A 72089-nucleotide genomic window follows, 5' to 3' on the forward strand; every position below is an offset into this window, starting at 1 on the left:
CTATGAAAATGCATCTTTTCCTGAGCAGGGTTGGGCAAGGCAAACATTTCATCATAAGAGAAAGAATCTTCTTAGCCTTTTAGATAGTAAAGGAGAGGAGTATTTTTTTCCTTTCAAATGTTAGGCACATGAGTTGCCCATGAACTAGACAAAGGTACTAGGGCCCCAACTTCTAATTGTTAGTCCCAGGAATAGTCATGTAGTGGTAGACTAGGCGATCCAAATTGTATTCTTTTAGGACCGGAGGCTAACCTTGGATGCATGGAAACACTTCTGCATAAGTTGCTTTATGGTGAAAGTAATGAATCATAGGCTTCAGGGTCTCTCTTATGTAGTTTCCCTCCAAAGCTCTCTGAAATTTCCTAGCAATGTGTTCATAAGGCCATATGTTTTACAAAATTGGCAAAATTAAGCTATCTGAGCCATAATCAGTTATGACCATTAGTTATTTAGACTCTGAATTTCCCTCATCTGTCTTCCCCAGTTTATGGATGAGATGGGAGTTGCCATGGACATTTTTGGAGATCCAACTAAAAGGAAGTTAAAACAGAGACGCGTAGTTTGGGCTGAGTGGGTTATATGCATGTGGATCACAATCACTTTCATGAAGGGTCATAGTATTTTTAGGCATCCAGATACGGGCCATGATTCCAAGAATATCCCTTCCATCTCTGTGCTAACCCACCCAAAAACATTACACACAGGAGCAGTATCAGAGGTCATAGTTGGTTTAGTAATTGAAATTCCATGTTATTTTTTGTTAATAAGAGGATGTTGCAAATTGTATAAACTTCAGACCCCACTAAACCTGAATCTGACCTTGTCCACAGGTTCACCTCTTCCAGAAGGTCTCATGTTAGCTCTAGATTAAATAATTCCCTGTGAGGCAAAAAAAATAGCTACGACAAATGTCACAGTGAGAAGTAGTAGAAGCAGGCGCTGGGGCAAAGGACTGAACAGGGAAGAGTGAACATTATGTCACTAGAAAGAATTCCTGCATTAGCAGTTATTTTCAAGGATAAAAGGAGAAATGGGAAGTAAGAGAGACATATATTGACACAGTTATAAATATGGATATAGATATATTTATAAATATATACTAGAGGGGAGAAAAAGTTATTTAAAATACCTGGTGACCTGGGCTACCACTACTGAACATTTCTAAAACTTGCAAGAAGTTAGTAATAACACGTATGACATTCTCTGATGGTCAGTGCTTATGATGTGAATTCTATTTAGACTCCTTAAGAAATAAGATAAAGATAGAATTTACCATGGAACTAAAACATAAGGGGAAGTAGAGAGACAGAGATGGAGAAAGAAAAAGACAGACAGAGACAAAGATAGACAGAGACAGAGACAGAGTGAGAGGCTTCTGGCTACTACAAAAGGAATTTTGACCCAACCAAGCATCGAGTGTCTTGCTGAAACTGAGCCGAAAAAGAAATGGGGAAGGATGAATTTTAAATTTGAATTTTCTTGAACTTTAAATCACAAGGAAGAAGAATTTCATTTTAGGCATTAATTCATTGTAGACTTTAACTTGTAAAATTATTCAGTTTTTAATTTTTGGATTTAAATACTTCCTGAAATTACGGGACACAGTTTAAATTAAATTTGGGACCATTTTCATACTGTTGACATTTTGAGTGTCTTAACTGCATTTAATCTTATTGTAGCATCACTAATAAGATACATTGTACAACATGGCTAGACATAACTTGAGATGGAAAGTAAATATAGAATGCATTTTAAACTTTCGGTTCTGACCGTGATTAAATGAAATAGTGCAGAATTACCCTCCTGTAATATAAACGAAAAAGAAATGGACAAAATATAGAAAGTAACTATTTTAACATGTTGGACAACATTCAGCATTTTTATTGATGCCTGAAAAAAACAAAACAAACAAGGTGAGCCCTATGATTGTCCCAGCTTTCTTTTTTTTTTTTTTTTTGCGGTACGCGGGCCTCTCACTGTTGTGGCATCTCCCGTTGCGGAGCACAGGCTCCGGACGCGCAGGCTCAGCAGCCATGGCTCATGGGCCCAGCCGCTCCGCGGCATGTGGGATCTTCCCGGACCGGGGCAAGAACCCGTATCCCTTGCACCGGCAGGCGGACTCTCAACCACTGCCCCACCAGGAAAGCCCCTGTCCCGGCTTTCTGACTGGAGGGAATGAGAGTCTGTCAGGTGATACCAGATTGACCAGCAATCTTGCTGAGTAGAAAAGGCAGAGATAGGACTAAGGAAGGCCAAGGCAGCTATAATATGTGGAGCTGAGTGTCCAAGAGAAAGGAGATGTCTAGAAAAAACTCTGAAATGTTTTTATAAGGGGTCTTCTTGAGTCTTTAGCTGAATATCAACCTGTTCATGTATAGAGTGAAATCCCACAAAGCAGATAATAAAAACTCAAGGAAAGAAGCATTACTGTGGAACTGTAAGCCAAATAATTCTCAGAGATCACACAGAGTTGGATATTATTATAGACCCCTATGGGAGACACCTTGTTGAATACACAGAACAATCAGTAGAGATAAGAGAGGAGCTATGCCATAAAAGATAATTTTTCCATATTAAATTCTGTTCCTCCTCAAAAATAAACCTTTAAAAAACAATCTTGGCTTCCCTGGTGGCACAGTGGTTGACAGTCCGCCTGCCGATGCAGGGGACACGGGTTCGTGCCGCGGTCCGGGAAGATCCCACATGCCGCGGAGCGGCTGGGCCCGTGAGCCATGACCACTGAGCCTGTGCGTCCGGAGCCTGTGCTCTGCAACGGGAGAGGCCACAACAGTGCGAGGCCCGCGTACTACAAAAACAAAAACAAACAAACAAAAAAAACAATCTTCATAGATTTTAAAACCCAATGCTTATTTTTACTTAGTATTATGTTCAACATTTATTTTATCATAGAATCACCCTCTATGGCAGAGGCATAACAGTAATTTCATTTTCTAGGAACTGTATGACATATTAAAAGGTCTGCTTGCATAACAAGACAGTTTACTAAGTATTAAATTAAATCTTCATTTACATTATTCTATAAAACTCTGGCAAAGACTATGATAAAATTATCTTCAATTGGATGTAATAATAAGCCATTTTTCAGTAAATCACAGTGATACCTCCCTTTCGAAAAATAAATGCAATAAATCAAGTCATTTAAAAACAAGAGAATCAGATAAATTAAAGAAGCTTGTATTTTTTAAAACTTGGAAACCTTTCTGTAAAATAAAGAGTAATCACTTGCCTTTCACTTAAAAAAATCCTCAAAATTATTAAACTAACACAAAAGTAACAAAACTACCTGCCAGATAAAGCCACTGTACTTTAAAATAGTGAAGTAAAATCTAGCAATTAAGAACATAACATTCACAGACTTCATTATTCAAATAAAAATCACTAGATTATAAAAAAGCAGAGAAGTGTGACCTATTGAAGAAAACATTTTCAGTAGAAACAGATCTTGAAATAACAGAGATGATAGAATTAATAGAAAAGGACATTAAAACAGATAGTATACTATGCTCCAGATATTTAAATAAGTATCAGAAAATATGATAATTTTAGAATGGAATATATAAAAAGATACAAGGTAACCTGTAGAGATGAAAAATACAACACTGGAATGAAAAATACATGGAATAGGATTAATAGCAATTTGGACACACATGAAAAAAATCAACAAACTTGAAGACACAGCAATAAGAATTATCCAAATTAGACAGAGAAAATAAACACCATGTATAGTGAATTTAGCTTAGCCTATATACTATATATAAGATTGTTAATTTTATTAGTCCACTTAAATGGTCCATGGGGGCCCAGATATTTGGTCACACATTATTCCGGGTGCATCTGTGAGGGTGTTTCTTGATGTCAGCCCTTGAATCAGTAAACTGAATAAAGCAGATTATCCTCCCTAATGTAGATGACCCTCATCCAATCAGTTGAGAGTCTGAATAGAACAAAACAGCTGATCCTTCCTTGAGTAAGAGACAACTGCTTCTGCCTGACTGCTTGACCTGGAATATCAGTTTTTTCTGCCTTTGTATACAAACCAAAACATCAGCTCTTCTTGGGTCCCCAGCCTGCCAGCTTTCATTTTGGAACTTACCTCATCGGTTCTTCTGCGTCCCAGTTTGTTGACTCCAGATCTTGGGACTTCTTAGCCTCTGTAGTTACTTGAGCCACTTCCTTATAATTAATCTCACCCTCTCTTTCTCTCTCTCTCTCTGTCCATATATATATCTAGCTCTCTGGAGAACCCTGCATAAACTAATACACTAATACTATATGTATATTGAGATGATTTTAAATATACTCCAGAGTGTGTCTGTTTATATATATATATATATATATATATATAATTGTGACCTGTAGCACAATATAAAGTGAGGACCCTCTTTTTGGAAGATGGCCACCTTCTCACTGTGTTGTCAGGTGTCAGAGAGAGCTGTGGCATCTCTTCCTTTTCTTATAAGGACACTAATTCCATTGTGAGAGTCCTACCATCATGAATTTATCTTAACCCGATTATCTTCCAAAGGCCCCATCTCCAAATACAACCACATTGGTGGTTAGTGCTTCCAACTATGAATTTGGTGGGGACATGCAGTTCAGCCCACAGCATCAATTATTTCTTCAGGATAAAAACTCAGATATTACATATTTTGGTAATTTGAATATATAAGACAATATTTTTTAAAATATTAGAAACCTACTCTCTGAGAAAATTGCACTGTGGCTCTGTTATATTTGCTTATGAAAGTGCCTGTTTCTCCAATGCTAAATATCATTTACTATTTTTTGCCAATATATTAAAATAACATGATAACTTCTTACTTCATTTATAAAGTTCTCATTAGTAACTAATGGAATAAAAATGATTATGCTGATTGGTTATTATTATTGCTCCATTTACTAATCATACACTTTGCCTATTTTATATTAAGATTTTACATTGTTTTATATTTTTGTTTTAGATTTTAAGCTGTCCTGTATCTTATTTATCAAACTTTTTCTATCATATGTTAAAATATTTTAAATCATTTTTTGCACAACATTTTCATTTTATGATAACTTATCATAACATCAATATTTTTATGTTGAAAAGATAAAAATCAACCCCATTGTGTAGCTTCTAAGACAGATTTAAGTCCTATCAGCAAGTGATGGAGGTGAAATATGAACCCAAGTGTTCTGGTTCTGGAATTTTTAATCTTGTTTCCCACGTTATAATACTATGTGACTCTAGTCAACTAGCTTAGCTTCTCTGATTTTTCATCAAGAGGGACAGGATAGCAGTATGTATCTTACAGGGACTGTGAAAGATAACAAATGTAAAGCACTGAACACATGTTAGGTACAGAACAAATGTCAGTTTCCTCATTAAAAAGGATAAATTAACTCTTTGTAACTGGAAAATGCATGTTGTTACCCAGTATAGCTTCCAATATTATGTAAATTGAAATTTCAGTTAGGATAGCCTTGTGCTTCTTTCTTCTTCCCTCTACATCTGAAGGACCTGATGATACATGTAAGAGGAATGTAAAAAATGAACCATTTTTAAAAATCTCTGAGTGCTCTGAAGGAGTTTCTTCAGAAGGTGAAAGTCCTTCATTAGAGGCAGTTAATGATGTTCTTTATAAAGCATTTCACACTAACCGGTCTTAAAAATCAAGGTCTTGTGTATGCGGTCACATTACCTGAGCCAACATTCTAAGCCTCCTGCAAAGCTGAAACTTTTACATGCTTCAGGAAGCACCAAGCCTGAGCAGTTCTGACTACCAGTGGAAAAACAGGCTCAAGGCAGTTCCAGGAAACTAAAACAGCAAAGTGGAAAGAGACAGTGGAACAATTCATTCCCCAAATTTACAAAAGAATCCTTGGTAGGGAGGAAAGCAAAGTGTTTGCTTTCTTTTAACTGCTGCCATTAAAAATGAAATTTATATTTTATTTTTAAAACCATGGCATTCCAAGCTGAAGGTTGACATTAGACCACACACCTTTAGTTGTACAAATAAACACATTAATCGCAGTGGAGCTGTGGATTTGCTTGTTTTGTATTAGTGCCAACCTGAGAATGTGCTCTGATTGCTTGGTTTTAAAGAAAACAAGATGTGAAAATTGGGTGAATTGAAGCTTGCATGTTAATGTAATTCTTTGGGATTAATATTAGAAAATTGCTCTTCTATTTAAGGCAGTACCTGGTGTGAGTGTTTCTTGTAGTTTTTCAGAACATTGTTTTATAAGTGTAAGTTGACAGTAGACCCTGATATTCTCTGAGGGAACAGTTGCTACTTATATCTGATTATGGCTATAAGATGCTATGAATACTATATTTTATGCCACTGGGCTTGCACAAGGGAGAATGCTACTTTCCTCTAGGTTGGAAACAGATTTTCCAAGAAGGGTAAGTTGTTCTTCTCATCATCCTCATCTCCTGTTGAGGAGATTTTTCCTTCTCATACTGGAAACCAGAACGAAGAAAGAACTCTAGGTGGGGGTAACATTCTTGGTCTTGAAGAGGAGGGGTCCTGATGACCAGGAGAAGGACAATGAAGATAGGTTTTGGGATAAAACTAATGATGTGGAAAGGCAGGGGGATTGAGAATCGGCCCTTCAATATGTGTGCCAATCAGGGTTTGTGATGCCTATGATATCTCTATCAATGTGGACAAGTTAACTCTGGCAACTTGAAAAGGTCATTCTTTCAAATTATGTCATTTATATCCCATCATAATGACACCAAGTGACAAATCCAAGCCCATGCAGCTTAGCTGAAAACTACTGAATCAGTGAATCTTGATTTCTTGGCCCAGCACTATTCCCTCCAAAAAATAGTGCCTTTCTTATTATTTCCTTTGCTCCACTTGGTCAGAGTTCAACTTTCCAGGCTGATTTTTTTCTTCCCAACAAAAAGGAATTTCATTAGAGTTGAGTAGTGTTCAATGCGTAAGCCCTTGGTTTCAAACCAACTCCCTTGTTTTTCAGAATTGCACAAGGAAAGATGGTAGCACTGACAGATTGAATTTGACACTAAAATAAAGCTCATATATCAGGTTTTCAGTATAGACAGAACAAGAGAGACAGGATGAAGAGGTAAAGTCAGCAAACATCCTTGAGGACCGGAGCAGCACCTGTACTTGAGAAACAGAAGACACAGATTCCCCACTGATGTTTGGAGCTGAACAAGAACTGCTGGAACCAACATGTCTTCTAAATCCAGTGGTTCCTGGAATGGAAGGGTACATTGAAGGTAGGAAGGACACATTTATCTGTCACAAACGAGTAAAAAATGCAATGCAGGGAAAAGGCCGTTGACGCTGGGATCAGATAGACAAATATTAGAACACTACTCCTTCCACATCCCAGGTAACTTATTGGTCCGAGTTGAGCACCATTTTCCTAACCAATAAATTGGGGTTAAGAATAATACCTTAGAGTTGTCATAGCTGTCAAATGAACTAAACCAAAGGCCTTGAACTGCAACCCATGGCCAGATCTTGCCACTGCCTTCTTTTATAAATAAAGTTGTATTGGAACACTGCCAGGCCCACTTTTTCACATGGCTACAACTGCAGAGTTGGGTAGTTGTGATGGACACTGACCCTATTTGCCTACAAATACTAAAATATTTACTATCTGACACTTTACAGAAAAAAATTGCTTTCGCTCGAGCTAAACTATGAAAATGAAACTAAACTAAGTAAAATACCCATGATCTGGGCACAAAAGTAGTAAACACTTTTGAGCAACTAGTGTTAATTTTGTTATTACTGTTATTACACATGAATATTCTGCCCAGCTGATGAAAGCAAATGTAATTGTGTTAACTGTGACTTGAATCCTAAATCCACAATCTCAGAAAACTTGACTAGCTTTCTACCTTTGTGCTTAATTCATGCACAGTTTAAGAATATGGAATAATAATGTTCTTTATGACAATCTAACATGCAACTGCAAGTGTTTATTAGTTTCCCACCATGAGGAGCAGTTCTAAACTATGTGCTGTCATTAAGAAGAGCATTTCTGGGCTTCCCTGGTGGAGCAGTGGTTGAGAGTCCGCCTGCCGATGCAGCGGACGCGGGTTCGTGCCCCGGTCCGGGAAGATCCCACATGCCGCCGAGTGGCTGGGCCTGTGAGCCATGGCCGCTGGGCCTGCGCGTCCGGAGCCTGTGCTCCGCAACGGGAGAGGCCACAACAGTGAGAGGTCTGCATACCGCAAAAAAAAAAAAAAAAAAAGAATAGCATTTCTTCCTTCAGCACAAAGTCTAGATTTGAGGTCAGTTTTAAAAACAAAAGCCTTTTTTCTATTTCTTACCTTGTTCTTTAGAACTTTTCTCTCCAGCTGTGTTCAAAGGAAAAGGAAGCATTGGCATTTCCCTTCTGATCAATTAGAGCAAGAATCATACACTCTATACCTCATTTCTCAAGGGTCTCACTCTGGTTCTCCTCAGGCTTCCCAAATTCTAAGCATCTCCCCAAAAGGTAGCACTCCCAGGCAGTATGGTACTATGCCCACTCTACGGTGAAACCAAAAGTGGGTGTGAATCTTACTAATGTATTAGAATGAGTAAAACCTAAGAGGAAGCTTCATGTCCCAATCTTCTTGCCACGTATTAGTTTTTTTCTTCAAATATTAGTAGCTTGACTGTATCAGGATAAGAAAGTATTAAGTGAGAAGCACAAGAAGGAAGAAATGTTTGACAGTTTTTATAATTTTCTATCTCTTTCACCTCTTTCCATTACTTCATGTATCAAAATTGCCAGTCATTTACTTGAAGACACTACTGAGTATTCTCTAAGACTCCAGCATGTTCTTGGCCCATACTTTCTCCTACCCAATGATGGAATTCTGAGATAGGGTGAACTTGATCTACCTGAGAGCTAACACTGAGGAAGTACACAGCAAATAAGAGCTGAGGAAAAAGCCTTCAGATTTGGAAATCTAACCCCCCTTATGCCACAGATTTGGAAACTGAAGTCCAGTGAGTCACCAGCTTGCCTTAAGCCATGCCTTAGAGAACGCAGAGGTGTCAGGTACCCTACAAATCTCAAGTTGCCTTCTTTACAAATGGTTAGAAAATATATCATCATACTATGTTTTATATAAAAGTTCATAAATATGCTGCATTTGGGGTAAATTTTTTATGAATAAAATATTATCCAATAAGGTATTAAAATTATTTTTTATGCACCAATGTTTAGGAAGAATGATGTTTATTCATGCCAGAGATATTTATTGACTGATAACCAGGTGCCAGAGATACAAGAATAAATAAAGCAGATGTGAGTATCTGCCTTATGGAACTTACATTTTGAAGAGAGGAGCCAGAAAATTAGACAGTTGGCTTTCCATATCCATGGGTTACATACTATGAACATACTATGTTTACCATCCTAGGTTGGTTGAATGAGCAGATGTGGAGCCCGCTGTTAAGGAGGGCCAACTATGGGACTTGAGCACCTGCAGATTTCCACAGCAGCTCCTGGAACGAATCCCCTATGGATACCGAAGGAGGACTGTAAATGAATAAGATGTACAATACTCTAACGGTGATAAGTTCTATAATACGTAAAACTGAGAAGGGGAAGGGGTTGCTGGGTTAAAAATATCAGTCACCATTAAGTAGAATGGTTCACTAAAGCTGGGAGATGCTTCAGCAAAGGACTAGGGGAAGGGAGTCAGCAGGTGGTGTGGATTTTGGGGAATGAGATTTCCAGGCTATAGGAGCATCAGAGAGAGGGCCTAGTGGCTGGATTCAAGCGAATGAGAGGGCAGCCCAAGAAAAGTGGAGAAGAATGAACGGGGAAGTCTGCATTGTTCTATAAGCCATTTTTAGTTAGACTTAATTTTGAGTGAAATGGAAGCCATTAAAGGTTTGCAGAAGTGTTAAGTGGTCTAAAATTGGCTGCTGTTTTAGAATAGATTTAAAGAGAAAAATATAAAACATGTTGTTCTGCTACAGGAAAAGAAAAAAAGTTCAAAGTTCCTACCAGGCATAAAAGACTTTCCATAATCTCATTCTATTGATACACTCACTCCATGTGACCTTTCCTCCAGTCAGATTACCTTCAAACTTGCCCAAGACCCTGCTGGCAAAATGATGCTCTTTCTGCCTGTTCTTATTTATCCATCTTCTCAGCAAAAAAAAAAAAAAAAAAAAAAAAAAATGTCTATGTAGTTTTCAAGATCCAACTCAATGAATTTTGACTCAGCTGCTAGAATACCTTTTTCAGCTGTGTTAGCTTGGTCCCTTTTCTCTAGGGATATGGCAGCATTGTGGGCATGCCTCAACCCAAGAGCAAAAAAAAAAAAAAAAAAAAAAAAAAAAAAAAAAAAAAAAAAATGTCTATGTAGTTTTCAAGATCCAACTCAATGAATTTTGACTCAGCTGCTAGAATACCTTTTTCAGCTGTGTTAGCTTGGTCCCTTTTCTCTAGGGATATGGCAGCATTGTGGGCATGCCTCAACCCAAGACTTGGCTCAGTGAATTGTTCTTATCCATTCATGTGTCTGCTTCTGCACCTGGACTCTGAGCATGTCGACAACCAGTCCCCAGTTTGGAGACTGTGCTCACTGTATGTGCAGTAAATAAATGACTAAATAATTAAAAGAAAGAATGGATGAATAGGTTCTAGAAATATCTGTACAACATGGTTCCTACAATTCACAATATGCTATTGTTCACTTCAAAATTTGAGAGGGTAGATCTCATGTTAAGTGCTATTACCACACACACACACACACACACACACACACACACACACACACACAAATACATACAAATGAAAAAACAGAAGGACAGAGGAAACTCTGAGAGGTATTTAGGTATTTTCAGCCATCATGCTCCCAAACCCCATGACACTGATGTTCTTAAACCTCAACATGGCATGCTTCTCCAGGCTCCCTCTCCTTTTTTTTCATCTACCTTCCTTCTCAATAGCCTTGACTAGGGAGACTCAGCCAATGAGATAATTTTTATAGACATTAAATTTGAAAAAACTGTTTACACTACCAGTACAGAATGTGTTTCTTTAGAAGAAATGTGAGCATCTTTGATGAACTCTATATACATCTATTTCTATGCCACCTGAGAGTCTTCTCACTTTTTTATTTGACCTTAGATCCTGATGTGCCATATTTAATTCCATCAACACAAACTCCCAGAATAAGTGAGCAGAGTAAAATGGAGAAAAATAAATATGAATCAAGATGCATCAGCTGATAGCTCACAGAGGTTCTCTGCACTGAACCATTAATTATGACCTGTGCAAATTGAGTTTAGACATACACAAACACCCTTCATACTATTGCCACCATAATGTGGTGTCAACAAAACTGTTGAAAAAAAGAAGAAACTGAACAAATCAAGACCTGTAAAAATGCCCCTTACTTTCTCTATCTCAATCAGGTCATCTTCACCACAAACTATCTAATACTGGTTTTATGAATTTTCTAAGTACCATGAGATCATTAGACCATAGAAGAGTAGGACTAAAATTACATGAGGACCAGAGGGGAGAAAAAAAAATAAAAGGTTATTTTGTTTCTTAAAAGTCAGTCTAGCTGGGCTCCACAAATTGATTTTTTGAGCTACTACAGTAAAACAAGTCTCAAAAATAAATGTATTATAGGCAATGGTATATTTTCAACCATCGAGCTGAGCTTTAATTCCAGAATGCAATCAATAAGGTTTTGTGTTTCCATAACAGAACATGAGTAGAAAATCTGTGATGGGGGCATATGTGTTTATACAGTTGCTGATATTTCAGGCCAATGACTTCTTTGACAAATGATACCCTGCTTCCAATCAATAACTCATAAGCCACAATTTACTTTTTCTTTACCTTGAACTATAACCAAAAGGAGGCAAACATCACTATAATTTCCACTTAAAACATGGGTAAGAGTTGATTGTGTGTGTGCATGGCCCAAAGGACAAACTAAAAGCAGTAGATTCTTCTGTTGGGAACTGTGTGAGGACTTATAATTGTGGAGGGAGGACATACTGCTAGAGAAATTTGACAATATGCATTATGTTTCTTAAGTACTTCATGCCCTTTGAATCAGAATTCCATTTTGCTTGAATCTATCCTATGGAAATAACCCTTTGTCTGGGGAAACGGAAAACTATATACAAAGATGTTGATTGCAGCATTATTTATAATAGGGAAAAATAAAAGCAAGCTAACTTTCCAGCAATAGTCATGGTGAATATCCTGATTTGGGTAGTTCACAGCCAGTATTAAGGCCCTGAGAAAATGCTAAGAGAAAAAAGTGAAAGAGAAAATTGGACCCTTGGTATTATTTCAAACATGCAGAAAAATATACATAGCATGAATGTAGGACATAAATATGCTAAAATATGTCCAGTAATGGTTAAAAGGTTTTAGGAATATGAGGACTTTCTTATCACTATGTATTTTCCAAATTTATTATCAATATGAGTAGCATTATTATTAAAATAAAATCTCTGACTTAATAACTTGACTTCCTAAAATAGTAAAATCAAGGAAAGAAACTGTAAAAGAAAAGGCTAATACATTTATTTTCTAAACATTGATAAGGACAATTTCTTATTTTAAAAAACATTATAAATAAAACTAAAAGTCAAAGTTCAAACTGGAGGTGGGACACGGAACATAGATATTAATTTTGTTAATATTTTTAATATTAGAAAGATTTAAAAATAATAAAAAGTAAGTATTCTTAATATATTATATAACATTATTTATATTAAGACTATTTACTCATATGTCATGTTATATATATTAAGATTCTATTACATAATAATAGAATATATGTAAGTATGTATAGTATATAAAAATTCTTAGTATATAAAACCAGTAAAACAGACAAATCAAACATATCAATATAATAATCAAACATAAAATTTCCAAAAGAGAAAACACAAATGGACAATAACTGATCTTAATTATAAGGGTAACCACTGAAAGTCTACTACACCAAGATCAGGGAGAGATTGAGATCCAGAGTGGACAATTCTGAGTCAATACACTGAAGAATGTTTAAACCCAATATTCTTCTGAAACCTCTGAGCTGCAGAAGTAGTCCACTTCTTCTGTTAATGGCTAGTGCTCTCCACTTGCTTACAGACAATGCAGAGACATCTACTTTATAGAACAGCATGCAACTTCTTCAGGATTTCCCCCTACTTTCTTACCTGGCCATCGGACCAATGATTTAGATCAACTCACTATACAACTTGACCTGGGAAGTGATGAGTCTGCTAGGTGAAAAAAAGATTAATTGACTTTTATAGTTAAAGAAACTGAGATATAGGTGCTGATTTTCACTCAGTATGGTTATGACAATTTTACATGGCAAAGAAGAAACACATCTTGGTTTTCATCTTCGGTTCTAAATAGCTGCACTAATTATATGTTTACTGAGATTTGTAAGAGAATAGTACATACCAACCCTGGAAGTATCAACAGAAAAACTTGGAGTTTTGTGTTCTCTTTTGCTGTTTTCTGTCATGATCTGTGATGAAATACATTTTTATTTATGGAGTGTTCATGCCATAAATCACTAACTGTTGAATTTCTAAGGATATTCAATCATTGCTGTTAAACTTTCAATAGGCAATTATATTACATATATTATATAGAATATTATTTTGGAATTCAATTACATATTATTTTTATCTCTAAATATAAAAAGTTACAGTAAATTCTAGAATAATGCAAATCAAGTGGGAGAGGAAATTTAGCCAATATCTGTATGGAATCTCATTTATTGTACCTTGAATTATTTTTCATTTTACTTGTGATTGTTTTTCTTACACCTAGGTCTTTCATATACCCTTCATATTTTTTTGGTGGATTCCAATACCTAGCATAGCACCCTTTCCATAGAACTTTATTGATTTTTATTCCTAAGACTAAATTAATGACTTGAAAGCAAATCATATGTGCATTGCGGGATGCAAGCTCAGATACATTCATGTATTCATGGAACATGTACTGAATTCTTACTTTATGCCAAGAAAACTGCTAGGCACTGAGTATACTGTGTTTTCTAAAGCATGATATTTGCTCCCAAGGGACTCACATCTCCAAATGCCTTGAAATTAACAGACGTCAAAAACAAAACCTACTTGACAGCAAAATCCTCTATGAATGCTGGCTCTAGGTGGCAATAATAACTTAACTTCCTAGATAAAATCTTTGGTCTGGTGTTAAAAAAAAATAATTAAATTTCATCACAACTCATTGTGACACTCAAATTGCAAATAATGCCCCCAATTTAATACCATACCTGAATATAATTTATATTATTCAGATTCAAATTTTACCAAAACTGTTCAATAATCTGTTATAGTCTATAATAGGCTCTTTTGCATACATTATGCAATATATTTAGTGTCTCCTTTCATTTCATCTTTTGTGCACAAAGCTGATCACTCGACCCTGCATTGTACCAGCCCTTAGAACATAGCAATGAATAAGATATTTCTTGCACTTGATTTGGAAAACATTAGTCTTATTTTAAGGCCCATCTCAACAGTAAGTCCTTCTATGATGCCTTCCATGATTCGTCTTAAAAGTATAAACCACTCCTCTGTTTTTACTCCTGTGATTCTTTGTGTTCATACTCAGAGAAGAAGGGGAGATATTAAAAAAAGATTTAACAGAAATACACCAAGGAGGCTCCTCAGTTCATGATATGAGCACAATTCAACATGTCATTGAGTTCAATTTTCCCTATTGGAAGAATGTATACATTATTTTTAATAATTGTTCAATTTGGAAGTTGATCTCAAAGCATACCAGAGAAACATGGTCCATAATTCTGATGGTTTTGAGGCTTTGTGTCCATGCAGATATAAAATATTTACAGAAAACATAAAATGATTAGTGTGCACTCAACATGATAATAATGTTCAGTGCTTGTTGCAGTCCTCCAAATTTGTATTCGAGTCATAAATTCTCTACTCAGTACACCAAGTCTCAATGATCTCATCTGCAAAATAGTAATAATATTTAACTGCACAAATTTATGGTAAATAATAAATGGCACAAGGAAAGCAAATGGCTTAAAATAGTGCCTGGTTATAAACGGCACTCAGAAAATGTTGATTTTTGTTTTACTAACTCATGCTTTTAAGGAAGATGAGCCTCTATCTTCTATTTAGTGAACCATATTAATATATTTGTTTTCTGGAATTTGTAGAGTGATGCTTATTCCTTGCTAGACCCATGTATACCTTTTAACTTTATTTTCCGCTTTCTGTTATTTATTTACTATTTTGCTAACTGAAAAATACCATACAAATGTAAAGGAAGTTGAAATTGATTATAATGATATTATTTTGTATGAGATAATGTGGCTAAATAAAAATTGCATAATTTCTTAAATCCTAAATTTTTGATTAACAGTGTTTACTAGGTCAGTGATAATAGGAAAACTACCTTTAAACCATGTTTTGGTAATATATTATAAAATATGTTGCTTAGAAGTTTAATATATGTAGTATCATTGTTTGGAAAACAAATTTGTTAATCACATGTTATTGTCATTTTTCAATGAAGAAATTGAGGCTTCTAAAAGTAGTTAGTGAAAGTAACTTGGCTAGGATATGTGTGGTAATTCAACAATGAGTTTCATGTATTTCCCTCAATCCCACCCAAGTTCCTTGTCCACAAAATGTAGGTGATAATGATATTTAATTTTAGAGTAGACATGAGAATCAAATTAAATATGGTATATATAGATGTTTTGTGAAACATCCATTGATACAGGCATGCTATTACTGTTACTCTTCCTGCCGTTATTATTTCACTGATTATTTACTTCTTCAGTATTCTTTTACTTTTACCAGTTATTATCTTCTCTAAAACTTATCACTGAGGCTGTTTCTTCAGTCCTCTTCCATTCCTTTTAAGACCAAGCATTTCCAAATCAGTGCTAAAAACATAAGCCTTCAGGTTATACTATCTATTTACTGCAGTGAAAGTGTTGAAATCTCAATTTATTTTGGGAAGAGAGTTTCCAATCTGAAAACATCACTGTAAGTCATAAAGCAGTGGAAACAATACATAAAAACCTTCATCTCACTTAATCTCCTGAGTGGATGTTGATCTTCATTCAGAAAGAATATCTATCATTTTAGTTTCAATTCAGACTTGCCAAGGAATAAGTCAAAACAGAAATAATCACAGAAATTGGCAGATATAATAAAATATTATTTGGCACTTGTCCTGTATTTTTTCCTGTTGAATTAACCTCTGGTTGTTGAATGTCTGCACTTAACCAAAGAGAAAGAACATAGAAATAAAAGGAATACTTGAGAGAAAATTTCTCAGAAGGAGGGAAAAGCCATAACCTATGTCTTGGCACACACACAATTTAATTTCCTTCTGTTGGATTCAGTTTAGAAGGTACTGAAGGTTGGTCAAAGTGTTACAGAATATTTATTCCTTGCAAAGAACACTGTGAGGCCCTGGAGTCAAATACAAAATAATAGTTTGTTTTCAGCAATTCCATAAATGATGTGACTTAAGGCAAAACAATTCATGTTCTGAGATTCATTGAGGTCAATTTTGATAGGTCATTGAATTGAATGATGTCTAGGTTACTTCTACCTCCAAATTACAAGGTAGTGAGTGACTATCGTAAATAACTTGAGGAAAATGGAGCTTTTTTAAAATAACTTCCTAACATATTGACCTATCAACATTCATAATGAATTTTAAGTACCAGTGTAGGCATGTATGTGTTTTCTAAATTCCATTCAAGTATGGTTTACAAGATACTGAATATCAGGCAACAAGGGACAGTGATCCGGAGAGTTGGGAAATAAGGGAGGTGAGTCCTACTATTTCCCAGTCTCATTGCCTTGAGTGTTTCCTGGATGTAGTGCAGGGATGAAGGACCCCAAGAATTCTTGTAGTATCTGTGAATTAAGGAAATAGTTTTGAGAGCTTCAGAGACACAAACATCTAGAGTTCAAATTCTGGAATACCTAGAGGAGAGGACAGCACAGACAAAAATCTCTGAACACCTGAACATAGTTATCTCTGAGTATTCAACAGACCAGCACATGAAGGAGAAGAAACTATCTGAGGCTGGGACAAAGAAGAACATCAAACAGGGTTTGAAGGCCAAAATTAGTGCCTATTTTCACAAGCCAAACCAGAAAATCTTCATGATTCTTGGGGCATTGGGTCTTATCTCCAAGAAGAATTTTACACAAAAGGGTCTTGCCTCAGTAGTTAGTAATAATTAGCCCTAGATTAACAACTATTCTGACCATACCTAACAAATTTGAAAATAATTGGAGAGGATCCAACTATTTCCAAGAAACTGCTGTGTGCAACAAGAATGCTCAAGTGTTTTTTCAAAAATAGAATCACACAAGGTAAAATTTATAATGTTTGTCATCTATTCAAAGATTACCAGACATAAAAATAAGTAGGAAAATACAAACCATAATGAGAAGAAAAATCAATCAAAAACTGATCCAGTTGTGACATAGATGGAAACAAGTTATTAGCAGAGAAGGACATGCAAATAATTATTATAAAAGTATTCTATGTGTTTAAAAATATAAGTACAGGTAGAGAAGATATATTAAAAACACAAACTGAACTTCTAGAAGTAAAAATTTGAGATAAACAATATATTAGATGAGATTATTGCTATAATAAACATTGCAGAGGAAAAGATTAGTGGACTTGAAGATAGAACAGTATAAACTCAAATAAAATGCAGAGATAAAAGTGAAAACAACAGTAAAAAAATCAGCTGAGCATTAGTGAACTGTGAGAAAAATGGAAACAACCTAAAATGCTGTTATTGGAGTCTCAAAAGCAAAAGAAAGAGAAAAAAGTGTTTTGAAAAAATAATGATGGAAAATTTCTAAATTTGATGACCTCTATAAACTCAAAGATCCAATGAGTTCAATGAATCTAAGTGTGTGTGCTGCATGCATGTACACAGACACACATTATGAATAAAACTGCAGCATGCACAACATAATCAAATTGCTCAAAATTAATAATAAACAAATCTCAAAACCATAAAAGGAAAGTAAAGAAGGAACTTACAGAGGAATCTTGATAAAGGTGATAGAATATTTCTTGCTCAAAACAATGCAAGTCAGAAGACAGTGGAGCAATCTTTTAAGTTCTGAAAGAAAAAAAAATCTGTCAACTTAGAATTTTATATCCAGATAAGTTATCTTTAAAAATAAAAATAAATTAGTTTTAGACAAATGATGGCTAAAAAATCACCAGCAGAACCACACTGCAAGGAATATTTTAAAGCTCTTCAGGATGAAAGACCATAACATCAGAAGGAAATTCAGATGTACATAAAAGAATAGAGAGCAAAGAAAATAATAGCTACATAGATAAATACATAATATAGTGTTATTTTTATTTAAATCAATCTAAAAATAATTGTTTAAATAATCTTGTAATGCAGGTTTGACACCATATATAAAAGTAAACTATATGGCAGCTGTGACACAAACATTGGGGAGAATTCAAGTATTGTATTGTAAGGTTCTTAAACTATTTGTGAAGTCATATAGTATCACTTGAAGGTAGAGAGTAATAAGTAAAAGATGCAAAACTAAATAAACCATTAAAATTTTTAAAAAGATTATAGTTAATAAATCAACATAGGTAAATTGAATTATACAAGTTATTGAATTAATAAAAATAAAGTAGAAAAAATAGGAGAAAATGAACAGATAAATGATGGGATAAACAGAAAGCAAATAACAACAAATTATATTGAAAGCTAATCAGATCAATAATCACATTACATATAAATAGTCTAAATGACACAGTTATCTCAATTTGACTCAACTTATCTCAGTTTTAATAAAAAAGGACAGCCCAACTACATGCTACCTAAGAAAACACTTTTTAAATATAAAGGATCAAACAAGTTAAAAATAAAAGGATGAAAAATTATATTATTTGCGGGTGGGGGATTTCAGAGCAAAGAATAATGCTGGGTTAAACAAAGTCATTTCATAATGATAATGGGATTAGTTCAACAAGAGAACATAACAATCCTAAATGTTTATGTACCTAATAATAGAAACATAATACACATGAAATAACAGTAATGAAATTGAAGAAGAAATAGTTAAATCCATAGTTAAAGTTGGATATTTCAACATCTCTTTCTCAATAATTGATGGAATAATTAGACAGGAAATCAGCAATTATATCAAAGATTTGAAGAGTATGATCAACCAAATTGACATAATATTTATAGAACACACAATGACAGCAGACTATTATTAATATAAATTAAAGAAGATTTAAATAAATGGAAAGGTATGCCCTGCTCATTAGTCAATAGACTCAATGTTGTTAAAATATCAATTTTCCCCAAATAGATCTATAGATTCATTGCAACCAACAGAATTGGTTTTTCAATGAACTGATAAGTCAATGCTAAAATATAGATGGAAATACAAAAGTTCTAGAGGGATCAAAACAGTTTTGAGAAGGATCGCAGTTGGGAGTTTGACTACACTATTTCACATAGTATTATGAAATTATAGCAATCAAGATAATGTGGTATTGTCAACATGGTATTTTGAGTGGAGCATGTTAGAGAGTCTAGAAATAGAATATAAATATATGGACTACTGATTTTTGATAAAATAAAAAAGTAATTCAGTGGAGAAAGCATAGCTTTGCATCAAATAGTGCTAGAATAGTTGTGTATTCATATGCAACAAAATGAATGTCAATATGTACTTTATATCATGTACAAAAATTAAATATAATGTATCTTATGCCTAAGTGCAAAACCTTGAGCTATAAATATTCTAGGAGAAAACTATTGTGACCTTGAGTTAGGCAAACATTTCTTAGCTACAACATCAAAAGCATGATCCATAAATGAACAAATTAATAAATTAGACTTAATAAAAACCATGAAGTTCTGCTCTTCAAAACACACTGAAGAGAATAAGAGGACAAGCAACAGATTGGGAGAAAATATTTGTTAATCATATGTCTATTAAAGGACTTATATTCATAAGAGATAATTCTCAAAACTTTGTAAATAATCCACTAAAAATGGGCAAAAGATTTGAAGATTAATTTTCACTAAAAAGATATACAGATGACAATTAAGCATATGAAAAGATGCCCAATGTCACCAGTCATTAGGAAACGCAAATTTAAACTTACAATGGGATACCATTACACACATATCAGAATGGTTAAAATTTTTAAAAAATGATTGAGCATGCCAAGGAAACTTATGAGTGTTTTTAGCAACTTTATTCATAATAACCCCAAACTGGAAACAACCCAAAACGTCTGTTAAGAGGTGAATGAGTGAACAGTGTTCCTTAGTATCCATATAATAGAAAATTATTCAGTAACAAATAGGAATGACATTGATATATGCTATAACATGAACGAATCTCAAAACAATTCTGGGTAACAGATGCCATACAAAAAATGAAAATATATTGTATGATTCCATTTAGACAATTCAAAGATAATTGAAGCCAATCTAGAGTGACAGAAAGCTGAGCACCAGTTCCCTGGTCGGGGGTGGATGTGTGGTAGGAAGGAGCTGGTCAGAGGGATTGCAGAGTACTAAAGAAAAATGGGTAAATTACATGAGCAATTTTAATTTGGAAAATTTAAAAAATTCAGATGCCTAATTAACCAAAATGTTCGGCCTTGGCACTAATAAATTAAAATGAAGTGCTTTATCATAAGGAATATTTTTATTAGTCAATTGATCAAAGATTAAAAATAATGATACTCCATGGTAACAAGAATAAAGGAGATGGCCACTCACATAATTATCAATAAATATATAAATTGTTGCATTCTGTCTGAAGAACAATTTGTCTCTATGTAAAGCCCTAATTATTATTTTTTCAAATAGTTGCCTAAAAGCTAATCTGAAATGTAGATACCTATTGATTCCAACATCTTCTCAACATTTTTATAATAGCAAGGATTTTATTAAAACATAAATGTCCAAAATTGGATACAACTTATGCTAAAATGCTTAAAATAATATTTTTGCAGAATATTGAATAATATGAGAAATTGTATGGTTATATATGTTCAGTGGAAAAGGTGGATAAATATAAATGGAATAATTACTTGCAGTATAAAAAATATGTACTAAAAAATAAAGGAAAACATGGTATACTATAAAAAGTTAGTTAGGTCCATTAATGCTTAGAGATGGGACTGGAAGGATAAATGACAAACATGCATGATGCTCTTAAATCAAGGGAGGGGACTGAACATTGAGAGGAATAGGAGAGGATATTTGGAAGGTGGACTTTGATGTTTCACTATATATATATATATATATATATATATGTTTAGCTACTTAACAATATGAATATATTTGTACATAATATCCATAATATACTAATACTTTTGTATATGCTGAGGACTTCCGAATTACTATCTCTAGTCTTGACATCTCCATTAGTTCCAGATATATGCACACTTCATGAAAAGTTGTAACTGTTATTCAGATTTAAATAATAAATTATTTTAAATAATTTATAGACAAATTGCCATATAATACCTGCACAGACATGCGCACACACATATACACATACACCCTTGCAAAATAATCTAGGGACAGATCTCTTAAATTAGGTTTATTTTGCAAGTAACCTAATAAGGCTCTTTTTGCATATTGTTCACTACATCAATACTTTATTCTGCAATTAAACCATCCTGGGAACCCCCTGGGGGGTTAATGTATGAAGAAAATAGTACTGAGCAATTTTACTGCTAATGGAAAGGGCAAAAACGACATGAATGGAATCTTAAGGATTTTGCAGTCTTGTCAGGATGACAGATAATGAAGAAAATGCCTTAAAATCAATTTCTCTTTGGACAGTATTGTTCTGAGAATACATTGCTTGATTTTCTGTTGTTGAAGAGAAAAAGCACTATTGATAAAAACCAAGTCAAAGCCACTTGGAATTAATTGATATGAAATATTTGGCATGGACATTTTACCTAGTTTAAGACTTAAATGGGTATTTGGAAAAATCTTTTTATTGCTACTCTTATTAAGCCTCTAATCATTCCATTAACATTTATTTAGTGCCAGAACTTGAGCAGCTGCAATCACACCTGCTCTGAAAAAACTTTATTTTTCAAAGTATTTTCTCTGCTTAAAGCTCTGAATTTTATAAATAAGCTTTATGAACTTAAAGAGAGAGCATGCAAAACCCAGATAGTCTGTGAGTGGAGTTGTTGTTGCCATGTAATGATGTATAATGTGTTCCATATTAACACCCGTATTTTATTTCCTTAGCATTTCTGTACTCTATGCCCTTGTGGTTTTCCCTTCCCAGGAAAACTCAGCACCAGAGAATAATATTACCATTCACTTGTCAGCCTTGAGCCCGTGACCTCCGAAAGTAGGCAGAGTTTTTTCTAGGCTGGGAGCCCACTGGGACCTGGTATTAGGAAGTAAGAATCATTAACCTTGAAGAGCCCCAAGGCTCCTTGGGGCCAATTCTACAGTGGAGAACTATGCTACTTAACCACCAGGAATAAACCAAAGGCCACTCTGGGCCAGTCCCTTTGCTTAACTGAACCTTGATACTGTGCCTAATGGATGTACCAAGGGACTTGGAGGGAAGACCATGGTTATCTTTGTAATAAATAACCCTCTTCTGTATTATGTGGGCATGAGAGATGTACTTTGTCAAAGACCAAAAGTACCTCACAGCTGCTAACTCTGTGACCTCGGGCAAGGTGCTCGGTCAACCTGAGATTCAATTTCCTCACCAGCTAAAGGAAGCTAATGATAGCTGCCCTACCTTCTCTGATATGCAGCGACACTCTATGTAATTAATTTAGAAGTTATGAATCGAGGTTTGGCTTTGTGTGTGCCAGATTCAGTAAGAGGAAGCAAGGACACAATATGAATAAAACATGCCCTTACTCTAAGAGAAGTAGCTCACAGTTCATCAGGAGAGAAAAAAAGGTAGCTAATGGTGCTAGAGGGTGGGGATGCCATGATGAAGCTACAGGATATATGCTATGGGAGGCTTAAATGAGGGAATAATTAATTCTGCTGTGAGACAAGGAGTATGAGGAAAGTCTTTAAAGAAAGGATGATTTTGTAGCATCATCTGGAGAAATGAGTAGGGGTTTGCCAGGTAGAGAAAAGTTGAAGGACATTGCACAGAGTAAAGAGTAATCAATAAAGAAACTGCACAGAAGAGAGGTATGTGAGGAAAATGTGTGCATATCATGACATGCATGCAAGAGCTCTGCCAAGTGGTATAAGGTGGCATTATTATCAAAGCCACACTGAAGTTGTTTGAGAGCAAAACTCATCTCTCTCTTTCCTCCCGTGCCCATGGCATAGTTACTGGTCTGTTATTCATGACTTCTCTTCTTGTGTGGTTCTGCTAAATTCTTTACTTATGAAAGTTCATATATGCACCGAATTTGAAAAATTCAAGTAGCACTAAAAGTCTGAGAACACTCTTCTCCTAACTCCCATTCCTCCCAAATCACTTCCAGTTATTATAGCTATTCTCTTTGGTATTTGTAAATAATATATCTAGACTGAGCTTGTTTCTTTTTTGCTTTGAGATCTTATCTATTGACTTCTTGTTATGAAAGATACAACTTTAACCCTCTTTCTCCATCACTCCCTATTACATTTTGCCACTCCTATGCACCAACAGTGATTATGTAACAGTTATCTCCTAAGTCATTATATAGTGTATATAAATTATGACTACATAAATATTGTTCAAAGGTGAGCCTTGCTGTGTACTGTTGTGTATTATGACAAATCATTTCCTTCCTTGTATGATACTATTAATTTGCTCATCTTACAAATTGCCTTGATTATTTAAGCTTGGGTTTCTATGTATATATCCTTAATTATCCTCTCCACAAATAGATAATGGAAGTGTGAAACTGTTTTAAATAAGGACAAACACATAAGACCTTTTGTTTTTTTCTGTGTCTTTTGTGGGGTTTGGAGGGGATATGGCTTCTTATTCCAGTTTTCATTGATTTCTTTTTAGCCCTACTTTAAATGGAAATTTCCTTCTGAGTAGTCTTATGTGGAATGTCTTGTTTCCGGGATTACATGACTTCCTCTTCCTTGGTTCACTCCCTTGTTTGGGGAATTTTCTCTCCAGATTACTTTCTTAGGATATACATAAAATTATTATGTTGTTAAGATATCCAGGACTTAAGAATTTCTTTATTCTTACCCTCATTCTTGTTTGATAGTTTAACAAATAGTAGAATTCTTGTTTGGAAACTCCTTCCACTCAGAATATGAAAGCATTTCTCCCTTGTAATCAAGTTTCTGGCATGTGCGGCCATGGAGATGTACACCTCTGATCTTCCTGAAAGAAGGAACTTGGATTTGCCTGGGATTGCAGTGACACTGTGATCACTGTGATATTGGGGAGAGACTACATTTCCCTGGGCATCTACAGCCAATGAGTGAGCTTGGTAAAATGATAGGGACTGTCCATTTCTCCCCAAGAGAATGGGTCCTTGGATGGGCAGTCTTTTCTGGGGAGTTCCACTTTGGGTCCCCTGAGACATTGTCAGACCTATATTGCGATATGAGGCTCTTCCTACTCATCTCTACTTCTTCCCATCTTCCTTTCACAGATGTCAAATTTGCACAGTGGTCTTATCTATGTGGAGACTTTTTTTAAGACCTCATTTTTAGCCCCTTGCCTTACAGTACCCTCCACTTTGCCTGTTGTACTTAAGTTAGTAGGCAGTTAGGACTCAGCATTGCCCATTCTACTCTTCTAAGTCAGCTACTATGTGTCCATCAGTTTTTTAATATTGTTCACAACTCTTGTTTGCTGAATCATTATAATGGGGACTTAGATCCTCATTTTTATTCCAGCTCTCAGGAGTGCTGCCTATCATGCAGAAGGCTCATAACTGAGCCCTTCTTTAGTAGTTGTATTCAGCCTAACAGGGGCAACTAGTTTCACTGGAGTTCATGTCTCTTTCTGGTGGCAGCATGCATCTAATCACTGATTAATGTGTGGTTGTGATTATACTTCAAGATGGTGGAGGAGTAAGACATGGATATCGCCTTCCTCCCCACAAATACATCAAAAATACATCTACATGTGGAACAACTCCTACAGAACACCTACTGAATGATGGAAGAAGACCTCACTTACCAAAAGGCAAGAAACTCCCCATGTGCCTAGCCATGTGGCTAAAAGGGTCTTGGTGCTTCAGCCAGGTGTCAGGCCTTAGACTCTGAGGTAAGAGAGCCGGGTTCAGGATTTTGGACCACCAGAGACGTCCCGGGCACATGTGATATCAATCGGCAACAACTCGCCCAGAGATCTCCATCTCAACACTAAGACCCAGCTCCACTCAATGACGAGCAAGATCCAATGCTGGACACCCCATGCCAAACAACTAGCAAGACAGGAACACAACCTCACTCATTAGCAGAGAGGCAGCCTAAAATCACAATAAAGTCACAGACACCACAAAAAACACCACTGGAGTGAGTCCTGCCCACCAGAAAGAAAGGATAAGCCTCATCCACCAGAACATAGGCACCAGTCCCATCCACCAGGAATCCTATACAAGCCACTGAACGAACCTTACTCACTGGGGGCAGACACAAAAAACAACGGGAACTATGAAATTGCAACCTGCGAAAAAGAGACACCAAACACAGTAAGTTAAGCAAAATGAGAAGACACAGAAATACGCAGCAGATGAAGGAGCAAAGTAAAAACCCACAGAACCAAACAAATGAAGAGGAAATAGGCAATCTACCCAAAAAATAATTCAGAGTAATGATAGTAAAGATGATCCAAAATCTTGGAAATAGAAGGGAGAAAATACAAGAAACATTTAACAAAGACCCAGTAGAACTAAAGAGCAAACAAACAATGATGAACAACACAAAAAAATGAAATGAACAATTCTCTAGAAGGAAGCAATAGCAGAATAACTGAGGCAGAAGAATGGATAAGTGACCTGGTAGACAAAAGATTGGAAATAATTACCACAGAGTAGAATAAAGAAAAAAGAATGAAAAGGATTGAAGACAGTCTCAGAGACCTGTGGGACAGACAACATTAAATACACAAACATTCGAATTATAGGGGTCCCAGAAGAAGAAGAGAAAAAGAAAGGGACTGAGAAAATATTAAAGAGATTATAGTTAAAAACTTCCCTAATATGGGAAGGGAAATAGTTAATCAATCCAGGAAGCACAGAGAGTCCCATAAAGGATAAATCCAAGGAGAAACATGCCAAAACACATATTAATCAACCAATCAAAAATTAAATACAAACCAAAAATATTAAAAGCAGCAGGGGAAAAGCAACAAATAACATACAAGGGAATCCCCTTAAGGTTAACAGCTAACTTCTCTAGGCAGGAAACACAAGAGAAGGAAAAGACCTACCAAAAAAAAAAAAAAAAAAAAAAATGCAAGAAAATGGTAGTGGGAACATACATATTGATAATTACCTTAAATGTAAATGGACTAAATGCTGCAGCCAAAATACATAGACTGGCTGAATGGATACAAAAACAAGGCCCATATATATGGTGTCTACAAGAAACCCACTTCAGACCTAGGGACACATACAGACTGAAGGTAAGAGATGGAAAAAGATATTCTGTGAAAATGGAAATCAAAAGAAAACTGGAGTACCAATTCTCATATCTGACAAAATAGACTTTAAAATAAAGTCTATTACAAGAGACAAAGAAGGACATTACATAATGATCAAGGGATCAATCCAGAAAAAAGATATAACAATTGTAAATATTTATGCACCCAACAAAGCAGCACCTGAATACATAAGGCAAATGCTAACAGCCATAAAAGGGGAAATCAACAGTAACACAATAACAGTAGGGGACTTTAACATCTCACTTTCACCAATGGATGGAATTGCTCACAAAGATAAATAAAACTGAAAGCTGGTTCTTTGAGAAGATAAACAAAATTGATAAACCATTAGCCAGACTCATTAAGAAAAAAAGGGAGAAGACGGAAATCAACAGAATTAGAAATGAAAAAGAAGTAAGAACTGATGCTGCAGAAATACAAAGGATCATGAGAGATTACTACAAGTAATGATATGCCAATATAATGGACAACCTGGAAAAAATGGACAAATTCTTAGAAGAGCACAACCTTACGAGACTCAACCAGGAAGAAATAGAAAATATAAACAGACCAATCACAAGCACTGCAATTGAAACTGTGATTAAAAACTTTCCAATAAACATGAGCCCAAAACCAGATGGCTTCACAGGCGAATTCTATCAAACTTTTAGAGAAGAGCTAACACCTATCCTTCTCAAACTCTTCCAAAATATAGCAGAGGAAGGAACACTCACAAACTCATTCTACGAGGCCACCATCACCCAGATACCAAAACCAGACAAAGTTGTCACAAAAAAAGAAAACTACAGGCCAATATCACTGATGAACATAGATGCAAAAATCCTCAACAAAATATTAGCAAACAGAATCCAGTAGCACATTAAAAGGATCATACACCATGATCAAGTGGGGTTTATCCCAGGAATGCAAGGATTCTTCAATATACACAAATCAAACATTATGATCCACCATATTAACAAACTGAGTGATAAAAACAATATGATAAACTCAATAGATGCAGAAAAAGCTTCTGACAAAATTCAACACCGATTAAAGAGAAAAACCCTCCAGAAGGTAGGCATAGAGGGAACTTACCTCAACATAATAAAGGCCATATATGGCAAATCCACAGTCAACATCATTCTCAATGGTGAAAAACTGACACCATTTCCTCTAAAGAAAAACCCTCCAGAAGGTAGGCATAGAGGGAACTTACCTCAACATAATAAAGGCCATATATGGCAAATCCACAGTCAACATCATTCTCAATGGTGAAAAACTGAAACCATTTCCTCTAAGATGAGGAATAAGACAAGGTTGCCCACTCTCACCACTACTATTCAACATAGCTTTGGAAGTTGTAGCCACAGCAATCAGAGAAGAAAAAAGAAATAAAAAGAATCCAAATCAGAAAAGAGAAGTAAAACTGTCCCTGTTTGCAGATGACATGATACAATACATAGAGAATTCTAAAGATGCTACAAGAAAGCTACTGGAGCTAATCAATGAATTTAGTAAAGTAACAGGATACAAAATTAATACACAGACATCTCCTGCATTTTTATACACTAATGATGAAAAATCTGAAAGGAAAATTAAGGAAACAGTCCCATTTACCACTGCAACAACAACAACAACAAAATACCTAGGAATTAACCTACCTAAGGAGACAAAAGACCTGTATGCAGAAAAGCATAAGACACTGATGAAAGAAATAAAGATGATACAAACAGATGGATAGATAAACCATGTTCTTGGATTGGAAAAATCAGCATTGTGAAAATGACTCTACTACCCAAAGCAACCTACAGATTCATTGCAATCCCTATCAAACTACAAATGACATTTTTCACAGACCTAGAACAAAAAAATTCACAGTTTGTATGGAAACACAGAAGGCCCTGAAGAGCCAAAGCAATCTTGAGAAAGAAAAACTGAGCTGGAGGAAGCAGGCTCCATGATTTCAGACTATACTACAAAGCTACAGCAATCAAGACAGTCTGGTACTTGCACACAAACGGAAATATAGATCAATGGAAAAGGATAGAAAGCCCAGAGATAAACCCACACACATATGGTCACCTTATCTTTGATAAAGGAGGTAAGAATATATAATGCAGAAAAGGTAGCCTCTTCCATAAATGGCGCTGGGAAAACTGGACAGCTACCTGTAAAAGAATGAAATTAGCACAGTCCTTTAACACCTTGCACAAACATAAACTCAAAATGGATTAATGACCTAAATATAAGGCCAGACACTATAAAACTCTTAGAAGAAAACATAGACAGAACACTCTATGATATAAATCACAACAAGATCCTTTTTGACTCATCTCCTAGAGAAATTGAAATAAAAACAAAAATAAATAAATGGGTCCTAATGAAACTTAAATCTTTTGCACAGCAAAAGAACCATCAAGATAGCCCTCAGAATGGGAGAAAAGAAAAACTGAGCTGGAGGAAGCAGGCTCCTCCAGAGAAAATAAACGAAGCAACTGACAAAGGATTAATCTCTAAAATATATAAGCAGCACTTGCAGCTCAATATCATAAAACAAAAAACCCAATCCAAGAATGGGTAGAAGACTGAAACAGACATTTCTCCACAGAAGCTGTACAGATTGCCAACAAACACATGAAAGGATATTCAACATCACTAATCATTAGAGAAATGCAAATCAAAACGGCAATGATGTATCACCTCACACAGGTGAGAATGGCCATCATCAAAAATTCACAAACTTGAAATGCTGGAGAGGGTGTGGAGAAAAGGGAACCCTCTTGCCATATTGTTGGGAATGTAAATTGATACAGCCACTATGGAGAACAATATGGAGGTTCCTTAAAAAACTAAAAGTAGAATTACCATATGACCCAGCAATCCCACTACTGGGCATATACCCTGAGAAAACCATAATTCGTAAAGAATCATGTACCACAATTCTCATTACAGCACTTGTTACAATAGCCGGGACGTGGAAGTGTCCTAAGTGTCTGTTGGCAGATGAATGGATAAAGATGTGGAATATATATTCAATGGAATATTACTCAGCCATAAAAAGAAATGAAATTGAGTTATTTGTAGTGAAGTGGATGGACCTAGAATCTGTCATACAGAGTGAAGTAAGTCAGAAAGAGAAAAACAAATATCGTATGCTAACACATATGTGTGGAATCTAAAAAAAAAAAAAGAGAGATTCTGAAGAACCTGGTGGCAGGACAGTAATAAAGATGCAGATACAGAGAATAGACTTGAGGACATGGGGAGGGGGAAGGGTAAGCTGGGACGAAGTGAGAGATTGGCATGGATATATATACACTACCAAATGCAAAATAGATAGCTAGTGGGAAGCAGCCGTGTAACACAGGGAGGTCAGCTTGGTGCTTTGTGACCACCTAGAGGGGTGGGAGGTTGATGCAAGAATAAGGGGCTATGGGGATATATGTTGACATATAGCTGATTCACTTTGTTGTACAGCAGAAACTAACACAACATTGTAAAGCAATTATACTATAATAAAGATGTTAAAAAAAAATGTGTGGTTGCCAAAACCTGTAACCATGCCTCATTAGGGACAATTTATTGGGCCTTCCTAGCTCCAGAGATTCCTATAGGATCAAGTGAGTTTCTTATTTACAATTAGAATCACAGTTCAATCTCTCCCTATGCCCAATACTTACTTCCTCATAGGTCTTGATCCCAAGGACACTCCCTAATAAACTTTTTATCACACAGATCTCCATCTTAGAGTCTCTTGTTCTGAAGGAACATGAACTTAGAACACATCTCCATTCTAATTTCTTTGTCCTTTTGGTTTATTCCTTTTGAAAGCCTTTTCATGTTATTTTAGTGAGGTTTTAGAGGAGATGATTCATACATTGAATCTGCCATTGTTAAACAAAAGTTTGATCCACAACACCTGTCCCAGTTTATGAAGAATAGCCGATAGCTCTTTTTATTCTTCTATTTACAAGCTTCAAGAGGAATTGGGATCAAAATAGAAAAGGTGTCCTCAAAAATACAAAATTAGCTCTATTTATAAACATGGGGAAAAGGTTTTCTAGTAGCAGGAGAACTAAAAGGACTAATGGTTCATGGTTTCTTTTTTATGGCCAAGAGCTAAATCCCTGACCAAGTACTTGCCATGAATTTCTCAGTTTTCTAAGGATATAAGCATGGGGAAATTTAAGAAAAAAATTGAACTCTTTATTATGAGCTCAACATTTAACCCAGATCTATTTTGGTCTTTTCTTGGACATCCAGTGGAACTATGCTCTTTAGAAGTGAGACCTTTTTTAGCATCTGCTTAGTATTGACCCTGCCTGGAACAACTGACCCATGTCCTATTTCCCATGGATGTCTACTTGGACCTACTTGCTAAGTCCTGCTAATTGCATTGCTGTGAAGCTGTCTTCCAAAATGGACAAAGCTCCAGGTTTATCTGCTCACCATGAAAATGGGAGATGAAAGGGAGAGGATACAGAAAAACTGTTCTCTCCTCAGACATATTTATATTCCCTTCTCTCTTTTCTTTTAAAATAAATCTTCTAGAAGATCATCGACCTGTAGAATCTTAAGAAATTCACTTTGCTCTTGACCCTTCTCACAAAATTTTACTTACCTGAATGGAATATGGGAAAGATTCCTGATCTTTCCTTTAGGCTAGAATTCAAGCACATGCAAAACTAATATATGCTCGTCTCATTGTTAATTTGAGAGATAGATTCAACATAGGTCTTATTTTATCGTAAGTGTTTCCCCTTAGTATAGGAGTGCAGCTTGGTTCATAAGAGAAAATAATCAGAGTAGTTGACAGACAAGCGATGCCTTCTGAATATAGTTGACATTGTGAAAACCAAAATAGGCTAGAAGAAGGATATGGGATATTTCCAGCTCTTCGCACTGCTCTACCAGGAATAGGTGGCTTATACTACAGCAGAAGAGGCATGAATTATTTCAACCTAAGCTGCATAAGGTAGTACTTCTGTGACATTTCTTAAGCACATTAACTGGTTTAATACTGCTGAAAAGGAAGTTCAGTCAGATGTCCAGACCAACAACAAACAAAGGTTTTGGTTACTTCTTTATCATTCCAGAATTTCACTGATCTTTTGTACCGTAATGCAATGAAAGATGTGTTTGTGAGTCTTTCATGAAAAGAAGTGGAAGTGAAGAAGATACATTACTATTCATCGTATCCTTGCTATTTGCCATTCACTGTTATAGTTACCTTATCTTGTTTAATTCTTTTATTTTTTTTGCATTTATGATACTGCAGCTGCCTAAAGATGAAAAAACTAAGGTACAGATAAGTTAAGCAAGTTATTAAATATCACATAGCTGATAAGTAGCAAAACAGATTTAAAACACAGGTTGATATGACACCAAAGTCCATGAGTTTTTGCCTCCCAGCATATTTTGTTAAGTTTAGTTGTAATGCTTATTTTTATTTTATAAGCAAAATGATGACGGAAAGAATGAAAGATAAGATTTGGACAGCTGTTCTTAATAATTTGTTCCTTTTTCATTACTTTTATTTCTTTTCACTATTTGTCTCAATAAATCTTTCTTCTATTCCAACTCATTGAAAAGTAAGATAGAGAACTCATCAAAAGAATAGAAGCAACACAGATGCAAGATAATCTGTCTTGGTAATCATAAATATAACCATTATCCATGAAGTCAAAATCAGTTTAAACCCTGTTCTTAGCACCTCCAGGAGAATCATACATAAAATCTAAGATGCATCAGGATTGTCCCAGGGGCACAGACTGGGTTATTACTTATTGTTGATAAGCAGTTCACAGTACTTCATTTTTAAAGAACATATTGAGAGATCTACAACACAAAGCAAGTTATGGAAAGAACAACCTTATTGAAGAGCAAGTAACATCAATATACCACTAATTCTCTGAGAAATTATGATAGAAACACATTCTTCTCAGTTCCTGTTATTATAGTATTAGAATAATGTTGTCAGAGTTAGATCTTTTCTTATATAAAATAGGATAAAATGATATAGTGAAATAGTATTATTTTAGAATCAGCAATTCCAAGTTTAATTCTCATTCATATGTTTATGCCTTGAGATGGAAATCAAATCCTGCTGCTTTTCTGAGCCTCAGACAGGGCTTCAAACCAATCTAAATCCTGGACATGTTTGCAGCTCATGGGAATCTGACCTTTGCTTTACCCAGGTTCATGCTAAGTACTCTGGAAAGTGTTACCTGCAGGAAGTCCTCAGAGAGCATAAAGATAACATGTCCAGAACTGTGAGGAGAGGGTGTGAGGGTATTAAAGTTCTTAGGAATAGCCTCAACACCTGATGTGAATCCCTGTGGTGAAACCCTACCTCCCTCTGTTGTAGGGAATGTTTTTCCACCTTATCTCCAGGTTTTCCATTAATGTTTGTCTTTAAAGAATAAAACAAGTTCTCAAACTAGGACTCTTGAATGTCTTTTTCAGTCACATTATTGGCTTATTATGTCAAGCATGCAGATCTCAAATTTATTTGCTTAAAATGAATTATGATGTCTTATATCACAGAATTTGTGTATTGGAGTTAGTTAGAATAGGAGTGACTCTCTCTGTGCATACCTGGCTCTTGCCCACAACTGATTCACCAAAGGGTGAACAAGTGACCAAGACACGTAATTAGAATTCCTTTCCAAACATTTTTGAACTATAGTGAGGAAAAAAATTGGTCTCTCTGATGGCAAAGCCACTTCTTGTTAGGTTAAGGAATTGCTGCTTTGTTTAAAAGAATAATGCCTATGTATAACAATGTATAAGGATGAAAGAGAGAAAATTAGTTCTAGTGGGTCCAGTTGTTCCTCAAGCCTAGCTAAATGCCTGCTCCTTACATTATTTGCTTCTTTATCTACCTATGTCATCTATTTTTCATTTAATTACATAAGCTAGGAAATTATGTTTTTATTTAAATTTTTTCACTTTTGTTTCTGACTTTCGGTAAACAAGGATTCCAGACAATCTCTGTGTCTATAACATAGTTTGTAAAATGTAATGGCAATAACAAAATTATCATGATGAATGAATACATTGATAAAATACTTATACGAAGCAGAGTATAATACTTAATGCTCACCAGCTGCCAACCCCCTTTAACCATTCTCTACTTACATAATATATATAATACAATAGCATCGAATGAAACTATTCATTACCAGTTTGAAATAAAAAGCGATTTATGAACAAAAATATAAATATATCAAAATATATAGCAGAACTTAAGAGATTTTAGAGAAATTACATTTTAACCTAATTTTATAACTTTCTAAATGTGTGATTTGGGGCAATTTGCTTAACAGTTTTGCACCTCTATTTCCTCATATGTAAAAGAGGAAAGCTAGTTCTCATTTCACATTACTGATATGAGATGTAAGGACAGGGCAAATGAAGTAAGTACTCAAATGATTTTACTTTTCTCTTTTCCCTGAAAATGTCTATTCATACGTAGTCTGACTCCAGCTGTGATTTGAAGTTTATGAATATAACTTCATAGAGTGACTCATGATGTCCACCATCAAGTCTATATAATGTATGTTCAGATGAGACAAACATAGAAGATATGATCCATCTCTTTACTCTTTTATTTTTTTTGAATTTTATTTATTTTATTTTTTATTTTTTTATAATTCTTTTTTTATAAATGTATTTATTTATTTTTGGCTGTGCTGGGTCTTCGTTTCTGTGCGAGGGCTTTCTCTAGTGTGGCGAGTGGGGGCCACTCTTCATCATGGGGTGTGGGCCTCTCACTATCGCGGCCTCTCTTGTTGCGGAGCACAGGCTCCAGACGCGCAGGCTCAGTAGCTGTGGTTCAAGGGCCCAGTTACTCCGTGGCATGTGGGATCTTCCCAGACCAGGGCTCGAACCCGTGTCCCCTGCATTGGCAGGCAGATTCTCAACCACTGCACCACTAGGGAAGCCCTATTTATTTTTTTATACAGCAGGTTCTTATTAGTTATCTATTTTACACATATTAGTGTATATATGTGAATTCCAATCTCCCAATTCATCCCATCACCACTAACCCGCCCCTGCCACCTTCCAAGTGGGAGGTACTCTTCCTTGCAGTGTGCGGGCTTCTCATTGTAGTGGCTTCTCTTGTTGCAGAGCATGGGCTGCAGGCACGAAGTCTCCGTAATTGTGGTGCATGGGTTTAGTTGCTCCACCGCATGTGGGATCTTCCCGGACCAAGGATGGAACCCGTGTCCCCTGCACTGGTAGACGGATTCTTAACCACTGCGCCACCAGGGAAGTCCATACTCTTTTATATTTTAATGGTAAAAAAAGGGAATCCAACCCTTCCTTGGGGTGGGGGTGGAGCTTCCACCTGAAAAGAGTCAACATTCTATTCTGGGTTTTCATTCACTTTCAATTTCCTCCTCATATGAAGTTGATTTGGGTAATGATATAAATGTGGATGATAAGTAGGAGATTTAAGCCATCTCTTTTTTATGACAGGAGGGAAAGATAAATGTAGTGTAGATAAGGACAGGTGTATAGGTTTGCTGGCATCTGAAACTAACATGTATAAAACTGATCTACTTGTATTTTTGCCCCAACCGGCTCCTCTGCTACCTCTCCATCTCAGTTAAGGGCAACTCCATTCTTCTGGTTTTTAAGGCCAAACAACTTGGTGTCCTTTTTGACTCTTGTCTTTGTCTTATGCACCACATTCAACCTCAACACATTCTGAAAGCTCTATCAATCAAATATGTCCACAATTAAACACTTCTCACTGTTGCACTGCCCCTTTTGATCTGATCTACTTTCCTTTCTGGCTTGGATTGCTGCAATTTTCTGTTTAGGATATTTTACCTAAGAAAATTATCTAATATATGGAAAAGCTTTATCCAGAAATAGCAGATACTGTTTCAAAGTGTGTAAACATATGTCCCTAAGTTTTATATATATTCTGTTAGTTGATTTATAAATTAGAAATAACAATTTGTAAGGGAACAAACATTGTTTCCTGATTACAAGTAATATAATGTACTCTTTATAATTTAAAAAAAGGGATGTGTTCAAATTTGTATTTATTTGATTACCATGACCAGAAGGCTTCTCCAGATGTGATGGCCCTTTATCTCTCTGGCCCCATACTCTATTAGTTCTATACTCATTTAGTCTTCTCTGGCTACAGTGCCTTCCATAATAAAGGTCATAATTTTAGTTCATGGAATCTAATTAGGCAAACTTTCATAAGGATAAAGACTTACCTAGGACTTAACGACAAATTTGAGCATAGAACACAATTGATACAAGAGAATCTCAATTTCTCTCTACACGTGTCTCTATTTCTTTTCACTGTAGATTGACTATCCTCATATATGATAAGAACCATCACCAACTGCAGCTTCCAAATGACACACATATAATCTTTTACCAAAATTAATACAGAATTATTTATAGAAGTAAAGGACATTGGGACATAAATATAAACTATCCTGCTATAACCATTTTTGTGCATATTGATTATAGAAAACCTTAAACATTCACTGAAGTAAAATGTAGTCAGAAATAATTGTTTCAAATACTTTTAAGTGTTGTGTTCTTCTTTTGCCTTAAACTGGTGATTTTTAAATTAATTTTATTGGAGTATAGTTGATTTACATTGTTGTGTTAGTTTCTGCTCTACAGCAAAGTGAATCAGTTATACATAAAAGTACATCCACTCTTTTTTAGATTCTTTTCCCATATAGGCCAGTACAGAGTACAGAGAAGAGTTCACTTTGCTATACAGTAGGTCCTTAGTAGTTATCTATTTCATTTATAGTAGTATGTCTATGTCAATCCTAATTTCCTAATTTATCCTTCCCTCCCTTTCCCCCCGGTAACCATAAGTTTGTTCTCTACATCCATGATTCTATTTCTGTTTTGTAAATTAGTTCATTTGTACCACTTTTTTAGATTTCACATATAAGTGATATCATATGATATTTGTCTTTGTCTGAATTATTTGTTTAACAAAAATTTTCTATTATTCAACAGTGGTGTTCTGAGATGCTGTGACAATGTTTCCTCATCTCCATGTAGCCAGCTTTGACTTTGAAGGTGATGTATTTCATCCAGGGAAGAAAATATGGCAACATAAAGAAATTTTGACACAGAGCTGATGAATCCTGTTTTTCCCAGCTTGGACAAAATGATTTATAGAGTTAAAAGATATCAGTAAACATGGATCTGAAAGCTGCTGAAATATATGAATAATTTGACTGTGTAATACATTTTATGTCTGTATCTAAACACATTGAAAAATAGAGGGTCTAAGAAATAAATGCTTGAAACTCCAGAACCAATAATCTAAGATCTTTCCCAATGTTTGTGGCCTGAGGTGAGGGGGCATTTTTTTTTTTCAAAAGACAGTGAGACTGCCAAACTTGCTTGTAGAAACTGATTGCAATTTTTAATCTAATGATCTGTGGTATTTCGTTCTACAGAGTTGGGTTGAATTCTATGTCTGACAACTAAAAGTTGCATGATTCTAAGTGTACCATTTATTTTTCTAAACTTGAATTCTCTCATTCATAAAATGAAGTGTAGTGTAAACCCCAACAGGATTTTTGTTGTTGTTTTGTTTTTTTCTTTGTTTTTTGTAATGCAAGTGCCTGATTTAAGTTTCGATTGTCCAGGCATCTATTTCAAAGAGGCATCCACTTCAAAGATCAAGCTATCTCAAAGAAACACACTGCCAACATCCCCACACTGAGGCTTCTTTGTTTTAGAGATCTTAGTTAATTGTAGTAACTGACCAATTGAGTTGCTTGTTTTCTTTTCTCTTCCCCTGCTTTAAGTTCCTACTCTTATGTTTGAAATTTGCTAATAAAGGATGAGCCCATGAAAACATGGGTCACCACCCTTGACCCCAATAAAAGCAGAGTCCCAAATCCTCAAACCCGTGCATTGTCTCTCTACCTGTGACCTTGCTCTGTGGCCCCAGGTGTGCTATGGAATTTCCAGGTCTTGTAAGTAATAAACCTTTATTTTTTCACAGTTTCCTGATGGTTATTGCTGAGGGTATTGTTCAGTCATAACAAGAACCACAAGAGCTAGTCCAACCACAACATGGATTATTGATAGGCCAAGACTAGCACATAATGGGGAAATACCCATTTCCAGGGATGATGTTTAAAATATTAATGACTGGTACAGTAGATGCACTGACTACCCAGAAAGGATGATGGTTACAGCACTGGTGCAGGTAATTGGAACCCCAGCTGGGCAAGTGTACCTTCTTATTTGCTGGATTGTGGGGAGCTCAGAAGAATGTTGAGATGTCTGACCAGGAAAGAACCAGGGCACTCGAGAAGTAGCTATTTATGATTTGTAATGGAAGCATTTCAATATTTTGACAACCAGGAGGTCTACTCGTGTGTGTGCCTGAACTTTGGTCCTATATCATAATTTGTGTTGTGTAACCACAAGAGCTAGTCCAACCACAACATGGATTATTGATAGGCCAAGACTAGCACATAATGGGGAAATACCCATTTCCAGGGATGATGTTTAAAATATTAATGACTGGTACAGTAGATGCACTGACTACCCAGAAAGGATGATGGTTACAGCACTGGTGCAGGTAATTGGAACCCCAGCTGGGCAAGTGTACCTTCTTATTTGCTGGATTGTGGGGAGCTCAGAAGAATGTTGAGATGTCTGACCAGGAAAGAACCAGGGCACTCGAGAAGTAGCTATTTATGATTTGTAATGGAAGCATTTCAATATTTTGACAACCAGGAGGTCTACTCGTGTGTGTGCCTGAACTTTGGTCCTATATCATAATTTGTGTTGTGTGTGTGTGTGTGTGTGTGTGTGTGAATTGCATGAGCAAATACATATGAAACATTTTACATTGTGCTTATACCTTAGTAAGAATTTGATAAACAATAATAGTAGTATTGGTAAGTTTAGTAAATCCTGCTACATAAATCACTTTAAGGAGACTATAATGAAGTGCAAGCTTTAGAATACAGGGAAGAAAACATGAGGGGATGGTGGAGATGGATTTTTAGAAACAATTCTTTTTGCTTTTCTTACAACAAATTCTTGAAGAAGCACAGTCCATCCACCAGCAACTGGATTCATGTGGGGCTACACCAACCACATGTCTTGCCTGCTGTACCCCAGAGATGGGCACAGGATCTGAATCACACCAAACACACACACACTTGTGGGAACTTAACCCTTGAAGGAAGTGACACAGAATGTTGTTGAAATACTCAATTTTACCAAGATATGACATCTCCCTCTATTAATCAATACATTTAAACAGTTTCAATAATAGTCTCAATATACTTTGATGCCTGATTTATCAAGTGAGTTTAAAATTTGTATTAAAAATCAAGGTTCAAATTAGCTATGATACTTTTAGAGGAGAGGAGAGAATACAGGAGAAGTAGATCTACATTACCAAACACAGAGTTTTAAAGCTGTATTGTTCAAGGCGGTGTGATATTTGCAAAGCAAGATACATGGAGAGATACAGAGCCTAGAAATGGGAACTCAAGTATTTATGGTCATTTGAAATCTGCTAGAAATACCTGTGGGGAAAGGACAGACTATCGTTTATTTAATATATAGTATTTTGATAAAGGTTCTTTTCCATATGGAATAATAACATAATCAACTCATGTTACACACTAAAATAAATTATATATGGATTAAACACACACACACACACACCTCTCTACACATATATGAAAAATTATAGAACATCTTTAAGATAACAGAAAAGGGAAGGACTTCCTAAGACAGAGAGTGGAGACACCATTGAGTGAGGAAGGCCAGGAGTACCCCCTGTCCCAGTTGGGAGGGCCAACCCAGGGTTGCATGGGTGCACAGGGGCTCTGTTCTGGACACGTCCTCACACCTGCATTTGCACTCTTGACCCATCACGCAGCCACCAGAATCAGAAGAATGGCCTCTTCCTCCTGAAATGTCCCTCTAGCGCCTCTACTGGGAAAGCTTAACATTGTGGGCTACACTTTTCACGGTACAGAGTCCTTTACAGTCAGAACTTTCAACATAAAGGAGAAACATTTAAAATGCTTAAAAGAATTCTGTGCAGTTTTAAAGGAGTACATTCAAAACTGAGAGACAAGAAATATATAACTAGAATAGTATTTATTTAGCTCTCATGTCTGCGTCTTGGTGTTTTAGGCTGGGCTCAGTTTGGTGGTTTTTCTGGTTCAAATGTGGGCTTGCTCTCGTATTTGTGGTTTAGCTAGTTTTTGGATGATCTAAGATGGCCCTGACTATGGTTGTTAGGTTCTCTCCATGTGACTCATTTTCCAGCAGACTCATGAATGTCTATTCTAAAAGTTATCATAGAGAACAAGAAAGAAAGCAGATAGACACCGAGTTTTGAGTTTAGTTTTACAATTGGCACACCATTATTTCTAATACATTCTATTAGCCAAAGTAAGTTCACAAGACCAACCAAGATTCAAGGAATAGGGAAATAGACTCTGCCTTTTATGTCAGGAACACAGAGGAAGATTTGGGCCATTGATCCAATTAATCTACCACATCATTATTGCTTTATTGTGCATATACATAAATTCTAGTATCTGAAGTCTTATTGTTCTGTTCCAGCCCACTTTTCTTGCTTAAGTGTTGTTTTCTTCTTCATATGCCTGGCTACCACTGACTAATTATTGAGCATTTCTCTTGAAAAAATATTTTGGGGGTTTTCATGAAGCAGGGGTAAACTTGCCCTCCTCCAGAGGCTCTATGTTTGCTCTATTAGGTGCCTGGGGACACCACCATTTGGAGACTACCGCAAACCGAGGTCATGACATGTTTCTGGACCCACCCAGGTGATGCACATGGGATACTGATGCAATACACTTAAAGTTGAGTCTGTGGACTCAATTTCTTAGTAACAACAACTCTTCTCTTCATTTCTTTTTTTTTCCCTTTGTTCAACATCATGGCAGCCATATCTACAGTAGCCTGAATTTACAATAAGATTGTTTATCTCAGGTTTATCTTTATCCTGTGGGTGAAGAGTTTTGGAATCCCAATAAAAGCTGTTTCTTATGTTTTTTGCATATTGCATACTGCACCATTTCAGGGTACACAATTTACACTGTAGTGTAGTGGGATGCTCCCTCCCATCTTGGAGTTTTGCAGTGTACAACCTGTGCAGTGGTACCTGATGGGCCTGTTCTCAGTTTAATATGGGAACAGTGGCTCCAAGATTGTTTTTGTTGAGTAGTCATTGTGACTGAAATTCTGTCCTCATCACTCCAGTAAATCATACAACCTTCAGTTCAAGCATGTGGTATGTGTAGACACCCATTATGTATGTTTGATGTTACAATAGTCTGATTAGTTCCCTGGGTTCAATCAATTCTCCAAAATTCTGCCTGGCATTTTTTGCACTACTTTTTCAGCTCTTCCAAGCCTTTATGGTGATTAACAAATGTTTTACCTGATAATATTGATATGTATTTAGCGGAAGAGTCAATGGGGTTATATGTACAGCCTCACTCACAGCCTTTTGGACTATGTTTTTATAAGATCATTTTTGGAAGCTGTGTGAGGATCAGTGGAGACCAAGGATGAGAGTAGGAAGACAGCATAACCTTTTTTAAATAATGCAGGCAATAATCTGGACCAAGGTAGCAGGGATACAGGTGGTGAGAAGTGATTTCTTACTGAGACAAGTTCAGTAAAATGCTTCTGTGACTTCTGCATATCCTAATATCTGATTGATTACTTTTAGACCTTCAAGGTTGTGGACCAGGGCTGCAGTTTGATCCATGTTACCAGATGAAAGATAAATTATTTGTGGTGTACTCAGGCATATCTGAATACAAATTGCCTTCAATATCAAGTGTGATTAATGTTGTGTCTATATGTTTTAGAGTGTTATTTACAAGAAGAGAAATAATGGATGCAATAATGCATTTTATTCCATGATGTTAAATCATCAAGGTTGTAATGTAATCAGTCTAATTTGATTGGCAAAGATGTAAAGTTATAAGTAAATCAGTACAGTGGATTTGCTTTTCCTTTATCCTTTCTTCCTGAAAACTATGCATTAAAATATTATAGTCTTCTTTTCACTCTAAATATTAATAATCATAGCTCATCTTTGTTATTTCATTTACACATTTATAAATATGCTTTTGTAATACCCTAAGATAGGGATTTCTGATTACTACTTCTGCCACTGCAAATACTAACAACTTTTTAAGCAATTCCCTTGTTTACCCAGGGTGCTAACTCTAGTTCCAGCATCTAGCTGAAATTGATTGATATATAACTGTTGACATGTTATGTAAATAGTTTCATTAGCAGGGAGAATAGGTAGTTTTGCACATTTGAAATTAAAGCATTACCAATTTTGTATTTTGCCCTTCATCATTTATTATACAAATGATTTGAATTATTATATCATAAACATGCTTTGAAGGTGCTGTATCATCATTTATAATTATCAAATTAAGTAAAAGAAAACCATTGCATAGAGTTAATGTACCAATTACCCCGATTCAGATAACAAGAAATGCAGTCTTTGAGTGACCTAAATGCTTTCACAGCTAATTTAGGCAGAGCTGGACCCAGTCTCCTAATTTCTTAACTAAGTAGTGGTGCTACTGGGTCATACCACAGAGAACTCGTATCAGAGCAGATTTTTTGTATGTAGAGGTGACATAAAAAAGTATCTCAGTGAAGACAGTTTATAGCCAAAGAGGCTAAATTGAGGCCTTCTAAAAGTTTAACTCACCTATTTAGAAATATTCTCTCCTTTATATTTCTTCTTATATTTAAAGCATATATATTCTAAAATCTTGAAGTCCACTTGAGAATGACTACTATTTTAAGCTGAATTACAAGATTAGTTTTAAATACATTTTTCCTCACTGTGTTTGGGAATTTAGACATAATCTCCAAGAGCTATGAGGTTAGGTGTTCAAGAACCCTTGACCTACCCTGTGATCTGGTCCAGTTTCTTCTAATAGCTCTTTTGGACCATGGAGCAGATGGCCGGGTTAACCTGATAACAATCCCATCTGTTTGAATGAACTAAGTTCCCAGCTGACAGAGTAATTAGAGGCCAAATTAATACCCTGGACAGGACTGTTAAAGACTAGTTGGGTGGTCTATTGGCTGGATATGAACAATCTCAATATCAGTTAGACTCACAGCCAGACATTCCCAAATAAGCCAGAGGCATTCAGGAAGTTATAGCTTTAAATGGTGTTGAAAAGAGTTTGTTTTCACTTAAATGAACTTAAGTTAAATTGGACTTTAATAGAAACAGCAGAGAATGTTGCTCATTTACCTTCTCCTTTTTTAATTCAAGTCTCTTTTAACTTCATTGTATATTTTTATAGAAAATATGAGCTTTCCCTCTGGAAGGTAATCGCACTGAAATGTTGATGGGTGATAAAACCAACTAACTCCATAAGCCTTTGGTGGGATATCATGTAGGCTACAAAATCATATTAATTTATTTCAAAGAATATTTTCTTTCAAAAGGTCTGGAATATCAAAACTGATCTGATGCCTTGATCATTCAGAGGAATTCAGGAGAATTCAATTTGCCACCTGACACATATGTTGAATGTTACTGCTTCAAAACACTTTCACTTTACTTCATTTACTCTTCACAAAGATTATTCCCTTCATTTTTTAGAAGAATAAATGGGGATGAGTATAATGGGGCTCAGAGAATGTAAGGAAATGTCAGAATGGTCATAATTTTTATTGTTTTTAGTTTATTAGATGTTCCCACCCCAGCTTCCTAGTTTTCTGAAAACCAGGCAGAGTTGCTGGATCCATAACAGTTATACTGCAGAAGTATGAGAGTAACATTCTGGGGTGGTGGTTCCCAAAGTCTCTTTTGGTGAGAATCTTTCTAAATAATCCCTTCATGGTCTTACAAAGCATTCAAACTCAACACTGTGTCAGAAGTGTATGCAGATTTCTCTTCATCTAGGCCAAAGGCAGGGGGCATCTTGCAAGCCCCACATGTTGCATTCAAATTAAAACAATTAAATACTATTTATATACTGATATACCTATTGGTATATTGATATACCTTCAGACTGGCAAAAGTTACGAAGTCTGATAATATCATACAATGACAATATGTAGAGAAACAGAAACTTTCATTCACGATTGGGAGAAGTCTAATTAGAGATACTTTGGGGAGCAATTTGGCCCACCTAAATGTCTGGAAGAATGGATAAAGATGTGGTACATGTATACAATGGAATATTACTCATCCATAAAAAGGAAAAAATAATGCCATTTGCAGCAACATGGATGGACCTAGAGATTGTCATACTGAGTGAAATAAGTCAGACAGAGAAAGACAAATATATGATATCGCTTATATGTGAAATCTAAAAAATGGTACAAATTAACTTATTTACAAAACAGAAGTAGAGTCAGAGTTGTAGAAAACAAACTTATGGTTACCAAGGGGGGAAAGGTGGGGGAAGGATAAATTAGGAGACTAGGATTGACATATACACACTACTATATATAAAATAGATAACTAATAAGGACTACTGTATAGCACAGGGAACTCTACTCAATACTCTGTAATGAACTATATCAGAAAAAAATCTAAAAAAGAGTGGACATATGTATATGTATAACTGGTTCACTTTGCTGTACAGCAGAAACTATCAACGTTGTAAATCAACTATACTCTAATAAAAATTAATTTTAAAAGTAAAATGTGCATTCCCTATGTCCTGATGATTTCTCATCTTTATAAATAGCTGAGAGAAACTTCCATATTTGCTCAAGGAAATCTATAAATGTATGCTCATTGCAACATTGTTTCTAAAATGATTTTTTAAATAAAAAATTCTAAACATCCATTAAAGAGTATGAATAAGTAAAATGCAATGTATTTATGTGGGAGAATACTATATATGTTAAAAACAACACATTAATTATTTTATCCCCTTGATGTTAACATTAAAAGGATTCCAAAACTAAAGTTGAATTTAAAAAAATCAATTGATTAATGATGTGTTTATGAATTTAAATATACATAAAACTATACTAAGGAGAACCTATATTTACTGAGTGCTTAATACATGCACTCTTCACAGGACTTCAGATGTTCATAATTCTTATGATATCCTTATATCCTTTGAGTAGGTAGCACGATTTCCCCACTTCATAGATGAGAAAAACAAGTTCCGAGGATAAAAAATATTTCCAGGTTCCCACAGCTGGAATAAAAATGAGCCCTGTTTTGCACTCTTCCAATATTCTGCAAACAACAGCAAGCTGGTCATAAGTGTGTGTGTGTGTGTACACATGTGCAGATGCACATCTGAATTATGAAATGTTAATGACAACTTTGGTTAAGAAAGGAAAATTGGACTGGAACTGTTCTTCTAAAGAGACTGTAATGCAAACTCATGTTTTAGTTTATCTTTAAAAAAATTTAAAAAAGCAAACATGGTGGAATATAAACACTGGATGACTAATATTATAAAACATGTATTCAATGTACCTCCTTAAATAATTAGTGCAATTAGTACTCTTACACACACAAGCTATGAATAAAAGCCTAAACTACAATATATAACAGCATTTTTCTTCCTATAGGTGTATGACAAAAATTCCCAACACAGTAGCTACTTAACATTCTAGATTTTATAAGTGCTTATATCCAAGAGCTGGATTTGACCTTTAATTTCCTTGGGATAGTTTAAGGATAAATGCAGGCTTGAAAAACATCAACATATTGCCAGTTTAGCAAAACAAAAGACATTTGTTTCAGATGGAAATAAACAAAAGGAACTCAAATATTTTCTATGCAAATGCATGCATTGAGAAAAATAAAACCCACCTCCCATGCACATAGTTAAGAGATCATGAGACTCACTCACACATCTGTTACAGTGACCTCAATCAAGCCACTGCAATATTCCTATTGTTTTTTTAATATGTTGTGAGCAGTTTTCTCAGTAAGATCAAGTTAACATTTACTGAGCCCTATCCTCAGTGCTGTTGGAGAATTAAAAGATGAATAAAGCATAACCGTTATATTTTTGGAGCTCAGAATTGATTAGAAGACTCTTTTAAGCACATGCATAATTATAAATTAGCCTATTATGGTAACAGAAGTGTTATAAAATTGCTCTGGGACTGCAGGAGAGAAAGCAAGTCATTCTAACTAGAATGATTGGAAAAAAGACTTGCAAATGTTCCATTGGGACTTCTCTTTGAAGGTTACATAATATCAGAGTAATAGAGACAGAGGGAATCTCTATACAAATATTTTTATTGCTTTTTAATCCACATTATGATTGTTAACTGGTAAAAGCAATTTAATAACCACATTGCAGCACACATTTTGCATACACTACTACTTATTAGCGAGTCTGTGGTTACTGGCTAATATTTATTGAGTGATTACTATATGATATCAACTAAGAATTTTGTATACCTTATATTTTTTTTCATCCTTAAATGGAGACTACGAGGTGTGTGTTATTATGCCATTTTTCAATAGAGGAAACTGAGGCTCAAAAACATTAAATGACATCTAAAAGTGACATGTCTGGTTTTCAGGCTCAGTCCTCCTTATTTGAAGACTGTGCTCTCCTGACAGTAACTCTACTATCTAAATGAGGAAATGAGTAAGTGAGAGAGAACAGATTCCCACCTAAAGACAGTCTAGTTGCAAAGAATCTGGTCTTTCCTCCTTACAGTAGGACCCTACAATGTTGGTAAGACATAGGGAGATACAGTTTTTAGCTGGAAAGTACAGTCCCTAAGGTAGGAAAATATCTGTATAGGAATAATTTTCAAAATTCACAACCTACAAGAAAGAAAGAGAAGGAGAGAGAGACAGAAGGAGAGAGAGAGCAAGGAAGAAAGGAAGGAAGGAAGGAAGGAAGGAAGGAAGGAAGGAAGGAAGGAAGGAAGGAAGGAAGGAAGGAAGGAAGGAAAGAAAAGAAAAAAGCTTGATTCACACAGAGAATTTCCATGTGAATGTCCTGCTGATCCTTCAACATTTATACGTCTCAAACTTAACTGACTGAATCTTTCTTCATGATACTTAAAGGGTGCCATCATCCTTGTTGTCACAGACACCAAAGCCTGGAAGATGTTCTTGAATTTTCCCTTCACACATTACCCACATCCACTTTCTGCCCAAATGGTATTGATTTTATTTCCTATATACGTATTGAAATCAGCCCCCTCTGCTTCATTCCCACCAAAGTGAGCCCATCAAGCCCGTAATGTTATTTGTCTACAAAGTCCTTATAATAAGACTCCTGCCCATTTACATTTCTTCCTTTTGTTTGTCAGCTACACCCCTGCCAAAGTTGTCTTGTTAAAAGAAACCTGATTCTTACCTTTGTGGTTAAATCATTGAATTTTTATTAATTACATCATTCAAAATCCTTTGCTACTAGTTCCCTGGTTACCTTATAGCATGACAGTGAAGGGTCGGGATTACACAATCAGGTTGCAGGTGTGCAGGTGCTTCACTCATGGCTCTGACACTTTAGCTGTATAACCTTGGACAATTCATTTAACCTCTTAGTGTCTGTTTTCTCACATCTGAAAAGATGATAATGGTATATATCTAATAGAATTGTTGTCTGGATTAAATGAGTTAATACATGTGAAATGCTTAGATTAGTGCCAACAATTACTACTAAGTGTTTGCTATCATGTTATTTTAACCCAGTCACAAATCTACTTGCTAGGGATACAGCAGAGCCCAGGCATACAGTACTCATTCTCTGAAATGTCTTTATCTTTTTCTATCTGGGAAACTCTTCTTATTCTTGAGTAACTCAGTGCCAATATCCTTTATGCCCTGATTTCTTCCTTGTTACCCCTATACAAGATCAATAGTTTCCTTCTCAGCTTTCCCAGAACAGTTTGTTGAGACTGTGATTATAGTATTTATAACACTGTATTGTAAATTCTGTTAAGTGTCAACAAATCACATCAAACTTCCTCCAGAACTGAACTTGGATTTTATTCTGCTTTGTTTCCCAGCAGCAAAAACAGGGCTAAGAGAAGAGTGACATGATCATGAATTAAAAAAAAAAAAAAAAAAGGTAACATTGGCAGGAGGAGGAATGTATGAATGGAAAAGGAGAAGCTAGATGCAGGGTAACTTGTCAGGAGATTAATCATATGAAAGACAATAAAGACAATGGTAATGAAACAGTCATTTCCAACAGAATTTGGAGGTAGAACTAAAAATATATCATGGGTAATGGAGACTAAGAGCTATGTCAAAGATAATGCTTTCACTTGGGTATAAAGAAGGAGAACTTGGTTTTGTGCTGGTGTCAATTTTCTTCCAACTCCAACTTTTTCCTCCTCCTTCTGCTTCTTCCTTGATCCATAGGTCCACATATGCTGATCGCTATATATGTGAAATATTTAGACCATATGTGAATGGCATAATTTCAGTGATGACTTTGAAAGTGTAAATCAGTATATAAATTGTAGCATAAGCTATTGAAAAGAGGTGAGGCAGAATTCCTGGCTGTCTGCTCTAATGTCAAGTTTATTAGTTGTGTGATTCTTTGGTCTCTTAACCACCATGTGAGACTGTATAATTGCTATCATAAGATGCAAATGATGAACATGTGCAAATCCATTCTGAAAATTATAAGAAGCTCTACAAATGGGAGGTATCACTTTTCTTATTATCGGAGTGTTGTAACAGGTTTCTACATAATAAGTTTAATTTTGTCTTGCTTCTAGGGAATGTACTACTTATATGGAGATTGCATTTATATAATCTGGTTGAGGTTTCTAGGATATTACTCAAACTTCAACAATATTTGCCTAAACTTAGTAACCTGATTTGTTACAAAGTGCTTTTTTTTTTTTTAACATATGCAGGGAACGTGTTTGTATTTGAAGGAAGTATGTTTACGTCTTTTAAAATTTCAGTAAAAGAATCAAATAGTTGGAGACATTTCTTCATGTTACTTTTGGCTATTTATATTCTACAGAGTACCAAAGTCAATAGCCTTGTCAAATCAAGTTAAATTTTAGCCTGCACCCAACCCTTGCTTGATTGGGTGGAGGGCAGGCAATACTCTTTAAATACGCCTGGAGAAAGATAGGGAGGACTTACAATAAAGTGTTCTTGATGTTATTTTTTGACATAGTGTTAAAATATGCTTCCTTCACATCCTTTGTAAGGAACTTCTGACATCTCTCCCAATCTAAAATAACTGTGGTGACCTTCAGTTAAATACAACTAGATGATTAATTAAGACAAGGCATAAAGACTACAGTAGCCTGTGACAAAATAATTGCAAAGTAACTCTAAAAGTGTCTTAGCTAAGCTAACATATATAGATATTTTGAAGATGACATACCAAGCAATTACTGGATGATGTTTCAAACAAACTCCTAACATTTAAAACCCCTTTTGAAAAATATGTACCAACATATACTGCAAAATGGAGACATGTAAAATAAAGATACTTAATAGCAGTAATATTGTAATTATTTTCACCATGAGAATGTTAAGAACCGTGAAGCATCTGAGTCACCAGCCAGCATTTCACGGATGCAAGTAGAAGACATAAGACTCCTGTTTCAAAGGTGAAGAAGTATTAATTACAGATGGCAATAACAGTAGTCCGAGCATCAGCAATTTTGTATCTCTTCCCTGATGCCCATTTCCTATAAGGTGATGTGAAGGGGTCAGATGACACCTGTGTGTACAGTAAGTTGCATTACAGGAGGGAAATCCTGAGGTTAGAGAAAGCATGCATTCCCGTTGTTACAGATGGAGACACTACGCCTACTTTTCAAAACTGCATGCAAACAAGTCCTTTGTTCTGGAGAGAAACACTATTTCTATCTTCCAAGATGTTCACTATACTAACATCCTTAAAAAGAAAGTCTGGAAAAAAGGACTGTTAATTCCTTACTTGCAGGTCTTACAGAAACACCTAGATAATGACTGTCTCCCAGAGAGACACTACCATTGAGCTATGAGGGCGAACTACCTGTTAGTTACTTTAGAGTCTTAGGCAATTTACTACTCACAATTCCCTGTTTCCTCATCTGTAACGGGAATAGTAATATTCCCTATCATAGAGTTACTGTGAAGATTAAATCAATTAATACATGAAAAAACTTTAGAACTGTGTATACACTGTAAGCACTAAAGATGTATTACTTATTGTAGATAAATTATATTATAAATAATTTATTTACTTTTCTTACTATAAAGCATTACTTAAGAACTGCAGAGTCTCCCCCTTTTAGTTGAAGAATTTATAGGTAAGGCCTTAGCGGTACATGGGACCACTTGTCCTGAGGAGCTGCCCCTCAGAGTTCCTCGAAGAGGTACCACCTACCACAGAGCTTGGTAGCTGGAGCAAGGAATTGGTATTTGGGAGCTGACAGGCTCCATACAGTAATACGTGTGGCTGGCAGGGTCTTGGTGCTCTGGCCAGGAGTCAGGCCTGAGCCGCTTAGTTGGGAGACCCGAATTCAGAACATTGGTCCATGAGAAACATCCCGGCCATGCGTAATATCAGTTGGCGAGAGCTCACCCAGAGATATCCATCTCAATGATAAGACCTGGCTCCACTCTATGACCAGCAAGCTCCAGTACTGGACACCCCATGCCAAACAACTAGCAAGACAGGAACACAACACTACCCACTAGCAGAGAGGCTGCCTAAAATCATAATAAGTTCACAAGACACCCCAAAACACACCATTGAACACAGTCCTGCCCACCAGAAAGACAAGATACAGCCTCATTCACCAGAACACAGGGTGCTTGGAAGCAGGCACCCAATATATAGTCCCATCCACCAGGAAGCCTACACAACCCACTGAACCAACCTCACCAACTAGGGGCCAGACACCAAAAACAAAAGGAACTACAATCCTACAACCTGCAAAAAGGAGACCCCAAACTCAGTAAGTTAAGCAAAGTGAGAAGACAGAGAAATACACAGCAGATGAAGGAGCAAGGTAAAACCCAACAGACCAAAAAAATTAAGAAGAAATAAGCAGTCTACCTGAAAAAGAATTCAGAGTAATGATAGTAAAGATGATCCAAAAATCTTGGAAATACAATGGAGAAAATACAAGAAATGTTTAACAAGGACCTAGAAGAACTAAAGAGCAAACAAGCAATGACGAACAACACAATAAATGAAATTTAAAATTCTCCAGAAGGGATCAATAGCAGAATAACTGAGGCAGAGAATGGATAAGTGGCCTGGAAGATAATATAGTGGAAATAAATACTGTAGAGCAGAATAAAGAAAAAAGGATGAAAAGAATTGAGGACAGTCTCAGAGACCTCTGCGACAACATTAAACACAACAGCATTCAAATTATAGGGATCCCAGAAGAAGAAGAGAAAAAGAAAGGGACTGAGAAAATATTTGAAGAGACTATAGTTGAAAACGTCTCTAATATGGGAAAGGAACTAGTCAATCAAGTCTAGGAAGTGCAGAGAGTCCCATACAGGATAAATCCAAGGAGAAATAGGCCAAAACACATATTAATCAAACTATAAAAATTAAATACAAAGAAAAGACATTAAAAGCAGCAAGGGAAAAGCAACAAATAACATACAAAAGAATCCCCAAAAAGTTAACAGCTGGATTCTCAGAAGAAACTCTGTAAGCTATAAAGGAGTGTGAGGACATATTTAAAGTGATGAAAGGGAAAAACCTACAACCAACATTACTCTACCCAGCAAGGATCTCATTCAGATTCTACAGAGAAATTAAAACCTTTAAAGAGAAGCAAAATTTAAGAGAATTCAGCACCACCAAACCAGCTTTACAAAAAATGTTAAAGGAAATTCTCTAGGCAGGAAACACAAGAAAAGGAAAAGATTGACAATAACAAACCCAAAACAATACAGAAAATGGTAACAGGAACATACATATCGATAATTACCTTCAAGGTAAATGGATTAAATGCTCCAACCAAAAGATATAGACTGGCTGAATGGCTACAAAAACAAGACCCGTACATATGCTGTCTACAAGAGACCCACTTCAGACCTAGGGACACATAGAGACTGAAAGTGAGGGGATGGAAAAAGATATCTATGCAAATGGAAATCAAAAGAAAACTGGAGTAGTAATTCTCATATAAGACAAAATAGACTTTAAAATAAAGATTATTACAAGAGATAAAGAAGGAGTCTACATAACGATCAAGGGATCAATCCATGAAGATGTAAAAATTGTAAATATTTATGCACCCAACATAGGAGCACCTCATACATAAGGAAAATGTTAACAGCCATAAAAGGGGAAATTGACAGCAGCACAATAATAGTAGGAGACTTTAACACCCCACTTTCACCAATAGAAAAATCATCCAAAATGAAAATAAATAAAACACAAGTTTTAAATGACACATTAAACAAGATGGACTTAATTAATACTTATAGGATATTCTATTCAAAAACAACATGATACAATTTGTTCTCCAGTGTTCATGGAACATTCTCCAGGATAGAAAATTTCTTGGGTCAAAAATCAAGACTTGGGAAATTTAAGAAAATTGAAATCATATCAAGTATATTTTCTGACCATAATGCTATGAGACTAGATATCAATTACAGGAAAAAAAGCTGTAAAGAACACCAACACATGGAGGCTAAACAGTACGCTATGAAATAACCAAGAGTTCACTGAAGAAATCAAAGAGAAAATTTAAAAAATATCTAAAAATAAATAAAAATAACCGAAAACCTATGGGATGCAGCAACAGCTGTTCTAAGAGGGAAGTATATAGCAATAAATCTTACCTCAAAAAAGAGAGAAGACTCAAATCAATAGAATTAGAAATGAAAAAGGAGAAGTAACAGCTGACACTGCAGAAATACAAAGGGTCATGATAGATTACGACAAACAACTATATGCCAATAAAACTGACAACCTGGAAGAAATGGACAAATTCTTAGAAAAGCACAACCTTCTGAGTCTGAACCAGGAAGAAATATAAATATAAACAGACTAACGCCAAGCACTGAAATTGAAACTGCGATTAAAAATCTTCCAAGAAACTAAAGCCCAGAACCAGATGGCTTCAGAGGTGAATTCTATCAAACACTTAGAGAAGAGTTAACACCTATCCTTCTAAAACTCTTCCAAAATATAGCAGAGGGAGGAATACTCACAAACTCACTCTCAGAGGCCACCATCACCCTGATACCAAAACCAGGCAAAAATGTCACCAAAAAAAAGAATACTAGAGGCCAATATCACTGATGAACATAGATGCAAATATCCTTAATGAAATATTAGCCAACAGAACCCAACAGCACATTAAAAGGATCATGCACCTTGATCAAGTGGTGTTTAACCCAGGAAAGCAAAGATTCTTCAATATATGCAAGTCAATCACTGTAATATACCATATTAACAAATGCAAGTAAAAAAAAAACATATGATAAACTCAATAGATGCAGAAAAAGCTTTTGACAAAATTCAACACCCATTTATGATAAAAACTCTCCAGAAATTGGGCATAGAGGGAACTTCCCTCAACATAGTAAAGACCATATATGACAAACCCACAGCCAACATTGTTCTCAATGATGAAAAACTGAAACTATTTCCACTAAGATCAGGAAAAAGACAAGGTTGCCCACTCTCACCACTATTATTCAACATAGTTTTGGAACTCCTAGCCATGGCAATCAGAGAAGAAAAAGAAATAAAAGGAATCCAAACTGGAAAAGAAGAAGTAAAATTGGCACTGTTTGCAGATGACATAATACTATACACAAAGAATCCTAAAGATGCTTCCAGAACACTACTAAAGCTAATCAATGAATTTGGTAAAGTAGCAGGATACAAAATTAATGCACAGAAATCTCTTGCATTCCTATACACTAAGGATGAAAAATATGAAAGAGAAATTTAGGAAACACACTCATTTACCATTGAAACAAAAAGAATAAAATACCTAGGAATAAACCTTCTTAAGGAGACAAAAGACCTGCATACAGAAAACTATAACACACTGATGAAAGAAATTAAAATTGATACAAACAGATGGAGAGATATACCACGTTTTTAGGAAGAATCAACATTGTGAAAATGACTATAATACCCAAAGCAATCATCAGATTCAATGCAATCCCTGTCAAACTACAAATGGAATTTTTCACAGAATTGGAACCAAAAAATCGCACAATTTGTATGAAAACACAAAAGTCCCTGAACAGCCAAAGCAATCTTGAGAAAGAAAAATGGAGCTGGAGGAATCAGGCTCCCTGACTTCAGACTATATTACAAAGCTACAGTAATCAAGACAGTGTGGTACTGGCACAAAATATAGATCAAAATATAGAAAGCCCAGAGATAAACCCACATATGGTCACCTTATCTTTGATAAAGGAGGCAAGAATATACAGTGGAGAAAAGACAGCCTCTTCAATAAGTGGTGCTGGGAAAACTGGACAACTACATGTAAAAGAATGAAATTAGAACACTCCCTAACACCAAGCACAAAAATGAATTCAAAATGGATTAAAGACCTAAATGTAAAGCCAGACACTATAACTCTTAGAGGAAAACATTGGCAGAACACTCTATGATGTAAATCACAAAAGTATCCTTGTTAACCCAACTCATAGAGAAATGGAAATGAAAACAAAAATAAAAAAATGGGACCTAAGGGAGCTTAAAAGCTTTTGCACAGCTATGGATACCTTAAACAGATGAAAAGACAACCCTCAGAATGGTGAAAATATTTGCAAATGAAGCAAGTGACAAAGGATTAATCTCCAAAATATACAAGCAGCTCATGCAGGTCAATATCACAAAAACAAGAAACCCAATCCACAAATGGGCAGAAGACCTAAACAGACATTTCTCCAAAGAAGATATACAGATTGCCAGCAAACACATGAAAGGATGCTCAATATCACTAATCATTAGAGAAACGCAAATCAAAACTACAATGAGGTATCACCTCACACTGGTCAGAATGGCCATCGTCAAAAAATCTACAAAAAATAAATGCTGGAGTGGGTGTGTAGAAAAGGGAACCATCTTTCACTGTTTGTGGGAATATAAATTGATACAGCCACTATGGAGAGCAGTATGGAGTTTCCTTAAAGAACTAAAAATAAAACTACCATATGACCCAGCAATCCCACTACTGGGCATATAACCTGAGAAAACCATAATTCAAAGAGTCAGGTACCACAATGTTCATTGCAGCTGTATTTACTTTAGGCAGGACATGGAAATAACCTAAGTGTCCACCTACAGATGAATGGATACAGAAGATGTGGCAACTATATACAATGGAATATTACTCAGCCATAAAAAGAAACAAAATTGAGTTATCTGTAGTGAGGTGGATGGACCTAGAGTCTGTCATACAGAGTGAAGTAAGTCAGAAAGAGAAAAAGATACCGTATACTAACACCTGTATATGGAATCTAAAAAAAAAAAGAAAAAAGGAAAGAAAAGGATTCTGAAGAACCTAAGAGCAGGGCAGTAATAAAGATGCAGACGTAGAGAATGGACTTGAGAACACGGGGAGGGGGAAGGGTAAGCTGGGACGAAGTGTGAGAGTGGCATGGACATATATACACTACCAATTGCAAAATAGATGGCTAGTGGGAAGCAGCCACATAGCACAGGGAGATCAGTTCGGTGCTTTGTGTCCAACTAGACAGGTGGGATAGGGAGGGTGAGAGTGAGACTCAAGAGGGAGGAGTTATGGGGATATATGTAAATGTATACAGCAGAAACTAACACACCATTGTAAAGCATGTATACTCCAATAATAATGTTAAGAGAAAAAAAAAAAGAACTACCTATACATGGAAAAAGACCATGTCATATATTCTTTTAGGGGGTTAAAATATACTTATTTATTATTTGATTTTTTAAAATGTGATGGTAAAAAATTACACATTTTATATCTCTTTAATTTAGTTATAACTTGTTGAGCTTTCCTAATGTGTTCTATGTTCCTGCATTAATTATGTTACATATATTATTTCATTTTCACAGAATACTTGGAGTTAGATGACATTAGCCCGAAGGGCTAAAGCCAGGCTTTTAACCCAGTACTCTGTGTGCCCTAAACTTACACTTTTTCCTATTAGATATAAAGTACTCTCTCAAGGGATATATCTTAACCTTTGAATCTATCACAGCACCTTTACAATGACTATGTGACAGTAATAATTTCCTCTTTATCTAGTGTTCTGTAGTTATAAAAGCATTTCAATCCATTATCTCTTTTATAAATTTCCCTGCTTTAGTGTTGAATAAGCTAATTTCAGAGAGAGTTGAGTTTCTGACACAATGTCACAGCACTTGAAAATAGAAGAGGAAGGCTTCAACCCACGTATCCTAACTTGCCCTTTTCTCTGGCAGAACACACTCTTCGACTGTGTCTTTCCCTTCTCCTATCTACTCATGGGGACACAATTTCATTGCTTAACACTTTGGAAAGACTTCCCTGCCTAAATGAGATGGCCCCTAGTATAAGGGAATAGTGATGCAATTCTCAATGATTCCTACTAGTGATCCTGCTATAAATTAGTGAAAAAGAGGACAAGGCAGGTTTAATGAGAGATCCTGGAAAATTTTCTTTCTTCAAGATGGACTCATGGATCCCTCAGTTGTTCTAGGCACTGTCCACATGGGCACGTTGAATTCTTTCATGTGAAATCAGGTTCACGAATTCAGAGTTGTTGTGAGAAAGAAGACTCAATTTTACTATAAAGGACACCATGTTATTTCAGTCTTATGCTAAACTGCAGCCAATTTTTCACTCAAAAAAGACAATACAAAAGTGATGGTATTTTTAGATGGACTTGTGGTATATATTTATATAAAGTGGGTAATATTAAGGCATGTTGTCTAAGGAACCATGTAGCAGTTTTGTAATATTCCAGAAGTCAATGGGTGATTTAATCAGTACCCAGATTTAATCTCCTGACAGAAGAGAATAAGACATAGATAAGAGGTCAGCATCCTAAACAGTTAAAATATGATTTTGTAGTAGGTCTCTAGTTCTAATAAGTAAAATGCTAGCCTTGGAAATTGAAGATGATCCCAGTGATAGCTAGGAGCTTGATCTTACCCAGTTCAGACAGGGACTAGGTACTGTTTAGTGGGTATGTAGGTGGCCAGCACTTTTTGGCTGCAAGGCTCAGCCCAGATCTCATTCACTATTTAGCCCCAAATAGAAGTGAGTAAAAGTGTCCCCAGAAGGACTTTCCCAAGATAGAAGACCTGGAGATTGTGTAAAGATAGAAGGTCCCAAGAGATCCTAGTACTGAATTATCAAACGAGAAACCTAAGTTTCGGTCTACAGGGAGTTAGGATTCTCCTAATGAGAAAGTAATATGCAAAACATATGAAAATGCGATGAGGTCATAGGCCAAAATAATTAAGAGAAATGTGGAAAATAAAGCTAGAGGAAAATATGTACAACCTATTCAGAACTTCCTTGTGGTATCTGGAATAAGATTGGGGGTCAAGAGGTAGGAAATGACTTTTGGATACAGGAGGTATTATGTATAGGGCAGCAAAATTTATTTCAGATCCATCCAACTGAGGTCTGAAGATAACGATATGCTTTCTGCTCTGGGGAAGACTAGCTCATAAAATAGAGAGACTAAGCCTGCTTCTAGATAGACATTTGAAGGGATGCCAGAGAGGTAGAGAAAGCAAGGGACGACAGCATCTTGCCAGGCAGTAAAAGAAGATTAAGATGATTTCTACACATTATGAAGTCCTGAAATTCTAGCTGTGATGTAAATTGTGCCCAGGTCATTAAAGCCAAGCAAAGAAGATTTTGAGTTTCACCTCAGTGATTGTTAAGGAAGTATAAAGCAAACATGATCAAGTTTTCACCTGTCGGAGTCATGAGATATCTTTGAACTTTGCTACTAACAAAAGTTTGGAAAGCATTCTTTAATTAGGATTTTCCCAGCATAGACATGATTAGAGGCACTTTAGTTTGTACCCATATATATGCATTCACTTGGTCTAGCCACTTAATAAGTCAGAAGCACTCCTCATGTTCTCAGACTTATGGGAACCACAAAAAGCAGGAAATGAATTTAAGGGCATGCATTCCAATTTGGTTTGTTATAATGAGATACTGACAAATCCATCCCAAGTAGAACATAGCTGTATATTTTACTTTTATAATTATTTAGTTTTTGTTTAAATATCAGTTGCCCCATCTGAGTTTGTCCAGAATGCAGCCAGGAGATTGCAGAATGTATGTCGGGGGGTATCATGCCTGCATAGCTACAATGTCTGGCCATCAGCAAACAGTGACATTCTGGTCTGATGAGATGTCTATGGGTACTGTTATTTCTCTCCTCTCTTTCCAAGACACCATCTGGTTATCATATTTCCATTCTCTATTTTATCATTTCAGTAAATATCTCCTATCTACCCCTTTCAGATCAATTTTCCTACTATACACAATACTTGGCATCATTTTTATTCTTTCAGCCACTCCTTAAGTCAGATTTGGATTTCAGAAAGGCCAATCTTTTCTATTGGAAAATTGCAATTAGCATCACTGCCCTATAACCATAGGAATTCCTGCTGGATCTTTGTTCCCAGTTGCCATACAAAATAAAACTTATCCCCAAAACTTATAACATCCATTCTGTTTTATAACAAATATTGAACAGAACAGAAATTATAGTGGGTTTTCCCAGACATCAAGTAAGAGATATCTGGAAATATTCTTTCTTGCTGTTTGAATCCTAGAACATGATCTATTTATGGAATAATCTTTACTATGTACCTCACCGTGCTTTGCTGCCCAACAGAATTACAGCTTTTCTTTACTGTTCAACTGGGACTGGAAGCCTACCTGACTAAAATTTAGTCTGATTCCTGGAGATCATCTCACTCACTTGGCCTGTGCTAGATCTCTAATTTCTCAGAGGATTGAACTCTGATCAGAATTTCTAAGGATTGGCTGAGTGGAGTTCCAGTGGAAAATTCTTCCAAACTTCACCATTTGGCTACAAGTGTTGTCACCACCTGCGCACTCCCATTGCCTTGCTCCTATTCCCTAGAGCCTACACTCTGATATAAGGACCAAATCAGAAGAAGTATGAGCTCTCCTGGACTTTTGGACACTATACTTTGAGTTGCTCTCCTTTCCTATAATGAAGGCAGGTGTTCCAAACTTATTCAACATAACTTACATAGTAAAACCCCTGAGTGAGGACAATTTCTGACATTACTAAGGAGAACCTAGCAACAGTTTAGTGCCTCTTTAATAGTGGGTTCTTTCTTAGCCCACTCAACTCCTCTGCAATCTGAGGAAGCCATGAATGAAGGGCAGTAGCGGAGCAAAGGGGTCAGGACTTATGCTTCCCTTGGTCACATTAGCAAACCACCTGCTGAGCTTCAAGAATGACTTCTCACAGAGCCCTTTAACATGTGTTTTCTCAAACTGGCCCCAGGTGTGGGTCATGCTGTCCAGGAACACACAAGTATTTTAAAATGTTGCAAGCAACCAGAGCTTCTAGGTCACCTTAATTCAAGACCAAATAAACAAAGTTCGGTAAGAGTCAACGTGGTCACCTCAGTTTTTAAAGGATTAAAATTTTAAAAAGAGAAAGAACTAATAGCTTTATTTGATATGAATTCTGGCATAAGAAATGTATATGTCAAAAGAGACTTCTGGACTATTGAAGTTAGGCAAAAAATGAGAAGAATGAATATTTATATAAAATAATTTAAAGGTAATTGTGGATTTTTTTTTGATGACTTCCAAGTTCCAATTTATACGTCATGAGACATTTGTGTGTAAATGCAATGATTCTTTTCTGTTTGAGATGGAGACAAAGACCTATTATGTGACACTCCTGTTTACCTTGAATAACTATAATCTTCAATAGTAGTTCTATTTGGTAGAGGAGAGACTTCTGGTCTTCCTGCTTCCACCCTTGAGTCTTTCCTAAATTATTTCTATTGTTGTATCAATACAAGCTTGAATATACCAAACCCGTGCAATCATGTGGTGAATGGTTGAGTTGTTTGTGTGTTTCAAGTATGATAAATACGGGTTTTCAATACTGGTAACTTTCTCACATAAAGAAACATTGATGTGCATGTGTTCAAATGAATGAATGAGAACATTCACTGAGAACATTCATGAACTCAATTAATGAGAACAGACTTCCATGCCAGGATAGGGTATCTACAATACTTTTTTATAAATACTTATAACATGATTTTTCTTGCTGACAAACATTGAGAAATGGAAAGGTCCTTGTTTTTACTTTTCTTAATTTTCACAATGATGTTTATTTACAGGCATCTAATCTTCTCTACTATACTTACAGCCATGGTTGATGGTTTGAGAATGTGTAAGAGAGAAAGGGTGAGTGAAAACATGTTATAATTTATCATGGTGTGAATGCATGGTATCACACTAAAAAATAACACTCTTCACTAAATATAGTAGTATATACATATTTTTATGGGTATAGCTTAATAAAAAATATTCCCACCACTTATATTCCTAAATGATTCTAAGGTACATTGTGAAAATACAAAGCTGAATAAACTATATCTCTGCCATGGCATATAATAATAAGTGTATTTAGTTTTTAAAGATTGAGCGGTACACGGCACGTGGGATCCTCCCATACCGGGGCGCGAAGCCGGTCCCCCTGCATCGGCAGGCGGACGCGCAACCACTGCGCCACCAGGGAAGCCCAGAGCGGTACACTTTTGATATTAGAACTTTGCTGGTAAAAAATTTTAGAAAATCACTCTCACTACCTTGTGGAGAATGGGTTATTGTAGGACAAGTGTGGAATGAAGAAGGCTGGTTAGTAAGTCATTGCAGTCATGTGGGCAAGAGAGAATGATGACTGAAGCTAGGGTCAGAGAAATGGAAATATTTAAAACATAATTTGATGCTAAATTACAAGACTTAATTATGAGTTAGGTATTGGAAGATGATAGGAAGAGAATACTCAAGAATGATCGATTGGTTTTTACCTTAAAATCCAAGTGAATGATGGAACTATTTATTGGTTGGTTACAAGATTGATTTTAAAAAAATAGGTTCATACATGGAAAGGATTTGATTGTAAGAGTTTGATTTTGGATATATGAAGTGTGAGCTATCCAAGTGAAGATATAAAGAAGACAGTTGAACACAGAGAAGAGAAGAGTTGTACAGGGAAAATTGAGAATTATCTGCTCAAAAAATGAATCAAGCCACAAGACTCAATGAGATTGACTAAAGAAAGCATGTGGAAAGGGAAGAGAGGAGAACTCAGGATAAGTTTTCTTTTCAGTATAAATACGTGCCAAACGATAATTAAATTTACATAATTTACAAAATTTAAAAACTCAAATTATTTTCTAAATCTAGCAATCATAACCCCAAATGAAATCCCAGGGTGCAGTGACATGTAGAGATTCAGTAGAGCAAGAGAAGGAAGCAAAGGAAACTGAGAAGAACCTATCAATGGGATAGGTAAAACTGGCAAGTTGTGACATTCTGAAAGCCGAGAGAAAAACCAAAAAAAAGGAATTAATTCCCAAAACATCATTGATGTGGAGGGTCTGAGACCAGGACCAAATTGATTTTTTGTTGGTTCGTTTAAGTAAATGTAGGCATTTATTATGGAAGGTATTTATTCCATCTCTTTCTCTCTCTCTCTTTGCCATCTTGGTTATTTTGGACTTGCCAGTAAGAAATTAGATTTGTTTGCTAGGAAGAAAACAAGGATTATCTTTGTTAACACAAAAGGGAAAAGCCCCCAGTTTTCACTTTTATCAGCACAAGCAATAACAGGCTAGGCAGGGAGTTCTAGAAGATCTGGTTCAATACACAGATACATAATGTTCCAGGTCTTTGACTTTGGGAAATCTACCCATTTCTCTGAAGCTCAATGATTTTTTTTTTTCTGTAGAAATATAATACTACTAATGTTTGTGTGTGAATGCATAGAGATTATTTCTGTAAAAAGCTTGACATCTGGTAACTTTTTATCCGTGTAATAAAGAAATTCAAAGCATCATTTTAATCTTGTGGATCACATGTTTACTTCAGCACCCACAAAGCACTACTTGCTGAAGTTTCAATATGTGCCATGTACAGAGGTGGCTCTTTCTGGACACAGAGGGCTGCTGAGTCTAGTGACTTTAGCTTCCACATACTGGCAGAGTATGTAGACAGTGAGCACAGCAGGGGCTACCGACTCTTAGATTTTTCTCTCTCAGCTTCATGTGCTCAGAGTCTCCCTGGCTCTGCCTCTTGCACCATCAATGACTCACAGTGCATACCGGGGTAAGTACTGTAAAGTCCCAAATTAGAAGTGCCTTTGCAGCAGAATGTCAGTTCTAACACCAGCACATCTGCATTGGAAGCATATGGATCTATCTTTAATCAACTACACAGCATAGAACTTCAAGCATGTGTCCAAGAATTCAGCCACGAGATGACTCTAATCAAGCAATGCCGAAAGGCTGCCAAGCTCATCATTTTTAGAACAGTCCGTCTCAAACTAGCTGTAGTGAACGGCCATTGAAAGAAATTCTTTAATATCCAGTCCTATGGTGTATAACGAGTACATAGCTAATACCGCAAGTGAGTTCCATGCCTGCTTCACTATAAGCAAATCTGTTGGTCATTCCTAGGTTTACTGGTCAAGTCTGGTGGTCTTCATAATGCTAAATTGCCATGGTAGTTTCTATACTTCTCAATTTCTGTACTTAACTCCTTGTGGACAGATATCGGCCTGTGAACCATATTGGAATTAAAACTCAAGCCTCTACTCACCTGCTGAGATATATCCATTGGCTCCCTTTCCCTAATAGGTTAAATAGGTTTAAAAGGTGTTTTAAAATTCTCAGCAAGGTTGTATCACATAGCATTTTATTTAATTCACCATTTACAGCCCCTATCATATTTATCAGTAATTTTCTGTTTATGTGACTGTCTACTGGCTAAACTTTGTCTTCCTGGAGGGATGCCACAGGATCATAAGCGTACATATATCCCCAGCAACTAGCACCATGCTTGATGCATAAAAGGACCTCAGTAAGCTCATTTGGACACAATATATATGTATTAAGAACCTGCCATGAGGTAGGATCCGTTCTAGATACTAGAAAGGTAACGATGGGCAATACTAACAAAAATCCCCCCTCTCAAGGAATTTTAATATCATTGGAGAAGAAAAGACAGTAGGTGAGATTTAAAAAAAAAAAAAACAGTAAAATACATAGTTCGTTAGTTGGTAATAATTACTAAGGATAAAAAAAATAAAGCAGGGACAGAAAGTTTTTGAAATTGTGTAAATATTTTCCACATGATTGAAAGTGGAAAGTGGTGAGTCAGAGCTCCTTCATCACTTGATTAAAATAGTATCTTTCTAGTTTCATTTCTCACCTCTATGACCACACAGAACCTGAGTCCTTTTTTGAATCAATTATTTCTCTCTGGAAAGCTTTCTGTTGTTTCTACCTAGGAAATGCCAGCTTACCATTTAAGACCCGGGTCAAGTATTATCTCTGAGAAACCATCCGTGACTCCACGGGAGGGTGATAGTTCACTCCTCTCAAGGATTTCCCAACATCGCTGTAGCTCAGGCAGGATCACATTGCCTTTTGATTATTTGCTTGTGACAAGCTGTCTGCAAGACTCTGCAAGGGTTAGGAGGCAAAGGCCTTGTTTTTCTTCCCTTCTCAATTCCCAGTGGCCAGTGTGGGTTCTAGGATATCAGGGAAGCTCAATAAATACCTGTTGAAATAGATTCAAAGGAAAATGGGTTGAGAGAAACAATCTAAGGAATATAAGAACTTCCTGTTTCTTGATCTTGTGAGTTTGTCCTTGGCAGACAGTAACACACTTGGACCATATTAGTTTAAACACCTACACTGATGTTTCCCTGAATATAATATTACATTTTTAGAACAGATAATGTTGAGATAAGAAATATCTTCAGCTCGGTGTTCTGTGTCCACCTAGGGGGTGGGATAGGGAGGGTGGGAGGGAGATGCAAGAGGGAGGAGATATGGGGATATATGTATATGTACAGCTGATTCATTTTGTTATAAAGCAGAAACTAACACACCATTGTAAAGCAATTATACTCCAATAAAGACGTTAAAAAAATAAAAAGTAAAAAATAAATTAAAAAAACCTATATCTACATCCTTGACATATCGATCTCCCCAAATTATACATTTAAAGATCCAAGTGATGATATTCTTCTGGAGTTCTGATAAGAAAAAAAAAAAGAAAACATTATATATGTATTTATATATGTATATATATATATATATATATATATATATTCTGAATTGATGTTTAGAATGCTGCTTCTGTAGCAAAGTGCCATATATTCTCTTATGTGACTTTTAATTTCTCACATGGACCCAGCGAGGTAATATTTAAAATTTTCAGATGAGTAAACTGAGTCTGGGATCTTTCTCTTAACCATATAAAGAACCATCATTTACAGAGCACTTGTTAAGTGTTGGTCACTCTGTCAAACTCCTCCTCTGATGCATTAACCTATTTGGTTCTTCTATGGCCTAATCAAAGACTCGAGCAATCAAGGATTAGAGAGTCTACAGAATCCTAGCCCAAGAACACACATTCAGAACTTTGAGTCAGTCCTGGTCGGTCTCGTTACCAGAGCCCACTGCTGTAGCCAGCATGCTTCTGTGCCTCATACTCAGGTAACACGTGTGAATCAAGTCATTCAATCCAGGGGCCAAACACTGTGTCCAATACCATGGAGTATTCTTCAGTGGTTCTGGGCAACCCAAGCTAACCACAGGCTGGCCACCTCTTCTGCAAATATTTGCAGATGCCAACATGTATAATGCCTAATACTAATTGATGCTTGTCTTATTTTTATGAATATATTATTGATGCATCACATTCATACTGAAAACTATGTATATACTCAGTAACTGCACAACCTGACACATTTTCCCAAATTGAACACATTTGATTGAATAAATAGAGCATTACCAGGATGGACCACAGAAGCTTCCTTGGTTTTCCAGTTACCTTCCCTCACCCCCATTAAGGACCACCCACATTCTGACTTACAGCAGAATAGATGCATTTTGCCTGTTTTTCTACATTTATAAGTGGAATCATTTTGTATTACTAATCTTATGTATAGCTGACCCCCTTTGAGCCTATGCAGGCATTCTGGATACAGTGCAACATAATCGAAGGAGTACCAGGCTTAAGATCAGAGACCTCATGGTGCTGGACAGTCTGTTGCCAACTTGATATCACAGAAGAAAAGCTACCGGCTTACTAGATCCTTTAGTGCTTCTTCCAAGTTCTTTAAATTCTCAGTGGCTCCTGGGTGAGACTGAGGAATCACCCAGCCCCAACCTTTGGTGCAACAGGCTGAGATTGCCAGCAATGGATCCCCCAACTTTTGCTCCTCCAGCGCTAACAGCTGTGTGTGAGCTTCTAACTACTTGTATTAATTGCTTTGCAAACTGGCATCTGTTTCCCTGACCAAACTCTGATAGCCTTAGCACATTACCAGAATTATATCATATATTAAACTTATGATCACTCATTTTACCTATTTTGTTTTCTAACCTCTAAATTGAGACAGTTGAATATGACAGTCTCTAAATTCAGTCCTAATTCTAATATTACCATACCTGTGATTATGAACTAAACTGTGTTCAGAGTGGGATCCCCAATAACATAGCAGCAGAGAGAAGTGGGGACCTTGGCATAAGAATCCCTGCATTTATGCTCCATCCTTGACTAGTTGTGTGACCTTAAAACAAGTTTCTCAAATTCATGGAGGCCCCATGAATTCATCTGTAATAGGGTCATAAGTATTTGTTACTTATAACAATGGTGAATAAGTTCAGTGACTGACATTTAGCAAACATCCAATAACTGTGTAATGCCATCTATTCTTTTTACTGTATTTTAGAAGGCTGAGAAGATATATGATATATTTAAGAAAAAATATTTCAATGGCAAAATAAACACTAATCTGCAATTAAAGGAGTATTTTTCAGTTATCTGGAAATGTTAACTCTTATGGAATATTTTGTCCTTCAAGAGGTTGGAGAAATAGGTGAACTGAACTATATTTAATCAAACTGATGGTCTATATAATATTACTCAGAATAGATTTCTTTTTTTTTAACATCTCTGTTGGAGTACACTTGCTTTACAATGTTGTGTCAGTTTCTGCTGTATAACAAAGTGAGTCAGCTATATGTATACATATATCCCTATATCCCCTCCCTCTAGAGCCTCCCTCCCACCCTCCATATCCCACCCCTCAAGGTGGTCACAAAGCACCGAGCAGATCTCCCTGTGCTATGCAGCTGCTTCCCACTAGCTATTTTACAATTGGTAGTGTATATATGTAAATGCTACTCTCTCTCTTCATCCCAGCTTACCCTTTCCCCTCACAATGTCCTCAAGTCCATTCTCAAGGTCTGTGTCTTTATTCCTATCCTAAAACTAGGTTCACCAGAAACTTTTTTTTTTTCGATTCCATATATATGCGTTAGCATATGGTATTTGTTTTCCCTTTCTGACTTACTTCAATCTGTATGACAGACTCTAGGACCATCCACCTCACAACAAAAAACTAAATTTCGTTTCTTTTTACGGCTGAGTAATATTCCATTGTATATATATGCCACATCTTCTTTATCCATTCATCTGTCAATGGACACTTAGGTTGCTCCCATGTCCTGGCTATTGTAAATAGTGCTGCAATGAATATTGTGATACATGTCTCTTTTTGAATTATGGTTTTCTCAGGGTATATGCCTAGTAGTGGAATTGCTGGGTCATATGGTAGTTCTATTTTTAGTTTTTTAAGGAAGCTCCATACTGTTCTCCATAGTGGCTGTATCAATTTACATTCCCATCAACAGTGCAAGAGTGTTCCCTTTTCTCCACACCCACTCCAGCATTTATTGTTGTAGATTTTTTGACAATGGCCATTCTGACCAGTGTGAGGTGATACCTCATTGTGGTTTTGATTTGCATTTCTCTAATGATTAGTGATGCTGAGCATCCTTTCATGGGTTTGTTGGAAATCTGTATATATTCTTTAGAGAAATGTCTATTTAGGTCTTCCACCCATTTTTTTTTCTTTTTTAACAATATTTTTAAATTTTATTTATTTATTTTTGGCTGTGTCAGGTCTTAGTTGCGACATGAGGGATCTTTGTTGTGGGGTCTTTCACTGCAGCGCACGAGCTCAGTAGTTCTGGCATGCGGGCTTATTTGCCATGTGGCATGCGGGATCTTAGTTTCCCAACCAGGGATCAAACCCACGTCCCCTGCATTGGAAGGCAGATACTTTACCACTGGACAACCAGGGAGGTCCCTTCTGCCCATTTTTGGATTGGGTTGTTTGTTTTTTTGATAATGAGCTGCATGAACTGCTTGTATATTTTGGAGATTAATCCTTTGTCAGTTGCTTCATTTGCAAATATTGTCTCCCATTCTGAGGGTTGTCTTTTATTCTCGTTTATGGTCTCCTTTGCTGTGCAAAAGCATTAGATCCCATTTGTTTATTTTTGTTTTTATTCCCACTTCTCTAGGAGGTGGGTCATAAAGGATCTTGCTGTGATTTATGTCACAGAGTGTTCTGCCTATGTTTTCCTCTAAGATTTTAATAGTGTCTGGCCTTACATGTGATCTTTAATCCAATTTGAGTTTATTTTTGTGTATGGTGTTAGGGAGTGTTCTAATTTCATTCTTTTACATGCAACTATCCAGTTTTTCCAGCACCACTTGTTGAAGAGGCTGTCCTTTCTCCATTGTATATTCTTGCCTCCTTTATCAAAGATAAGGTAACCATACATGCATGGGTTTATCTCTGGGCTTTCTATCCTGTTCCATTGATCTATATTTCTGTTTTTGTGCCAGTATCATACTGTCTTGATTACTGTAGCTTTGTAGTATTGTCTGAAGTCAGGGAGCCTTATTCCTCCAGCTCTGTTTTTCTTTCTCAAGATTGCTTTGGTTATTTGGGTTCTTTTGTTTTTCCATACACATTGTTCAAATTTTGTTCTAGTTCTGTGAAAAATGCCATAGATAGTTTGATAGGGATTGCACTGAATCTGTAGATTGCTTTGGGTAGTATTTTCACAATGTTGATTCTTCCAATCCAAGAACATGGTATATCTCTCCATCTATTTGTATCATCTTTAATTTCTTTAATCAGTGTCTTATAGTTTTCTGCATACAGGTCTTTTGTCTCCTTAAGAAGGTTTATTCCTAGGTATTTTATTCTTTATGTTGCAAAGGTAAATGGGAGTGTTTCCTTAATTTATCTTTCTGATTTTCCATCATTAGTGCATAGGAATGCAAGAGATTTCTGTGCATTAGTTTTGTAACCTGCTACTTTACCAAATTCATTGATTAGCTCTGGTAGTTTTCTGGTAGCATCTTTAGGATTCTCTATGTATAGTATCATGTCATCTGCAAACAGTGACAGTTTTACTTTTTTTCTGGTTTGGATTCCTTTTATATTTTTTTCTCTTCTGATTGCCATGTCTAGGAATTCCAAAACTATGTTGAATAATAGTGGTGAGAGTGGGAAACCTTGTCTTGTTCCTGACCGTAGTGGAAATGGTTTCAATTTTTCACCATTGAGAATGATGTTGGCTGTGGGTTTGTCATATATGGGCTTTATTATGTTGAGGTAGCTTCCTTCTATGCCCACTTTCTGGATACTTTTTATAATAAATGGTGTTGAATTTTGTCAAAAGCTTTTCCTGCATCTATTGAGATGATCATATAGTTTTTACCCTTCAATATGTTCATATGGTGTATCACATTGATTGATTTGTATATATTGAGGAATCTTTGTATTCTTGGGATAAACACAACTTGATCATGGTGTATGATTCTTTTAATGTGCTGTTGGATTCTGTTTGCGAGTGTTTTGTGGAGAATTTTTGCATCTGTATTCATCAGCGATATTGGCCTGTAGTTTTCTTTTTATGTGACATCTTTGTCTAGTTTTGCTATCAGGGTGACGGTGGCCTCATAGAAGGAGATTGGGAGTGTTCCTCCTTCTACTATATTTTCAAAGAGTTTGAGAAGGATAGATGTTAGCTTTTCTCCAAATGTTTGATAGAATTCATCTGTGAAGCCATCTGGTCCTGGGCCTTTGGAAGATTTTTAATCAGAGTTTCAGTTTCAGTGCTTGAGACTGGTATGTTCATATTTTCTATTTTTTTCCTGGTTCAGACTCAGAAGTTGTGCTTTTCTAAGAATTTGTCCATTTCTTTCAGGTTTTCCATTTTATTGGCATATAGTTTCTTGTAGTAATCCCTCATGATCCCTTGTATTTCTGCAGTGTCAGTTGTTACTTCTCCTTTTTCATTTCTAATTCTGTTGATTTGAGTCTTCTCCCTTTCTTTCCTTAATGTTGTGGCTACTGGTTTATCAGTTTTGTTTAGCTTCTCAGAGAACCAGCTTTAGTTTTATTGATCTTTGCTATTGTTTCCTTCCCTTCTTTTTCTTTTATTTCTTATCTGATATTTATGATTTCTTTCCTTGTGCTAACTTTGGGGTTTCTTTGTTCTTCTTTCTCTAATTGCTTTATGTGTAAGTTTAGGTTGTTTACTTGAGATTTTTCTTGTTTTTTGAGGTAGGATTGTATTGCTATAAACTTCCCTCTTAGAACTGCTTTTCCTGTATCCCATAGGCTTTGCGTCATTATGTTTTCATTGTCATTTATTTCTAGGTATTTTTTTTAACATCTTTATTGGAGTATAATTGCTTTACAATGGTGTGTTAGTTTCTGCTTTATAATAAAGTGAATCAGTTATACATATACATATGTTCCCATATCTCTTCCCTCTTGCGTCTCCCTCCCTCCCACCCTCCCTATCCCACCCCTCTAGGTGGTCACAAACCACCGAGCTGATCCCTGTGCTATGCAGCTGCTTCTCACTAGCTATCTATTTTACTTTTGGTAGTGTATGTACGTCCATGCCACTCTCTCACTTTGTCACAGCTTACCCTTCCCCCTCCCCATATCGTCAAGTCCTTCCATGTCCTGGCTATCGTAAATAGAGCTGCAGTGAACATTTTGGTACATGACTCTTTTTGAATTATGGTTTTCTCAGGGTATATGCCCAGTAGTGGGATTGCTGGGTCGTATGGTAGTTCTATTTGTAGTTTTTTAAGGAAGCTCCATACTGTTCTCCATAGTGGCTGTATCAATTTACATTCCCACCAACAGTGCAAGAGTGTTCCCTTTTCTCCACACCCTCTCCATCATTTATTGTTTCTAGATTTTTTGATAATGCCCATTCTAACCAGTGTGAGATGATATCTTATTTTAGTTTTGATTTGCATCTCTAATGATTAATGATGTTGAGCATTCTTTCATATATTTGTTGGCAACCTGTATATCTTCTTTGGAGAAATGTCTATTTGTTTCTAGGTATTTTTTGATTTCCTCTTTGATTTCTTCAGTGATCTCTTGGTTATTTTGTAGGGTATTGTTTAGTCTCCATTTGTTTGTACTTTTTACAGTTTTTCTTTTTCCTGTAATTGATATCTAATCTCATAGGGTTATGGTTGGAAATGATACTTGCTGCAATTTCAATTTTTTTTAAATTTACCAAGGCTTGATTTGTTACCCAAGATATGATCTATCCTGGAAAATGTTCCATGTACACTTGAGAAGAAAGTGTATTCTGTTGTTTTTGGATGGAATGTCCTATAGATATCAATTAAGTTCATCTGGTCTAATGTGTCAATTAAAGCTTGTGTTTCCTTATTTACTTTCAGTTTGGATGACCTGCCCATTGGTGAAAGTGGAGTGCTAAAGTCCCCTAGTATTACTGTGTTACTGTCTATTTCCCTTTTCATGACTGTTAGCATTTGCCTTCTGTATTGAGGTGCTCCTATGTTGGGTTCATAAATATATACAATTATTATAACTTCTTCAGGGATTGATCCCTGGTCATTATGTAGTATCCTTCTTTGTCTCTTGTAATAGTCTTTATTTTAAAGTCTATTTTGTCAGATATGAGAATTGCTACTACAGCTTTTTTTAAATTTCCATTTGCATAGAATATCTTTTTCCATCTCCACACTTTCAGTCTGTATGTGTCCCTAGGTCAGAAGTGGGTCTCTTGTAGACAGCATATATATATGTATCTTGTTTTTGTAACCATTCAGCCAGTCTGTGTCTTTTGGTTGGAGCATTTAATTCATTTACATTTAAGGTAATTATCGATATGTATGTTCCTATTACCATTTTCTTAATTGTTTTGGGTGTTTTTGTAGGTCTTTTCCTTCTCTTGTGTTTCCTGCCTAGAGAACTTCCTTTAGCACTTGTTGTAAAGCTGGTTTGGTGGTGCTGAATTCACTTAGCTCTTGCTTATTGTAAAGGTTTTAATTTCTCCATCGAATCTGAATGAGATCCTTGCTGGGTAGAGTAATCTTGGTTGTAGTTTTTTCCCTTTCATCACTTTAAATATGTCCTGCCTCTCCCTTCTGGCTTGCAGATTTTCTGCTGAAAGATCAGCTGTTAACCTTACAGGGATCCCCTTGTATGTTAGTTTTTGCTTTTCTCTTGCTGCTTTTAATATTGTTTCTTTGTATTTAATTTTTGTTCATTTGAGTAGTATGTGACTTGGCATGTTTCTCTTTGGATTTATCTTGTATGGGACTCTCTGTGCTTCCTGGACTTGTTTAACTATTTCCTTTCCCATATTAGAGAAGTTTTCAACTATAATCTCTATAAATATTTTCTCAGTCCATTTCTTTTTCTGTTCTCCTTCTGGGACTCCTATAATTCGAATGTTGGTGCATTTAGTGTTGTTCCAGAGATCTCTGAGGCTGTCCTCATTTCTTTTCATTCTTTTTTCTTCATTCTTCTCTGTGGCACTTTTTTCCAGTATTCTATCTTCCAGGTCACTTATCCGTTCTTGTGCCTCAGTTATTCTGCCTTTGATTCCTTCTGGAGTACTTCTAATTTCATTTATTGTGTTCTGTTTAATTCTTCTAGGTCCTCATTAAATGTTTCTTGTATTTTCTCTCTTCTATGTCCAAGATTTTGGTTCATCTTTAGTAGCATTACTCTGAATTCTTTTTCAGTTAGACTACCTATTTCCTCTTCATTTGTTTGGTCTGGTGTTTTTTTTATCATGTTCCTTCATCTGCTGGATATTTTCCTGTCTTCTCATTTTGTTTAACTTACTGTGTTCGGGGTCTCCTTTCCACATGCTGCAGGTTCATAGTTCCCATTTGTTTTGGTGTCTGTCCCCAGTGGGTGATGTTGGTTCAGTGTCTTGTGTAGACTTCCTGCTGGAGGAGACTGTTGCCTGTGTTGTGATGGTGGGGCTGGATCTTTTCCTTCTGGTGGGCAGGGCTGTGTCTGGTGATTTGTTTTGGGGTGTCTGTGAACTT

This window comes from Physeter macrocephalus, chromosome 7, assembly GCF_002837175.3.
Source record: "Physeter macrocephalus isolate SW-GA chromosome 7, ASM283717v5, whole genome shotgun sequence".
NCBI lineage: Eukaryota > Metazoa > Chordata > Mammalia > Artiodactyla > Physeteridae > Physeter > Physeter macrocephalus.